The 63,453-nt window shown below is 41.6% G+C and overlaps 1 protein-coding gene across 4 annotated transcripts; it reads left to right on the top strand.

Annotated features, from left to right (window-relative positions):
• The first annotated feature begins 12,236 nt into the window (after positions 1 to 12,236).
• Positions 12,237 to 63,191, top strand: Clint1 (clathrin interactor 1). 4 transcript variants are annotated; one of them, XM_055610679.1, is made up of 12 exons: positions 12,237 to 12,494; positions 37,040 to 37,144; positions 37,658 to 37,754; positions 39,766 to 39,874; positions 40,716 to 40,880; positions 44,164 to 44,335; positions 47,495 to 47,741; positions 48,712 to 48,781; positions 55,829 to 55,903; positions 58,425 to 58,711; positions 60,173 to 60,377; positions 61,476 to 63,191. In XM_055610679.1, the coding sequence occupies exons 1-12, from the start codon at positions 12,454 to 12,456 to the stop codon at positions 61,820 to 61,822; spliced, it is 1,920 nt and encodes a 639-aa protein (XP_055466654.1). In that variant the 5' UTR covers positions 12,237 to 12,453; the 3' UTR covers positions 61,823 to 63,191. The 4 variants fall into 4 exon arrangements, with proteins under 4 accessions (XP_055466654.1, XP_055466656.1, XP_055466653.1 ...); XM_055610681.1 differs by having other exon boundaries at positions 12,239 to 12,494; positions 60,227 to 60,377; XM_055610678.1 differs by having other exon boundaries at positions 12,240 to 12,494; positions 44,164 to 44,341.
• The last annotated feature ends 262 nt before the right edge of the window (positions 63,192 to 63,453 follow it).

Raw genomic sequence — 63,453 nt, 5'->3', positions numbered from 1 at the left:
GAAGAAGAAGAAGAAGAAGAAGAAGAAGAAGAAGAAGAAGAAGAAGAGGAAGAGGAAGAGGAAGAGGAAGAGGAAGAGGAAGAGGAAGAGGAAGAGGAAGAGGAAGAAATACAAAAAAAGGAAAAGTCACTGAAAAGGAATGTAAAAACTAAATCTATGAAATTCTTGAAAGAAAGGGTAGGTCTTAGATAAGACAACAGATATATCATCAAGAACATAAATAACTGGGGCTTTGATATAGCTTGGTTGGTGGAGTGTTTGCCTAGTAAGCACAGGTTCTGGTTTTGATTCTTAACACTGCATAAAACAAGCATGACAGCACACACCTATCTACAATCCCAGCAATCCTAGCATTCAGAAGGTAGAGGCAGGAGGATAAGACATTCAAGGACATCCTTGGGGATTGGAGTTAGCCTGGGCTAAAAAACTTACAAGAGTCAGTTCTAGTTTCTGTCATGGGGATCTTAGAGATCAAATGTAGATTTGGCAACAGGCACCTTTACCTGCTAAGCCATCTTGCCAGCCCTGTAGTATTATTTTTTTTAAAGCAAGCATTATACATACATAGCATAAACCTGCTTATGTGTGGATATGTTTTTTTATATATACTTGTGTGAACAAGGATAAAGGGTGGGAAAGCTCCAATAAGCTTTTAACAAAATTGCTAATGAAGAAAGAAAGCTTTGACTTTCATGAGTTTTTTGGATCATTCTGATTTTTAACGTGACTACATTGGTCCTTCCACATTCAATTCTCCTGTTCCTACAGTTCTTTCTACCTCACCTCAGGAAACCACAGTGCTAATTTTTCTTTCTGTCTCAGCTTTTCCAGTTCTAGCGTTTCAAACAAGTAGAATCATAACTTTTTGTGCCCCGTTGTTTTTGCTCACAATTAGCCCAGGGTGTTGCCTACCTTAGTAATCTATTCATTTCTCTTGCTGAGCCAAATTTCACTCAAATGATGAAAGCCAGTCTGCTCACTCAAACCCCACATTTTAGGTTGGTTTTTTTGGGGGAGAGGAGAGGGTTCCTGCTATTATGAATAAAGCTGCTAAGAACATTTTCCGTAATATTTTTATATAGCTTTTTGTTCTTTTTGGCTAAATACCTAAGAGTTGAACTTCTGGGTCAAAGGATAGATAGAGGGCACCTGAGTATGTTGCAATTATTATTAAGATAATGAATAGACTCTTTTACAGAGAAGAAATTGAGGGCTCAGGTTGTAGCTCAATTTGCTAAGTGCTTGCCCAGCATGCAGAAAAGCCCTGGGTTCCATTCACAACTGAGCAGAAACTGAATGCCATAGCACCTGCCTATAATCATAGCACTCAGAGGACAGAGGCAGGAATATTAAAAGTTAAAGGTCCTCAGCTACATAGGAAGTTCCAGGCCATCCTGGGCTACATTTGACCATCTCAAAAAAATTTTCTGAAGGGAAGGAATCTCTATTAAGAATATTAATTATTATAATGTGTAATAAAATATTCCATCTTTTTCTCCATTTGGTTTTCTCCCAGTAGGCATTTGGGTCTCTCAGGCCTTCACTTTCCTGGCCAGGTCTATGACCCAACACTCTAGGGGGTGAATCATGGAAGAAGGACATTCCTAATGGTAAGCCTGCCTGAGAGAAGGTAGGTTTCATTAAGAGGCTGCAGTAATGGTTGGGAACACCACCAGCACACCAGAAAGGCAGCTTCACCACACAGAGACCAAGGCAGGCCAAACAATGCACAGGATGCTTGTATTCTATAATCATGGGGTGCCGCCAGGATACACACTTAGCACTAAAAAGAACAAAGAAATAGGTTCTGGGACCAGTGAACTCAACACGTTAAGAAGCAGCCTCACCTCTGGGGGGGGGGGGGGGGTACACAGAGTTTGAACCAAGCCTTGGAGAACTTCAACAATCAAAGTGCTACAAAAATCCAGCTTATAGGGCTAGAGAAATAGTTCAGCGATTAAGAGCACTGTCTGCTCTTCCGAAGGACCTGGGTTCGATTCTGAGCACCCACACGGCAGCTCACAACTGTCTATGACTCCTGTTCCAGGGGACCCAACCCTCTTACACGTGCAGACAAAACACCAATGTATATAAAAAATTAAAAAAAAATTTAACCTTCCCCCCCAAATCCAGCTGATAGGATGAAGGAACTTTCTCAAGAAGTGCTGCATTATGAAATTTTTTAAAGATTATGTAATCTGAAAAACAGTACTGCATGAAGATAAATACAACTTAAGTGGATGCAAAAGAAAATAGACATCACAGACAATGCAGAAAAGCATGCAGATGACTGGCTTTAGTGGTATCTGTTGAGCTGGTGACCCACACCATGGCTGCTTGTCCTGAGAGCTGGCCTTGAGTCCTAACCTGGAGCAAAACCATGCAAGCATCTCCCCCTCCGGATGTGGGAATAAGAAGGAACACCTGAAGGGTTAAGTTTGGACGATAAGTGTCACAGGAAACAAATTAAAGCTTGTGCTGCTAGTGACATGATCCCATTTACAATCCACGAAAGGCCATGGGTTCCCAGAATAAAAGGTACTAGTGAATACTTCAGAAATCTAGAAGGATGACTATGGTTAATATCTGCACCAGAGAAGAATAGCCAGACACCTCTTCCAAGCTACATCTAGAAGGAGGAGAGGAAAACAAGTTTCCCAAGGAGCCTCAAATATGCAGGGGCTGGGGGACAAGGGGGCCCTTAGAACTGTAGACTCATGAAACCTATGAGAGATGTTTTGTAAAGGAATGTAGGCTCCATAGTTCAAGAAGTGATGATGAAGATATTAAAAGAACCAGAGGAGGCTGGGATATGGCTCAGGTAGGATGCTTGCCTACGTACATGAAGCCCAGGGTTTGAACCCCAGCACTGCAAACAGGGCAGGTTGGTGCACATTTATAATCTCAGCACTGGGAAGGTAAAGGTGGGGGGGGTCATAAGTTCAGGGTTGTCTCTGGCTACATAAGCATAATCCTAGCACTCAGGAGTTTGAGGCAGGAGGATCTCAAGTTAAGTCGTCTTTGGCCACATACCCATAATCCTAGCACTCAGGAGTCTGACATAAAAGTATTTGGGTTTTAGGGTCAGCTGGGACTACAAAGGAAGAAAGGGGGTGGGGGTGGGAAGTAGCTACAGAGGAAAGAGCTAGTGGGTGGCACCTGAGAGAAGAACCAAATGATTGAAGCGTCTTCCTGTGCTAAAGATAACACTCGGTAAGGCCTATATTATTGGGCCTAGAGGCATAGCTCAGTGCTAGTGCGCTTGCCTATCATGCCTGTAAACCATGGGTTCAAATCCCAGCAGCACAGAATTATTTAAAATTAACGAATAATAAATCCTTAATTTGACGTGCAAACCCCTCCATGGTTGGGACAAAAGCAAGATGGCTCTGTGGATCAAGTGTGCGCTCATCACTCAGGTCTAACCACCTGGGTTCAGTTCTTGGTTGGAGGAGAGAACCCACCCCAAAGAGTTACTCTCTGACTTCTACATGTGAACCATGGTACGTACACGCCCATACACAAACACACCATACACATACAAAAGTAAATTAAAATGTCCTTTCAAGTCATCTCTAGGACTGTGGATACTGGTTAGAAGGAGCATGGGTGGGAACATGCATTGCTCTTCCCACCCATGTTCCATTCCTAGCACCCGTTGTCAGGCAGCTTGTGTGACTCCAGCCTCTGTGGGCACCTCAATAATGTGCACATACTCACAATTTAACAAAACAAATATTTTTTTATTTGTGGTTGTGAGCCTAGCCTTTAACGGCTGAGCCACCTCTCCACAATTCTTTTTTTTTTTTAATACCCCCTGTTGGCATTCCTCCTGTCAGTCAGGGTAGGAGCACAGTTTGGAAGTGTGGCCAGAACCCTAACAAGGGACAATTCACAGTAAGGTGGGCAAGGTGAGAAAACCCAACATTTAGAAAAGCAGGCGTAGTCACCATCAGAGTAAAGCCATTGTCACCCAAAACCTAAAGACTCAGGGAAGGAACCTTAGGGAGAGCTGGAACCATGGAGTTCCATCTGTCAGTATGAATGGTTCCCAAAGCAGTCATGGTGCCAAACACCACCCTCCCTCACCCCAACCCCCAAATAGCAGAATCTTCTATCAGTCAGAAGCCATGATACTGTGGGCCATGAAGTCCACACAAATCAGAGGGACTTGAAGAACATCTAAGGATGAGTTGAGCCAGCAATGAACCAACTGGTTCCCCCTAACCTCCCAAGTTCGTCTCTACCCTACACCCTTTACAGGCCCACAAGATCTCCTCTCAGGTCCCAGAACAAATTGAGCTCCACCCTACCCAGGGCCTTGATGAAGACTGATCTTTCCACCTGGTCAATTCTTTCTCTCACCTTAAAATTATCTTTCTGCTCCTACTTTGTCACTCTTCCAGAAAGGCTTTTTCTGGGGCTCACATCTAGCCAGTCTAGATCAAGTACCACACTATAGTCTCTAACACTGTCCTGTTCTTTCCTCCATGGCATTCACAGAGCTTGTGTTGACAAATTAATTGAGGCATTATTTATTTAGTATATAAATTCTCTCTGAGACTGTAAACTCCATGAGAACAGGAAGAGGTTCTGGTTTTCACAGGACATTTCTTTTTTGATGAAGTGAATGCCCAAATAAATATTTTTTGTAAGAGTTAATGAATCTCCTCCAACACCCTCTCCCTTATCAACTGACATGTCTGGATATAGATAATTTAGCAGCAATAGACCTTGTCTTTAATGAGGCTTTAAACCATGCCAGGTGCAATGGTAGATTTTTTTAAAGACTTTTTTTTATGTGTATATGTGTGTGTGAACACGTGTGTGCATATGTGAGTATAGTCACCTATGGAGGCCAAAGAGGACATCACCTGTAGCTGAAGTTACAGACAATTGTGAGCTACCTGATTTGGGTGCTGAGAACCCAACGTGGGACCTCTGGATCATGAGCCATCTTTTCATCCCCTAAAGTAGAAGTTTAATGTACATCAGTCCAATGACTTCTCACAACAACCCAGGAAGATCGAGGCTCAACTTCACAATGAGGGTGCTAACACCTGAGGGGTTACAGTGAGTTAAACTCACACAGCTCTGTGATAGAGACCAGGTGTGATGCAGGCTCACACAGGCACCACAGCTGATACTTATGTCCCTGGCACAGAGTGCTGACTCCATCTAGCTTGCTTCAGGTTTTGTTTCCACGCCTGTCTTCCGTATTGGATAATGTGGAGGTGCACCAGAACCCCACAGTTAGCTAAACAAAAAACAAATTCAGCTAAAGGCATTTGAGGTTCACCAGTACCGAAAGAAAGCCTTCTGGAAATCCCCCTTAACAAAACAGAGAATTTTGACTTCAAAACAGAGAATTCTGAGAAGGGAAGACTACCATATAGTCCTTTCTCAGGAAGGCGTCTGCCCCGAGGACAGAGACCAAGAGTAAATTGACCATAAAAGCCCTTCTCTGGCTGGAGTTTTAAGACCCTGAAGACAAAGACAAGACCAGGCACAGCTGTGTAGAGAAGCATCTTCATAAACTTTTCTACCACAGCTCCTCTAGACGCCTACTTCCCTTTGCCCCTGGCTCCCTTTTCTCCCTGCTCTCTTCCCCTCCTGAGTTAGGTATATGAGCCCAAACTTCTAAATGCCCCCCCACCCCGCCCCGTGTTACTCATTGCCACGCACCCATGTATAGATACATTTTCCTTGCCGATCTGTCTCATTCACAGGACCCTGCGTAGAAAGATAACACAGTACAGAAAGGGTTCCCTCTTTTACACTGAATTTTTTGTTTTGTTTTGTTTGTTTGTTTGTTTTCAAGACGGGGTTTCTCTGTGTAGCCCTGGGAGTCTTGGAACTCACTCTGTAGACAGGCTGGCCTCCAACTCACAGAGATCCGTCAACCTCTGCCTCCAGAGCACTGGGAGCAAAGCTGTGAGCCACACCCGGCTCCTTAGACACTTTCAAGACCTCTCCCTTCTGGAACATCTTATTTGGCAGTGAAAGAATAGATTTTTGTAATTATCTTGATTCCAACTCTGATATTTACTGTATGACCTGGTTCAGATACTTAACCCCTGCGAACCCCAGAGTGCTGGGATTAAAGGCACGCGCTACCACTGCCCTGCCTTCATGCTAAAATTTTCAGGAGACATCTGTTACCTAATCCCAGCGTGTATTATAAATGCCCCACACATGATCAATGGTGACTATCCCAAAAAGGAAACACCCTCGGCGCAGACTGTGTCTACCACAAGTCTTTGGTCACATTCATTGATTACCAAGGGCAAGCAGTCCATCCATCGGTCAGCTTCCCATCAGACGCTGCGCCACCACACTGAGCTTAATTCTTGAGAGGACTTGAGGGAATTCAGGAACGAGTTAAGCCTCCGTGGGTTTTCTCGGGATGCGTGGCCTTCTCTAAAAATGAGTTACTCAAGGATGAGAGTTGGTCAGTGTACATATAAGCACACAAACAAGACACTCATACACATAAAAATGCTAAAGTGAATAAATCTAAAAGCGCAAAAGGAACGAGCTAGCCCACGATTTCTGACAACTACCGCAAGCCTGCGTCTGACAAGTTTCCACGGCCATGCCGAGCGCATCCTAGCTTTCTGGAAATAACGTTTTTGAGAGGCTGAAACGAGTGTCAGCTTGCCCACCCCGGGCTCTCCTGTTTCAGGAGGCAGAGGACACAGAGCAGCAGCCAGGAGGCACTCAGGCAGCGAGCACGCTGTCCCATCTGTACTCCTTCTCAGGCCTGCCCTTCTCCAGGAAGGCACGTCTAGCAGGCTCTCTGGGGAGAGTAGCTGAAGGAGGATTAAGTTTCAGCCAGGAAGGGCCAGCATCAGCAGGACAGACAGTGAGGGCAAGAACCTGCTGCCTACAAGGCGACCGGCAGCAGCCACAGGCCTTCTTTCTTCAAGGCTCTTTCCTGCTCTTCCTCCTGCAGTTCTTCACACTTCTACTTTCCCTAGCATGGCTGTCTGTGGGATTCACACAGAGAATAATGCTAGTAAAAACTAGTCCAGGGCATTCCTGGCCAAAAAAAAAAAAAAAAAAAAATTACTTTAGGTTTTGTTTTGTTTGGTCTGAAAATGTAGGGTCCCTAACTACAACTCTGGTGGTTGCTCTTGTCTGCCTTGGAGAACCCTCTGTTATGGGTGTTGGGAAGTGAAATGAGATCCTCTAGGATCTTCACTAAGAGGTGCTATTACTGCTGCGCTATCTACCCATCCCCATAAGGTAGGAATACTTTGTATGACTTTATTTTTATTTATTTATTTATTTATGTGTGTGTGTGTGTGTGTGTGTGTGTGTGGGTGGGTGGGTGGGTGGGTGGCATGTGTGCAGTTGCTTGCAAAGCCAGAGAGTATCAAATCTTCTGTAGCTGGAGTTACATATGGAACCCAGTGTGAGTGCTGGGAACTGAACTTGAGTCCTCTGGACGAGCTGCAAGCACTCTTAACCACAGAGTTGGCTCTCTAGCTCCAAGACTTCAAAGAGCACTGAATGTATGCAGAACTTAACAAGAAGAGTTAGATATACCCTATGATATTCAGAGAGTACTCTTGACTATACCTTGTTCATCCAATGAACCTTCACTAACTTACTGTGTTATCTAACTTATCTACAATTATGTGCCCACTACCCTGTGCAGTGTCTGAAACATAAGGACCCACTAAATATTTGGTAGTTATGGCATTCATGGCTTCATATAATTACTATTAGCAACTCTAGAATGACAGTACTGTTGCTAATATTTATTGAACATTAATTTTGTGCTAGAAGATATTGTCTGAAAAATGCCTTCATGACAGATCTCTAATTCTTCCTACTGCTAAGAGAAAAATAAGGTGAAGATGTAAAATAATTTCTCTACAATAATATGGCCAGTGTGTGGCAATATAAAGATTCGAATTTTAAATCCATCCAGCTAAAAGTCTCAGAGCCTTAGTCAACAACTCCTTCCTTTCTTTTAGATTTTTGAGACAGGATCTTTCTATGTAGCCCTGGCAGGCCTGGAGCTTGCTATGTCGACCAGGCTGGCCTTGAACTCACAGAGATCCACCTAGTTAAACCTCTTGAGAGCTGGGACTAAAGGTGAACACCATAATACCCAGTTATTTAGTTCACAACTCTTATACCACACTCATTAATTACATTCTTTCTAGTTGATTGTATACATAAATGGTGCCCCATGGAGATTGCACAACCCATAAGCCACCGTAAGATGTTCAGAAAGAAACTATTCTCCCTTCTGAAGAGGAAGAACACCCAGGGGTGATCAAAATGAAGACTCAGGAACCAAATACAGTAAGGCCAAGATGTGCAGTTTTACTTTCTGGGTCAGTCTGGGAACTACAGTCAAGAGGCTAAGATGGAATTAGAGGTGTAGAGTTTATGGGGCTGAGTAGGAAGGAAACAGGGAATTGAGAGCAAGAACAGGTGACTAGAGTTTCAAGCCCTAAGGCAGTTCTGTCACCTGTGAAGGGAGAGAAGGAAGAAAGAAGGAAAGGAAGGAAGGAAGGAAGGAAGGAAGGAAGGAAGGAAGGAAGAGGGCACAAGTGTAGTCATTTCGACAGAGCTCTGATTGTCCAGGAGCGAAAGAAGTGGGTGGAACATTGGGCAGAAACAGCCCAATTCTGGCACACCTTGAGCATGGGAATAAATGGTCCTATAAGGTGTCAACCAATTGATCCTTTGTTTCTTTTTCTTTTTCTTTTTTTTTTTTTTTTTTTTTTTGTTTTTTTCTTTTTTGCTTTTTTTTTTTTTTTTTTTTGGTTTTGTTTTGTTTCCATTTTAAATTACTTTACCTTACCATCCACTTTTTTTTTTTCTGAGTATTTTGCCTGCATGTATATCTGTGCACAACTTGTGTGCCTAGTGCCCATGGAAGCCAGAAGACAGCATTAGATCCCCTGCAACTGAAGTCATTGAGGCTTGTGAGCTACCCTGTGATTGGAGGGAATCAAGCCCTGGTCTCCTAGAAGAGCAGCCGGTGCTCTTAGCTGCTAAACCATCTCTCTGACTACCCCCTACTTTTTTTTTTTTTGAGACAGCATGTCATTCTGTACCTTCCGTCGTCCTGAAACACAGTATGTAATCATGCTGTCCCAGAACTCATGCTAGTCCTCCTGATTGAGTTCGAAGGTTTAGGATTACATCTGTAAGTCACCATGGCCCCAAACAACTGGTCCTCTCAGAAGTCTGACTGGTGCTGACATAGGCAAGCATAGAAGGATCTTGTAACGGGGGACTCTACTAGGTTTGACACATCCCTCTTCAAATAATTCGCTTGACTGCCTATCTCCTTTACCTGCGTGTACCACAAACACAAACAGGTCTCTGAACAATGCACCTAGAAACCTTAGACCCCTCATCTATATCGAATTATCCACATTCTCCCTGTGAACACTGGGAGTGCATTTCTCCCCACTTAACAACAATCAAACCCAGACAAGTTCTATACAACTATATTCCCAATGTCACCAGTAAGCCTAGAAATGCCAATCTAGCCTGAAGTGGACTGCATGAGCAATAAAGCAAAATTATGTTCTCAAATGACCTTTGGGGGACAGCTGCCTATTCTTCCACCTATGCATAATTGGGTAGGAACATCTGCAGCGTAAAAATAATCATAAGACTTGATCAATAAAAGCAACCACGCCCATTACATCCATTAGCCCCCAAACCTCTCCTTTTAAACTTCATAAAAGGAGGGGCAAACAATAATCAGGGACCTTGAGTCCTTCACTCATGTGGCCTACTGCTCCTTGCGGTGTATTCTAATCTTTTTTATTGCTTTGCTTTAAATAAAGTTTTCCTGCTGCTTTAAAAATCAATGTGAGCCCTTATTTCAATTACAAGAGTAAGAAGCTGAGAACCTGGAAACCCTAGATCGCCAATGGTGATCTTTGGTAAAAGTGTTACCCCATGGCTGCCATACTGTGCTCTCTGAATAAAACCACCCCCAAGCCCCAACTGGAGAGACAACCACCTGAGCTAACCAGCCAATGTCCATTGTCTGTGAATACCCATTCCACATGGCGGACAGAGCTGCGTATGTTGCCTTTCTAAGCACATGTTGGTTTAGTCATACTTTAAAAGCATCAGCTCATTTAGTGAAATCTATGTTTTCCTGAGGAGGGATGGGCCAAGCGTATTTTTTAAATTTATTTTTCTTTTATGGACATATTTAACTTGCTATAAAGAAGTTACTATGGAAACTGCTCTCAGTTTTGCAAGATTAAAAGGTAAAAAGGGAACACGCTGCTGATACACAAATGATTAGTTTCTGGAGACCACCTTTTAAAGAAACTTTTTTTGAGCCCATTTGGGTGCTCTCTGGAGTGACAGGTGTACTGGAGGGGTTTTAGTGTCACATTCTAGATGGCCCCAGTGGATTCGAAACATGCCACAGGTGATAACTCAGATTAAGTCTGATTGAGACTCTTAGGTGCTCACCTTGTGCTTTGCGGATAAATGATGAGCTTGGCTGTGCACTGCTGTGAAGAGCCCAGGGTATGGAAGCTTCTTGTTTTGTGCCAGGACCATTCTGCAGGTGTCCTCCGGACTGGCCTGTTCGAAAGTAAACTTGCTGAGCTCTTAGTTATGCAAAGCAGTTTCTCTTATCTGTCCTGGCCACATTCCAGCCTTTGAACCTTGGGCTGGACAATACTTTCAACAGGAAAATTAAACTTTTCTTCGGAAAGCTCCATTTCTCTGTTTGCCTCTGCACCTCTTTGCCTCCCTTTCCAGCGTATTGCTCCAAGCTTCAGCTTACTTAGTGTGGCCTCCAGGGCCCCTAGCTTAAGGAATATGTGAGTCAGTTTCATCTTGGTTTCTGCCCTTTGTATTTCAAGGTTTAGTTTGCTTTTTTTTTTTTTCCAGGACCTTACTGTGGATGCTTTCAAGCTGCTTCCAATAACTGAGTAAATGCAAACTGAGCAGGTGCCTTGACTGAAGGATCCAGAATCAGAGGTACTGGGATCTTTGCTACTTGGAGTCGCTGTTTTCCCTTCACTGTGGATCTTAGTTTTTTGTGTTCCCTCCCTTAGTAATTCTTTTCTCCATCTTCTTACAGCCCGTTCCTTTGTATTGTTCCAGTATAGCTTTCATTCAGTTTCCTCAAAGAGCCCTAAATATTCTCTAACGTTACTTTACTCTGACATCATTGTCTATAACATTATGTTCTTGATTTTGACAAGCACTTATTCTCTCTAATTAAATGCTTTCTTGATTGTTAGGTTCCTCCTCCAATGACCTTTAAGCTCCCAGAGAACTGGAGCCCCACTGTAGTCTTCACTTGTACTCCCCTGAGGATGCTCAGTAATCAGTGGCAGATTTTTTTAAATATAATATAATATATATAATTTTAAGTCATGTTTTACTTAATGTGTAAATAATGTTTTTATATTTTTATAAATAAATATTATTTAATTAATTTTTTAAATTGTAATTTTAAAAGCTGACCTGTAGCTTCCCATGTAAACCAACTCATTGAGATTCCCCTGCCTCTGCCTCCCAAGTACTAGGATTAAAGCAGTGTGCAACCAAGACAGGTAAAACCTATAAAATTTAAGGATTTGCCTAAAACGAAATTTAATATTACTTCAAGTTTTGTCAGGAGCTTAGACTAATATAAATAAGTGGAAATGTGATCGGTGGCAGTTACTTTAGCCAATCTCAGAAAGCAGTGTGCATGTATGCGTTTAGAAACTAAAACTACAAAGTCCTTGGGTATATCCAATAAAATACACATAGGTACGCTGTGTATATGTAGTGACGGCTTTCTGATTTCCCAACTATTGTGGACTGAGTTTCTGAGACTTGTAACTAAGTATCCAACAAGGGTCTACATATAAAATCATTGTATTATAGAACTGGAGTGCTTAAGGATATAGAATAAAATTCTTTACTGGTCAGGGCCGGAACCCCGGGAGCTCAGTGGTGTAGACCCCTGAATATTTAGAAACAAATACAGAGACACGTGCATAAATGAAGAACACGCACACCAATCACACTCTGTGTGATCAAGCTTAACATCGGCACTGTGCATCTGAAGAAGGTGAGCATGAATAAGTCTTGCAACAGTCGTTGTGATGGCAATCACCTGAATGCTCTGTGTCAGAGGTCCTCAAACCGCTGGCATCTCCACCCGCCCAGGTTCCGAGAAACGCAGGGCGCGGACTACAATTCCCGGCGTGCAGCGCGAGGCGCGGGCGGAAAGCCGGCTACTTCCGCCCCACGCAGCGCCGGTGCGGCCGCGTCTCGACGTGTCACCGGCGGTGCCGTGGCTGTGGCCGGGAGAAGGAGCTCCAGCGGGGGAGAGTTCGCGGCAGTGGGTGGCGGCGGCGACCCGGACCTGGATCAGCTCCGGAGCGCAGGCCTCCCGGGGTCCGTAGGGAGTGGCGGCGGGCGGCGGCGGGCCGAGCCGCGCGGGGCGCGATGCTGAACATGTGGAAGGTGCGGGAGCTGGTGGACAAAGCGTGAGTATCAGGGGACAGTTGCGGCCGGGGCCGCGGCGGAGGCGGGGAGCGTGCGCATGGTGGTCCAGCGCGCGGGGGCACGCGGCACGCCCCCCCCGCCCCGCGGCCTGGTGATGGCGGCGGCCGCTGCGGGCCTGGGCCTTGGTCCCTGAACCTTCCGCGGCGCAAAACCCCCTCCCTGCTCCGGTCCCTGCTCCCTGGGACGTCCTCACCATATACCCGTACCCCGCGCCCGGCAGGCGGATGCTTTGACTGCACCCAGCCTGGAGTTTGGCCTCCTGGACACCAGTCTGGACTTGGGGGCGAGGGGACGCGGTTGTACCAGTCCCTGGTACCCCTCAGGGGGTAACTCAGAGACACCCTAGGCCTGGCCGAGTAGGCCCTTTACCTTGTTAGACTCCTTTTAATTTCTAGTGAACCTCCAGGGGAGTGAGTGGGAGGTGTAACAAGTGGTCATTGTGGACAGGCTGGAGTTGCCCAAGAGGAGACTCACCCTTTGGGTTTTTCACACTAAGTGAAAGCAGATGACCAGACAACTTTTCGTGATTGTTTTTCTCAAACTTTGCCACTATCCGTTTTGGGTGGATCGTGTTTTCCATTTGTTTTCACTAAGACATCATTTAAGTAAAAATTTCTCTAAAGGCAAAAAGGCCAAGTTTATATCCTGTTGACCTACATTTAACTCCTTTCACACCCACATAACTCTGGTGCCTTTAGTAACACTGAGAAGCCCCTAACACTTAAGTTGAGGATATCGAATATAACACTAGGTCTTCTAGGTCACCAGGAAATACAAGTTTAAATATTTAACCAGCCCTCTTCCTTTTGGGTTTTTGTTGATTATGCAATAAGTGTGGTAAGAAAACAGTTCTTTGAACCACCCACCTAACCTGAAACCAGGAAGTGCAGAAGCTCTTCTTGACCCCAGAAAACAACATACTTCGAAGCAACTTGGCTAATGCGTCAGATGGAACCAAAGGGTGCTTTCAGATTTGCTTCGCCACCAAGAAGTCCGTCCATCACGTTCTTAAAGAGTACTATTTTCAGAGCCGAAATAGCTGGGTTCTTAACCTTGTAGTACTCCTGTCTTCTCTGGTTTTCAGTGAAGATAATCATGCTTCTCTTAGGCCATGAAGATGAAGGGCCAAGGGCTTCCATTTCATGTGATTCCTTGTAACACAACACGTTCATGTCATTGTGCTTCTGAAAGAGAACGGTTATCCAACCTTGAATTGAGATAAACCTCGCTGAGAAGCTGCAAGTCTGAAAAGGTTTTGCTTTAGTGGTTTTTATTCATTTTTCCATCAAGTGTTCAGAAATCTACATGGGACCATTTCAGTAAAATCATTTCCAGATCCATGGGTGTTTTCAGTATATCATATCAGAAGTAGAGTACCAACTTAGTTTAAAAGTTGAAAGAAATCTACAAAACTACCACACTTCCACTTCCAAGTCAGAGAATAGCCAGAGAAAATTACTAAGAAGCTCACTCTCAGTCCTCCCCCTGATACTGCAGGGTTTGAAGGGATAGTGAAACATGTCTCCTATCTTTCTTGTTCCTGCCCAGCATGGATTACAGCCTTGAGCCAATTTACTCAAGGATCTGTAAGGATGTTGCCACCAAGAACTTTTCCCAAGCCCTTGTGTGTAGCTGACACACTGAAACTAAAACAGGTGACAGTTTTACTGATCAATGCTCAGCATTTGACTTTCATCTTCAGCTGGCAAGAAGAAAAATTGTTTAAAGTCTGAGCATTGTACAGAAGCACGTACTGTTACACCATATGCTTTAAAAAGCACGATGGGGTGAAACAGTCAGAGAACGGCTGATTGGTTTATTAGAGGGTTGCCATTAGGAGGTAATAGACAGAGGGGGAACTGGTCAAGTGGTTAATATGGCTGCCCTGGTAGCCAGATTACCAGAATATGGTAAGAATAAGGAGTTCAGGTTCTGGCACTGCCTCTAACCAGTTCTGTATAATTTAAGAAGCCTGTAGTTTGGAGTCAAAAGTGCAGGGAATCTTATGACTCCAAACTACAGGTTTCTTATTTGTAAAATGGTGGGCCTGGGCTAAATACAATTTCAGATTCGTTGAGTATTTGACAAAATAAATTTCCGTCAAGGAAACAATAACTACAACAAGTATTTTACAGTGGCATTCAAGTTGTCCTCAAGAGACAATTGAGTTTGAAAAGAGTGGGTTTGTTTGTTTGTTTGTTTGTTTGTTTGTTTGTTTTTAAATGGTGATCAAAGAAGCCTGGAGAGATGGCTTTTCTGTAAAGAGTATGTATTGCCCTTCTGGAGGACCAGAATATAATTCCCAGCACCAATGTCAGGCAGTTCACAAGCACCTAAAACTCCAGTTCTAGGTAATCCTCTGGCCTCCGTGAGTGCCCCACCTCACACACAGTCATGTCACACGCACACGCACACACACACACATACACACAGCTAACAATGAAATAAATCTTTTTTAAATGGTTATCAAAGGTTGAGGCTGTAACTGAGTGGTGAAACACTTCCTTATACAGCATGTATAAGGCCTTGGGTTCAAGCCCAGTGCTGGGAGCAGCAAGGTAACTTTCTTAAAAGTTACACATGGTAGCACATACCTATAATCCCAGCACTTGGGGGGTAAATGCAAGATCAGGAGTAGGGTCACTCTGTTATGTAGACGCTTTGAGGCTGGGTGGGATAAGGAAGATCCTGTGTTGGGGCGGGGTGGGGGGTATGAGAATGAGTGATACAGCTCAATGGTAGAGTGCTTACCTGGGATGTGGAAGTCCTGGGTACTACAAAGTATAGCCAAAAAAGATGGCAAATAAATGTTATATTTAAATGTTTGAAGTAATCAATAAGTACAGCTCATGACACAGGAAAAGGAAGACTTTTAGCGTGTATTCGCTAGCAAATGTGACTTATTTCAAAAAGATAAATGTGCCCTTTCCAAAGTTTCTGTTCCCTAGTGAAGCTCTTGGGTTCTCTGTGGTGGCAGTGCTCAAAAATAAGGAGAGATTTCAGACGCCAGCCCTTGATAGTTGGAAGCATTCTTCTGGGAAGTCAGGGGACAGTCCCTCTGAGGTTGTTCTCCTGGTGGTATAAGATGGGTCTAGAGCAGAACATTATGAAACAGCACAGGCCAGCCAGAGCTCGGGGCACTCACTTCCTCCCCTCTTGTCTAGTTGCTTACAAGGCAGCTGTGGCAGGAAGGGATAAGTGAAGGAACTTCCAGCTGCAGCTAACTAAGTGTTATCTCTGAGCTGAATTCAAAACCATAATAAATGGGGTACGTTTGTAATCTGTAGTCCCGTACAAGGTACGAATTGAAAGTTCTGTAGCCCTAGTATGTTCTCTGGGGAATCTGGCACAAGTGACATGCCTTGTTCTGGTGATGAGACGCTGATATGATACTGGCTCTGCAAGCCAATTTCCCTTTTCTTTCCTTACAGGGAACCGTGTATTCCACCAGCAGCCCTTTCTTAGCATAGTTGTTTAAACTCCTGGCTGTGTCAGGTCAAGGCACCTGGCAGCAGACAGCCCATTTCAAGTTATTCTCTCAACTAGAGCCTGCCTCACGCCCTTAGGTATTTTCATCACCCTTCATGTTTGTTTTTAGTTCCTAAATGTTTACTAGTGTGATAGAACTGTGTGACTGGCTTGTAGTCTGACTGGCTCCTTGGGGAAGCTTCACTCTTCAGAGGAGAGCATCTTCAGTTGTTGGAATAGATCACACATTTTTGTGTCTGCAGAACTCATACAGTGCAGTCCATGCTTGGCAAAGAGCTTTGCAATGTGGACACTCTTGGTTCTACTTTCCTTTCACAAACACACACACCCCACCCCCACCCTCATCTTGTTTTACCCTGTCTTGTCAGTAAGTCTTTATTCAGTTCTTGGAGCTTGAAATCAAAGATGAGAAGGTGATTGTCAGCGCTGATCTTCCGAGAACAACTGCTCCGAACCAGTTGTTGAGAATTCTTGCTGCTGAGACAATGAATTAGTTATTCTCTTCTTCTGGTAACAGAACACAAGTAGGTATTAAGAATTTAATTCCAGAGAAAGATGAGTTAGTTTCCCTTCTGCCAGCATTTCATCAGGTAATTTTTGGACGTGTGAGCTGGTGTGTTTATCACTGCTATTAGGGTGCTTCTTAAAAGCCCTTGCCTGTTCATACCTTTTGGTGTGTCCTTTAGTTATAGTTTACAAGTAGCTTTTGTGTGATTACTAATGTCCACTAAAGGTACTTAGCCGTTTTTGTCTTAAGTACCACTTTACTAGTCATATTTCTAGTTCTTACACTATGGCTCCACAGTTTTATGAGTGTGCGCACTATGAGCACATGTGTTCCTGTAGTATTTTCATATTCCTTTATGATAGTTAATATTCCTTTAAGAAAAAATTAAAAATGGCAGCTTAGTAAAGTGCTTAGTATTTAGGAAGCCATATTTGAAATTTTGTGCAATAAAAGCTAAAAAAATATGTGCCAGTGTATAGGCCTAGATTTGAAAATAAATAAGCTTCTAGAAGATTTTAAAAGTTATTATCAGTTGATAGAGTCAAGCTCCAGTTTGAGGGAGCAAGACTGTGTCCTAGAGTGGAAGCACATTTTTTTGACTTCTGGTGTTTGTATAAGTTACTTAACTTACCAAGGCTACATACTACATACTCCTATCACATCCTATGAACTTTTTTCGCTTAGCCTACTTCTGTGTGTTCATTGGTCTTTGCTAGCCAAAGGTACTTCCCACCAAATTCAGGTATCTCTAGGTAGTGCTTACTGAATCTGGAAGCCACTGATGGATCAGATTAGACATGGAGTGAAATCTTGGGTCACTGCTGAGAAACAGTACTTGTGGATGTTAGAGCAGCACCTCTGATGTCTCCACTTGGAAAATGAAATGGTCATTTGAGTTACAGGCTCATGGGTGTTAAGCATGAAACCTTTTAAAAATGTTTGATATCTGACACCTTCTTGGGAAATCTGTTATTATTCTTTTGTTTTGGTAATCGTAACATTAAAGAAATTGAGTACAGTGAAAGAATAAAGATACAATAGATGATTTGCTAGCATGTAAGACCTGTGACCCAATGATGAATGCGTTGTTTATAATGGGCTTTGTAAAAATATTTATTTATTTTTATATTATGTATATGCGTATTTGCATATATGTGTGTGTACTGCTTGTATACAGTTCCTGTGGAGGCCAGAAGGAGGCAGATTCTCTAGAACTGGAGCTAGAGACTAATATAAACTGCCACTTGGGTGCTGAGAACCAAATCCAGGTCCTCTGCAAGAACAACAAGTACTGTTAGGCTCTAACCATCTCTCCAACCTTTCAGTGGACACTCTTTTTCTTACACGTTTTACTTTCTTTCACTGTTTTGTTTTTACTTTTCTTTGTTTTATTTATTCCTGAGAGGGTCTTGGTAGGCTGGAACTTGCTATGTAATACATGGTGGCCTCATTTTCCCTCTACCCTGAGTGCTGGCGTTATGGGTTTACACCATCATGCTCAGCCTTTTGTCCTAAACACTGCTGTGCATGCATTGTGTTATTTTTACCAAATCATGGATGCTTTTACGTGAATATTGTGAAGCATATTGCAGAATATTCTTTCAGAAGACATATTGAAGACTCAAGTGTTTGGAAAGACATACTGCAGTTTCCACCTGCCAGTTCGGCAGTGCCATTCAGCTTGTTTTGTATTTCCCTAAGATTTTAAAAATATTGCTAATGTAAAACATTTTATTTAAAACATAAAAAAGATTTTATGAATGCCAATTGGAACCAGCATTTCATCCTTAAACTGGGCAACAAGATACCTCTCAAGTACTTTTTGCTTATCTGAACATGTGTGCTGCATGAATGTGCACTTAGAGGTCAGAGGGCGTTGGAGCCCTGGAACTGAAATTACAGGTGGCTGTGATCTGATGGAGTACTGGGAACCAGCTCTGAATCTTTGGAAGAGCAAGTGATTTTAAGCTAGTGTTGTCTCTCTCTCTTCCCATCCCAAAAACATGATCTCTTGACAGTGAACGAGTAGCATATGTAAACAAAACTCACTAGAGAAAGGGTTTTCCAGGTCTGTAATGAAGTCATTTTAAACTCACTGGGGCCCTTCATTATGAAAGTTGAGTACAGATAAAGGCACATGACATTTTCTGTGTTAAAGCCAAGAAAAAGCTATGTCTGAGTAGATGAAACCAGTGATTTATTAAACACAAGTGATTCTGTTAGTATGCCGTAGTAACAATAGGTTTTGTATGTTGTATTTAACTTCAAAGTCTAGTAACTTATTTCAGAATGTCTTTTGACATGAATTTTTGTTGATTGCTTAACTTAAGAGAATATTTAAATGTTGTGTATAATTTAAATAGAAATATATATCTTGCTTTTTCTTTCCAAAAAACAAAACAAAACAAAAAAATGCAACCAAAACTCACTTTGTGGCCCTGCATGGCCTAGAACCCTCTGTAGATGAACTTGCAGAGATCCTCCCCCTTAGCCTCTGTGATCAGACTCCCTCTGACTCCATCTCCCACCACTGCCTGGGGCCTCTGTATTTCATAACCTGCTCTCACATACATTATCCCCTGTGCCTGCCTTCCTCTGTTTACATGTGGTTTTCTGTTTCAGTTCCTGCTCTTAATTGCTAAATGCTATAATATCATTTGCAGTGGTCAGTTAATGTTTTTGAATGAATTTGTTAAACTGGCCAACTGTTAGACTGGTTTTTAAATCAGGACATTTCTAGTGATAAGGCCAACAGTGACTGATCATATCTTATGTATTAAGTAAGTGGCAGTTAGTGTTCATTTATCCCTCCCTTCCTCCCTCCCTCTCTCCCTCCCTCCCTCCCTTCCTTCCTTCCTTAATATAAAAGAAATGGCTCAGCAGTTAAGAGCACTTGCTGCCTTTGTAGAGAACCCAGGTTCGGTTCCCAGCACCCACATGGTGGCTCATAACTGTCTATAACTCAGGGGATCCAATGCCATCTTCTGACTTCTGAGGGCACCAGGCATACGGGTGGTGCACATACGTACATGCGTGCAGGCCAAACATTCATTCACATACAATAAGTCTTTTTTTTTTTTTTTTTTTAAGTGAGTATTTTAAAATTTGGGGCTGGGGAGAGGGCTCAGTGTTTAAGAATATTTGTTGCCTCTCAGAAGACCAGAGTTTAGTTCTCAGCATCCACATACTGGCTCAGCCATCTGCAGCTTCAGTTCTAGGGGATCAGATACGCTCTTCTGGCCTTTGTGAACGCAGACACACACACACACACACACACACACACACACACTCTAAATCTTTAAAGATAATAAAATCTTCTTGAAGTATCTTTTATTCAACAATTTCATGCATGTATACCGTGTACCCTGACCACACAAATTCCTGACTTTCCATTCCCACAGGTCTAATTTTCTGCTAAGACATCGGTTATTGAAGTCCAGGAGCATTCCTGAGATAAATAGACCAGGAAAGTAGTCTAGGCTAAATCCACAGCCACCTGCTTTCAGGACATGCATCTGCAGTCTTTGCTCGTCTTCCAAAGTATCCAACAAGCTTGTCTCATTCATTTTCCTACAGAGGAGTTATTGGTGTATACGTTTGCAGATTGAGACTACCTGGAAAAAGATTTACTACTTAACACTCAGAACCATACTTGACAGTTACCCCTTTTCCCATGTTCCTTCCATAAAAAATCTACTCTTTTCTGCAGTACCCCCCCAAACCATCTGTTATGTCAGCTGATCCAAAATGGAGGAGGAAACAGATGTTTTCATATGTGAAAGAAGAAGCCTTTACTGTTGTCACGAAGCCATTTTCTGGCATTAGTCTCAAAGACTGTTGTCCCATTTGTGAGAAGCATCGCACTTCAGACCATGGTCCTTGGTGAAGAACTTCCACAACTCTTCCAGTTTCCCAGTCCTTTGGCTTTTGTATTATGCTCACTTTGATGTGCCCATCCTGATTTGATTACTGTCTACTTTTTCCTAATGTTTCTTATGTTCAAAATGGACCTCATAGAAATAGCATCTTAGGCCTGGCACAGTGGCACATGACTGTAATCCCAGCACTCAGGGAGGCAGAGGCAGGCAGATCTCTGTGAATTAAGAGTCCCCAGAGAGAAATCAGGAGAGAGGGAGAGAGAACAAAAATCAAATAGCATCTACCTGACTAGATACTGTGCTTTCCTAATAGGTTCTAGCTATTTAAATGCTACAGAGTAACTGAGATACACCATTGAGCGCTTACTCTGAGAATCTGAGGAGTCTTACTAAGTTCTACTAAGAGCCCTGCAGAGTGGTGGGCAACATGAAGCCAGACCTTAGGGCTCTAGTGGACTCTCTGGATCTGTGAAGTTACACATGAGAAAGGAACAACACTATATAGGATGCTCTTCCAGTTTACAAACTTCAAGTGAGACAAATAGCCTGACACAGAAGAACCATGCGGAGCCAAAGCCTGATGAAGGTCCTAGTGTTCAAGTGGAATTGCTGACAGAAACTGAAGTGAGATACCAAACTTGGAGTCAGAATCTAAGTCACAAGTCCGATGATACCCCTCACTGATGATAACCTGCTCTCAGGTGGTCTAACCTCTGTTGATAGCAGTGAGCACTGGATAGGAAAGATAGGAAGTTCCCTTCTGCCCTCAGCAGTAAAAATGAAAAAAGAGCCTCCCTACATTGACACACAACTGTCATCCCAGCACTTGGAAGGTAGATCAGGAATTCAAGTTCAGCCTTGGCTGACTATCAAGTTTGTGGCTAGCCTGAGCTACACAAGACCCTGTTTGTGTTCACAAAGGTCACTGGTGTCATGTACATTCCCTGTTTTAAAGTCACAGACTGCCTATTAGTGTTGATATTTGGTACTGTATCTGAGATTAATTGGGCATTAGTGACAACAGTTTATAAAAGATAGAATCAAAGTATAGTGTGGAACATTTGTATCTACAAAGCGAATTTCCTGCCTCCTAACAGGAAAGGATGTTTGATCATTCTGCTTTTTGGCTTTCATTGGAAGACTTACTTACCCAGGTTGTTTTAGGTATTTTTCATCCTTACAGTTATATAGTACATTTGATAAAACTACTTGAGTGGTCAGTGGACTAGGGGAGGGTCAGAGGGGGAGAAGAGAGAGGGAGAGGGCCACACCCAGGATACAAAGTGGATAAATTGTAATAAATAATAAATAATTTTTTAAAAAAGAAAAAAAAAAAACTACTTAAGCAGAATGTCTTAAATAAGGTACCACCTAAAAAGATAGCCAGTCATGAGTGTGCCAAAGATGATCAGGTTTCTTTAGGTTTCAGGTTTACTTCTTCATGAGTTAGGATGATCGGAAGGGGAGACAGCCACATCTGTGAGAAATGGGCATAGTTTGCCTATGGATCTGTTAGAGAGTAAATGAGCTGGCATATTGGGAAACGACTTCATCATTGTGCTCTCATTAGATTTTTGTTCTTCAGCTTTTAGATTTTGTCTTGGAGAGATAGCTTTAAAAGTTATAACCCGTAGTCGTCAAGGTGGCTCAGAGGTGCTTTTTGCCAAGCCTGATAGATCATCTGAGTTCAGTTCCCAGAACCTGCATGGTAGCAGGAGAGAACCAGCTTCCACAAGTTGTATTCTGGCCTCTACACATCAACCCCTACCCCGACAGATTAATATTTTTTAAAGTTATGACCCAAAGATTTTAAAGTTACAGAATGTGAGTATTTTTTAGGTTAGTTTTAATTCATAGGAATTTAAATTTTATTTACCCAGGCATGGTAGTGCAGACCTTTAACACCAGCACTTGGAAAGCAGAGTCAGATGGGTCTCTTGAGTTTGAGGCCAGCCTGTTCGAGGCCAGCCAGAACTACATCACGAAACCCTTTTCACAGTTACATACGTACATACATACATACACACACACACACACAAACCAACAACATGATACTTTTGTAAAATTTAACCGCTTTTAAATGTAGCAGATTTACTGCTAAAATCACTACAGTGGCTATTTTATTATGCTTGTAAAAACTAGAATTGTAATCTGTCATGCAATAAAATCCATAGACTATATTAATTTTTAAAAGTACATAGATTATTTGATGTGTTTGTAAAACAATTTAACATATGATACCCCTGCTGAGAATGACACCACAGTGTTATTCCTTTTTTTTTCTTTTAAGAAAATCAGTTTACTAAAAAGCAGCTAATCTATGCATAGAGCATTATTGAGATCATTTAAACTATTCAGTAGCACCTAGTACATTGCAGCATGCACAGTAAGGGCACTGTCTCACATAACCAAGGCTATCCTAAAACTTACTATCTCGCCAAGGATGATATTGAGCTGATCCTCTACTTCCCCACTGCTGAAATGACAAGTATATGCTAACACTCCTGGTTTTATGTGGTGTAATGGATAGAACCCAGGGCTAGGCTAGCACTGTACCAACTAAGTAAGCGATATCCCTTGTTCCTGGTTTACTTTATTTTTAACTTAAATTTTTTAAGTGTATTGTATTACTTGGGTTTATTGCGCCCCTGGGGGCTAGTAAAGGGTGTCAGAGCCCTCAGAACTGGAGTTACAGATGGTTGTGAGCCACATGTAGTGCTGGGAACTGAACCCAGGTCCTCTGTAAGAGCAAGATACGCTCTTAGCCACACCAAATCTCCAGCCTGCCTTTTTAAATTTTTTTTTAATAATTTTAGATATGAGTACTTTACTCACGTCATTTCCATCTTTTCTCCTTTCCCCTCTATTTCTTCCTGTGTCCTTCTAAATACATGACCTTTCTATAATTATTGTTTTTACAAATACAGACACATACAATACATATGTACGTGTTTGTACATTTCTATGTAAAAATAACCTGAGTCCATTTAGTGTTGCTCATTTGTATATTTGTTTAAGGCTGACCACTTGGGTTTGGAAAATCTACCAGCAGGCCCCTTGTCCTTGGAGAAAACTTTCTCTCATTCAGCACATTGATTGCCTGTATTTCTTTATCTAAGGTAGGGTCTTGTGACATCTCCCTTGTCCACACTGGTGTGTCAACAGGTGTTGTCACCATGCAGGTCTAGTTTCAGCAACCATACTGTTACGATTTCATGGGTCCGGCCTCTCTGTCATGACTAGAAGACACTGTCTAGCTGCTGAGTCCCTGAGTTTTTAAACTTTGTATTTTAAAATGAAAGTTGTAAGAATTGTGATAGGAGTGTTTCTGAATCCCTTGTCCATACTGGCCAGCATTTACATGCTTCTCTGTGATCCTTCTTCCCATGTGTCTTTAGACAGATATTCTGATCTGCATGAGAGGGTGTTGCTTAAATTGTGCCTTGTTGTACTAAGCAGCATTCTCAGCTTTTAAATCTTAAAAGAACGTGGTTTAAGAAGACAGCGCATTGCAGAGGTTCAGAGGCTGTTAGCACATCTATGTATCTGTTTTCTCCTTGTTTTTTTTTTTAACCACAGCAACGTAATTTGCTTTCTTTAAATCAATTAGGTATGAACAGACAACAATCAGAGCATATTTATTCTGATTATGTCAATAAAGTGCTCTCAGAGAAGACATTCCTGCTAGTAGCACTTCCTGTCCCAGCTTGCACCTGCGCTCAGCACTCCTGTTGCACTGCAGCCTCCTTTAGCTTTAACTGATTACTCAGTAAGAGCCTCAATTATGGCAGCAGTGTTCTAATTAGAATGCTAGCTGTTGGCACTTCATTTAGCAACTAGAAGTGTGAAGTAGCTTTTCCTGAAGTTTGTGTAAGTAAGAATTGACAGTGTATCTGCAGATAGTCTAAGGTTACATATTGTGCTTTCCTTCCAAACTAAACAGACAGCTCATTTGGAATGTGAGATCATTTTGAGTAAAGTTGGAGAGGAACTGGTTATATGTTGGGAGTAGCATTTTCCCACCAATTAAAAAAAAAGTGTATATGCCAGCATTCAGGAGGCTGAGAAGGGGGAATCATGAGTTCTTACTTTGTAGCCCAGGCTGGCCTTGAACTGGCAATGTTCCTGCTCCAGCCTCCCAAGGGCTGGGATTATAGGTTTGTACCACTGAACCTAGCACAGATACAGTTTCTTAATTTCCTTTTTCTTTTTCTGTGTATAAACGTGCATATTCTTTCTCTGTTGTAAGCGTGTGCACATTTACCTGTGGGGGCCACAGTTTGGTATCAGGATATCTTTCTCTTTCACTTGTATACTCCCACCTTTTTTTCCCCTTTGAGACAGGGTGTCTCCCTGAACCTGGAGTTAGGCATTTCACTAGAGTGGCTGGCTAGCTAGCCCCTGAGACCCGCCCATCTCCACCCTTCAGTCTAGGGTCACACGTGCTGTGTCCAGCTTTTGCTTGGGTGCTGGGGACTCAAGTTCAGGTCCTCATGATTCAACAGCAAGCACTTTATCTCCCCAGCCCCAGTTTCTTAGGTTCAACATTAACGTTAAGACTAGAAGAGCTGGGCCAGGAAGATGGCCCAGTGATAAAGTTGCTTGCTGTGCAAGCCTTCCAACCTGAGTTTAACCCCCAGAATCTGTAAAGACAGAAGGAGAGAGCCAATTCCGGGACGTTGTCCTTTGACCTGCACATGTGCACTGGGCTGTTCATGTTCACTTCTCACCCCAGCAAACCCTTAAATAAAAGCTTGAGCTACAGATGTTGCTTGTTTGGTAGATTATCATTATATGGTGAATGAATCTAAAGTATATTGTATGCTTGGCTATGTGTGCATTGTATCTGTGGATCAAACCCAGAACTTTGCATAAATTCTGTTATAAAGCCTGTCCCTTAAAAGTTACATTTTGTTGTTTGTGTTTGTTGTTGTTGTTGTTGTTGGTGAGATGGCTCAGAGGGTAAAGGTACTTGCTGAGAGACTGACAACCTGTCCTTTAACTCCGTTCTTGATGCTTATGTAATCTGTGATGAGTAATTCAGATGAAAGGCATGTATCTCTTGTCAAATGCCCACATCCCGAGGAACAAAATGTTGTAACAGGGAATACAGGAAACCACAGGATAGTTTGTTGAATGAACAATTATCTTTTACTCTTGTGGGTACTTGAGTTGCAAAATTGTTTAGGTAGAGGCACAGATGAAAACAATAGTTGGGGTTGGACATGGCTCAGAGGTTAAGAGCACTTACTCTTGTAGAGACCTGGGCTTAGTTCCCAGCCACCTACATCATTTGGTTCATAAACTACTGTAACTCCTGAGGTATCTAACACCCACTCATGGCAACTGTGGGTGCTGCAAGCAGGGTATGCATAGATAAGTGGCCACATGCATATACAAATAAATAAAATAAAATGTAGGGAGCACTAGCCAATTAGTAAGTGTTGTAAAGAGGCCGAAATAAGAGTAGTGATGTGTGCTTTTCACTTCTGAGAATACAGTGCTTCCAGTAAGACTGAAAAGTGGAATATATAAACAGGGGAGTGTTCCTGGGAGTGAGCAGGGCTTCTGAGGAGATGGTTGGACAGTGTGTGGCAGATCAGGGAAGAGGAGTGCTTACAGGGATTTGTGAGGGGTTTTAAAAAACTGGGGATTGAAATGACCCCACATGTGTCCCTTACCCCTGGTGCTAAATTGTTTATTGACTGGGGAGGGTTGTTGAAATCATGACTGTGACATCACATTGAACAGCAGAGTCTCTAGAGCCATACTGCCCGAGCTTGGGTCCTCAGCACACTGCTTAATGGTTGTGTAATAGGTGAGAGACTTTAACTCCTTGTATCTCAGTTTATCTTCTATAAAATAGAGATGATAGTAATAGTACCTACTTTCAGGGATTAAACACTTATCCACTCTATTAGAGTTCTTTGTAGTAAAGATTTATGTTATTTTTATTTGTATATAAGTGTACACACACCACCCATCTTGGTCACTGTTCTGTTGCTGCGAAAAGACATCATGATCTAGGCAACTCTTACAAAAGAAAGCATTTAACTGGAGACTGGCTTATAGTTTCAGAGATGTAGGCCGTTATCATCATGATGGGGCATGTGGAGGTACACAGACAGACATGGGGCTGGAGAAGTAGCTGAGCCCTAAGCAGCAGGGAGAGAGACTGGGTCTGGCTTGGACTTGTAAAACCTCAGAGTCCTCACTCAGTGACACATTTCCTCCAACAAGGCCACACTTCCTATTCCTTCTCAAGTAGTGCCACTCCCTGATGACTATTCCTACATATAAGCCTGTGGGAGCCATTCTTATCCAAACTACCACAACATCTGATGTGGATGCCCAAAGCAGCCAGAAGAGGATGTGGAGCTTGTGGAACTAGAGTTAAGGCAGTTGTAAGGTACCAGATGTAGGTGCTAGGAACTGAATTTTAGCCTCAGGAAGAGCAGCAAGCACTCTTCTTTCTTTTTTCTTTTCTTTGTATAACTTTTATTGATTCTTTGACATCATGCACCCCAATCCCACTCATCTCCGCATCAATTCATAGCCACCCTGCAGCAAGCACTCTTAACCACCAAATTTATGTATTAAAAATATATATACAGCCATGTTATAGGGGAGAAAGCGAAACAAGGGATGCTGTGCCTTGCCATTGGTTTGCTGTACTTTGGAGGGAACCCAAGAGTATTTATTTCTGCTTCATGGGCAAGGCAGTTTTGTGCACTTCTTCCATGGGAACAGATTGTGCAGAGAAGAACACAGTTCCAGCGTGGAAGTGTTTCCGTAAATAAGCTTCCATTCGAAGAAAGAGACATGAGAGACTTTCTGCATGTGTGAAACAACATCCATGGTGGTGCCTGGGTCTTCATGTGACACTGAGCAGGAGGAGGGAGGACGCTTAATGGAATGGTCAAGTATCCCTTTAAGTTGTAGATGTCTAATATAGTTCTTCAGTGTTTCTGTAAGACACACAGCTCCTGTCACTGAAGTAATTGCAAGTGATAGAACAAATTCTATTTAAGCTTCACATGACCCCTGAGTTGAAACACTTCCATGAACATCTGTAAAAGCAGCATCAACAACCCGCACCCCTACCCTGATATGGTGCTGTTTATTAGGGCATTACTTCCTCACCTTCCAGCCTACTTCTGTGTAAGACAACATAGTTTCATTTATGTATTCACTTCTCAAGTCAGTTTTTAAGTGTCCCTCTATCTGGTTTTGGTGCTAGGAATTGAACCTTAAGCCACCAGTAAAGCATCCATTGTTAGGTGCTAAAAGAAACCCAAGTACAAAAGATAAAGAGGTCAGTCCTTGTTAGGTCTTATAATGTTGTTATCAACAGAGTTAGCAAGAACCAAGCCCTGGTTCCTAGGTTTCTATGAGCCTGCGCCACAACATTTGTTCCACATGATTCATAACTTCTTAGAAATATGTTCCTAATGTAAGACGCTTTATTGCATATGTAGTATCTCTCCAATTATTGCTTCACTGTCACTGATCCACAGTTCACAGCATTATAACTCACATACCTCTGTGAGGCACTGTACAATCCTCTTGAACTTAGAGCAACACTGGACAGTACTTCCGCACTGCTTTGGTGAGCTGTTTTAAACAGCAGCAGCATGGAGACATAGTATTAAGTAGACAACAGAAAGAACTGTACTGAATGAATGAGGACACAGAGTTATCCTTGACCTCAATTGAGAACCAATGTGATAGACACTGCTTTGCACAGACATGTCCACAAAGATCAGGACAGCACGTGGATATTGACTTTATGGTTTAAGGTACACATTAGTGTCTTGGTCAGTTTGCAAGTGTAGAATCCACAAAGAATAAGGACCAACCCACCCACCTCCCATCACCACCCCACTCCCCCTGTCCCAGAATTCACAGCAAACTACAAAAGCAGCAACCTTAAAGCTCAACCAGAAATTGTCTGATTTCGCTGATGTTTGTAGGTATACTTGGGAGACTTGCTGCTCCATCATGAGCCAAGATCAGTTGACTGCACTTAGGTATAAACATGAAGGAGAAATGGAAAGCACTGGAGATCAGAGCTGGTCAAGAACTTTTCATCAGACAACCTAGAGGAGTGGTTCTCAACGTGTGGGTAATGATTCCTTTAGGGGATCAAGCGATCCTTTCACAAAGGTCACATATTACCTATACTGCACACCAGATATTTATATTATGATTCATAACTAGCAAAATTACAGTTATGAAGTAACAGCATGAACTGTATTAAAGGGTCACAGCATTAGGAAGCTTGAGAACCGCTGGATTAGAGCTCTCTGCTCTGTCTTTTGTGATTCTGGTTGACACAATCCCTAGTGACTTATGCTCTCATTCAGCTTATTAGCATTTTTACAAATTGAGGAGACATTCAAACCAAATCTTTGTTTCCTTGAATTTCTCCAGCTAACATAGGCTTGGTTTCAGAGGACAGAACTTTGGTTGGAACCAAAGAAATTCCAAACCAACTGCCTAAGCAGCTTTCTTTCTAGGCCCTTGGCTTTACTGAGATGATCTACACACTTGTCAGTTTGACTGTGTCTCAGAAAAAGCTGCTGGTGGCGTAGCTTACTCAGCATGTACAGGGTCCTAGGCTTGATCCTCAACACAATAATCAATATAGGGACAAGAAAGGCAGAAGTAAGTTCTGCTGGACATTGGGTAACGCCGTCACTGGCTAACATGTGCCCAGTGCTTTGAAGTGGCCAGAACAGGCCTTTGGAGTGCCTCACCACAACAGTGGCTGTGCTGAGTCTTACCCGGTGTCTAAGTGAATCAGAGCATGTGGCTGTACTGCATGTGTGCAGTTATGTGTCAGTAAAAAGTAAGGTAAGTACACACAGCCAGCAAGCAGGGAAAGGAAAACAGCAAGGGTTTTAAAATACACCCAAAATAGGTGAGATTTGAGGCAGGTTGAACAGCTGAAATCTTAGCCGGAAGTTAAAAATAAGTTATGTTACATTTATTATGTATGTGCATGGGTGTGCATGTGTGCATTAAGCACACCGTGGCACACACTTGGATGTCAGGGGACAACGTGCAGAGCTTTGTTCTTTCTTCCTGTGTGTTCCCAGATTGAACTCTGGTTGTCAGGCTTGGCAGCAAGCCGCCTTACCCACAGAGCCATCGTGTGCCCCAAAAGAGTTGTAGAAGGAAAATATTAAGACTAAAGGAAAAATCATCCCTAAGTAGAAAGTAAGAAATTAGATATAAAAATAAGATAGTAAGGTGAAAGTGTATTTGATAGTTTGAAGAAGGCACTTGCAATAGTCATGCTAAGGTGGGTTTAGGGACACGCAAAAGATGTTCTAGAAAATAAATATCTCAGAAGTTTGAGGGACGTACAGTGCTGACCCTTTCGGGCTGGGGATGAGCCATTAGACCAGACAAGTCTCTGAGAAGTGGTACAGTTGGGAAGTTTCTCTGTAGCCAGCGCTGCCCAGCTCCCCGGAGAACTCTCTTCTCAGGGAGCACCTATCGTCAGTCCCTGGTGACAGTTTTCACGTAACTGTGCAGACCACCGCTTCAGAGAAAATAAAATGACTTAAAATGTTTAATGTTACCGAAAAACATAAGTTTCTTTTAGTCAAGTTTTTCATTGAACAGTACTAAACATTTTAGACAGCCCTCTCCCATCGCCGCACTCTGCTTACCAGCATCTTGTTTTGTTTGGAGCTTTGATTCAGTTTTTGGATCTTTGGGTTTTGTCTACATGTGTGTTTTTATGTAGTTGTTAAACATAGTCATATAATAATGCTTTGTGAGAACTTTCTGGGGAAGGGATTTTTTAGAGTTGGAATTTTGCCCACATGGGAGTTGCTTTTTATTCTGTTTTGTGTGTAATTTATTGTTCTGCCAGCCACGAGAAGCTGGATCTCCCAGTCTTTGCTGGCATGGTGCCTCTCTGGAAAATAGTAGTCGCCATGTCATGACACTTGCCTATATGATGGCAGCTTTTCTTTAAGTTTGCGTAAGTCTTAAAAGCAGCAACCCTCCTAGGGAGTGAGCAGAGTTCCACACAAACCAATAAGACCCAGTGACTATCCAGATACTTCCTGTTCAGCCACACACCACATGGAGGAATAACATGGACATTGGTTTGGATGTTTTAAAAGCTCAGAATTCCTACCACTTTGGGTGTTGATTAGTTTCGGTGTTGGGGATCAAATCCAGGACCTTGTTCTGTACCACCAAATCACACTCCAGCCTCTGCTTATTACTGTTTTTTAAAACTTGAGTTTTGATTTTGATTATGTGTTTGTATGTCGGTAGGTTTGTGAGTGTGAGTACAGTTGCCTACTCAGTCTAGAAGAAGGTGTCAGTACCAGGAATAGCTAGTAGTTGTGACTTGCTTAAAGAGGGTGGTGAGAGCCCTTTGGGAGAACAAGATGCATTCTTTACCAGACAGCCATGTCTCCAACACTGCTGACTATCTGACAGTTGGGACGAGGCATCACATGTGTATTGCAGTCCCTCCTTATGAGGGGCTTCATTAGTCAGTTTCTCTGTCTTTGTGACCAGTTACCTGGCAGACAGCCCAGTCAGGAAGGGGCTCTGTGGCTCACAGTCTCAGTGCCAGCCCTTGTGGCAAAGAGGAGAGGGAGCACAGATTCATGGTATGGCACAAGGACCTTCCTTGGTGAGCAACTTCTTCCAGAAAGGAAACGATAAGAATGTAGTTTCCAAAACCTAAAATACTGCAGCCACCGGCAGGGCCCAGGCTTTCAACACATGATCCAGGAGAGTAGTCCATAAGTCATATGTAAGAAGAAAAAACTCTACCTACAAAAAGCAAGTGATATCAACTCTGCTAACTGCCTTGAACATGTTGTTTAATCACCATAAATAATGTTATATGGGACCTTTAAAATGAGGAAACTGAGGTATACCAGTGATTGGTTTGTTTAGAGACCCTAGCAGTAGGTACATACCAGAGACAAAAGTTCACACCTTACTAGTTTACTAAGTCACTGATGGAATACTCCTGTATAGTGCTTTGCTCTTATACAAAGGGGCTGTAAAACACGATGTAGCTTAATGAAAGCATGTACGTGTGCAGTATCTTCTTTTAATGTGGCCTTGTGTCCTGGAGTAGTTTCTGGAGCCAAGGCCCATGTAAAGTCTGAGAATGGGCTGCTGTTGGGTGGCTTGTTTTGCTAAGTGCTGTTCACCTCTCAAGCGTAAGGGAAGGGAAATGGCGTCTTCCCACAGCTTGTAGTTTAGTTGCTGACATCAGGATGTTTTTCTTGGCTTGTCCCATTCATGCCATTTTCTTTGCACATCTGTTTCATAAATTACTCAAGGATTTCCCTGAAAACTTGACAGATTAAATCACCATTAGCAGCAATCAGAAAGTTGGTGCCTTATGGAAACAGGGCATCTAGTTACATTTTAGGGCAACTTTAGAGTGAGAGAACACATTGTTTTTTTGACTCTCAGACATTTATACATGAGTTTGGTTAGTGATGCCTCCTCCAAACTGACACAAAATAGTGGGAATTTTCCCAGAGTGTTAGGTATGTGATCTTATAAGCAAGGGAACAAATCCTCCTTTAACGCATATGTTGAAATGCTCACCCTCCTACCTCCCTCCCTCCACCCTTCCTTTCTTCAAGACAGCATTTTATTATGTATAATCCAGGCTGGCTTCTCAGTTTGGGATCCTTGTGGATGCTGCAATAACAAACATAGGTTAACAGGCTCAGCTTGAAATGCTTATTTTTCACTCTTGGAATTTGTAGAAAAAGACAGTTTAGAACCAGAAGAGAAAGTATTACAAGGTGTAATCAGCTCCTGTCAGTGGCTGCTAAATTAACAAATTATACTTTGACATAGTGTTTACCTCTGTGATGAGTTCAAAAGCACAGTGGTCTCTTTTCAGACTTTCTGTTCAAAGTTAGAAGTTTTAATAAACCACTGGGAAGTTTGTAACAAAAACACAGTTTATAGTTCTGTCATGACCCAAATCTGCTGTAGCGGTTGGGAACAAGTTGCTAGCCCAGCCTCTTCCTGTGCCTCACTTCACAGATCAGAATGATCTCTAGCCTGGGGGCCTTGGGAAAACTGACTCAAAGTCACCTCTGGGGGCTGAAGACATGACTCAGCTGTTAAGAGCACCTGCGCCTGTGGGGAAGTTGAACTAATTTCAGGGATCCAATGCCCTCTTCTGGTCTCAGTGGATATCCTTACACAGATATACACACGTGGTTTCCGTCCTCTATAGAGTCAGTGAGTGAATGTGTACTGCCCACAAAAATGTCTCATTTTGACAAATAATAATGCAATTGACTGTAAATCTTGGCTACCCTGTAGTGAGAAAGTAGCATATTCACAGACTGCTTCTGTCAGGAGTCTTTATAGACATTGCATTGTTGAGATTGTGAAGAGAGACAGAGGCTTCATCCAGCATGCATGTTAGTGCTTTGTTCTGGAAGCTTACTTTTTTCCTCACTTGCAGTGTGTTGTCAGAGATCCCCCTGGTGGAAAGAGATGTTACTTCTGCAAGTTGTCCTCTTAGCTCCATGTGTGATGACAGGCAGAACACATGTGTAAGAGGAGAAAAATTAATTTTATCTCTTTTTAAAAAGTTACTATTTATTTATTTATATGTGTATCTTGGTGACACAGAAGTTTTAAAAGGATATCAGACCCCTGTAGCTGGATGGAGTTCCAGGTGCTCGTGAGCAGACTGCCTAACGTGGTTGCTGGAAACTGAATTCTGTCTTCTACAAGAGCAGAAAGTGCTTTTAACTTTTGAGCCATCTTTGTATCTTTCTAGCTCCTGCTTGTTTCTCCTTAATCAGACACTTTAATTTATTTAATATGTGCTAAAAAATAGTAGCCGAGAGCATATCTTTAAATATGATGTCAACGTTAAGTTCTTTGAGTGACACAGTGCCTGCTGTACTTGATGTCTTCTTGTGTTAGCTAGGTTGCTAAAGCGTTTAAAGAAATCATTTTCTGAGGCAGGGTCTTGCTGCGTAGCTCAGGCTGCCCTCCATCACTTGAGCCTGCTGCCTCTGTTTCCAAAGTGTGAGTGTTGCAGGTGTGTGCCTAGCCTAAAGATTGGTATTTATCAAGGAGTATATAACTGCTTTACAAAACTTCATTATCAGCATGTCCTTTGAAGTTCTTCAGCATAGAAGGTTTTAAGAAGTGACTTAGATGTAGATTTCATTGGTTGTAGGTATTCACATTTGTTCAGTGGCTTATTCACATAACACTGGGTATACATATGTCAGTTACTGTTTTATAGCACTTATTATAGAAATCAAAAAACATTATTAAATACAGGAAATATCCCTGTTGTTCATCCTAATGTCCTAACCAATAAAATAGTTAAAATGTAGCCAACTGTGACACAGAATTCGATGAGCATTTTAGCAGTGTTTTGTAGTTTTCCTTGGTTACACTGTAATAATTTTCATGGGCATGAATTAAGAAAATACTATTATTTGAAACTGTTGCTTAGAACTTAAGTTTTTGGGTCTATTTCTGGCAGTCTTTGTGTCTTAAATGTGTATACCTGAGTATGACAGTCTGACATTTAGAGATCTTAGTACTCCATGGTCTTTGAGTGAGCAAAGTTGTAAGTTTAGACTAAGAGGGTGGTGCCCTATGAAGATGGAAAACTCTTTCACCCCGTTTAGAAAAAAGACAGAATGGGAGAAAGTCCTTGCTACCACATCACTCCTTTCGTGACTGGACCTGCATTGTTTTCATACTTCACTTTTTTCTTGCTTTGTATTTTCTAGCAAAGCATGTTCTTGAAAATATCCTACAGAATATCAATAAGATGGGAGCTTGCAAGGTTTTGTTGTTACCAATCATTTTTTCCTTAGTGGTTTTCCTACATATAGATCAGAAGCAGCATTGACCCATCTCACATGGTCCAGTGAGAGGAAAATGGGGGATAAAGAGCAGGGCCTCGGTATACAGACGGCCTCTATGGCATCACGTCCTTCACGGAGGGTAGCGGTGGTACTCGTCCTGTTTTCGCCTCCTGAAAGGGCTTTGTATGATCAGACTTTGAGCTCAGATTGTTACAAGCACAGAAACGACTTGGCTGACAGTTGCCAAGTGCTGGGAAGTCTGCTCTTCTCTCCAGTATAGCCAAGTTCAAACTTTTCTCAGGAGTTTTTGTGTCCAAAAACCAATTAGAGAGCCCCCTCTAGTGACCGAAATTGTCAAGGATGTCTCTGTTGGTCCTGGGAAGATTTAGAATTAAGCTATGGGAAAGTAAAATTGTTCTTAGTTTTCGTTTTTAAAGGGAATTGTTTTCCATTTTTAAAAAGCTACTGATGGTAAGAATAGGTCCAGGATTGAGGGCATCCAAACAAGAAAGGGTCAAAATGCTGTTTATACTTTTTTAGAAATCAGTGCTTTTAAATGGTATGGAATGAGGTTCTTTGCTTTGTTTTAGTTATAGTTGTTTCTGACTCAGTGAAGCTTTAAATTTTTTTTTCATTTAGAGTTCTTTATGTTATCAGTTTCATTTTTTTTCTCATTTCTAAAAGCAGCATTTTTATTGAAAAATAGCTTTAAAGCATCATTTTTGTGGAAGTGTTAGGTTTTCACTGTCATAGTAACAGCATATGATCCTTCTGTGGCTGTCCTTTATAACCAATGTTATGTTTTAATGGCTCCCGTTGTTTTTCAGTTAAGGAAATGAGGAAATTCTTAAATTGCTGGCTCTCTGCCATCTCTTCTAAACACACACCACTCCAACATACAGGCCTTCAGCTAAGAGCCTTTGAAGGGTTCTCATTTGACCCACAAGCCTTTATAGCTCGAACAAGGGAAGTAGTGTTCTGAGAGTCTCAGCATTGCTGCAAGCTCTGGTAAAAATGTTTCACATACGTGGAGTGCAGACTCCTTCATCTCTCAGCGAAGATCTCTGTACCAAAATGCAAGGGTGGATTATCATCCTATTGGTGGCGTTCATTTTCCCAGCTGCATTTGCATGCTTTTAGCTGCCCACATCCACACAGTTTTCAGCCGCCAGGGTAAACAAAAATGGGGTGAAATCCATCATTTTCTATCATCTTAAATTGCAGATCTTGTTTTGGCTGGCTTCCCTTTGTTTTGTTTCTATTGTTGATAAAATTAAGGAGGAGCACTACTTATATTATATATAAATTGTTGTCCCCAGAATCATCACTGGAGCTTTAAGAAAATTCATTAAGAGTATTCAAGGGCAGCAGAAGTTGTGGGCTCTTAAGAAAAGAACTTCTGGTCATGTTATCACACTAGTTGTGCAGTTGGAGGGAGTATCCCCCAGGATTTAAGAGAACACCCAAGGATTTCACTTTTCTTGGCAGAGCAGTGCTTGCATGTCAGTGTAGAAGGCTCACTGTCTGTTCAGTGATTTGACCAACCATATACGTGTGTGTGTGTGTGTGTGTGTGTGTGTGTGTGTGTGTGTGTGTGTGTAATTGTCTCAGTTTTAACATGGATCTGTTTTTCAGTGTCTTACCCAACGTACTTGAAGGAATGAATGGCAATAGATAAGATTTCAAAGCTCTGAATGGCAACTTCAATCTTTATTTAGAAAACAGCTTTTTAATGATTTTTTTAAAAGCTGTATAGTAGAAGTGAAGGCATCTAAGTAGTAGCTGTCCAAATGTGATTTTCTTCACTAATTCTAAGTTTTTATTTTGTGTGGAAGATTTGATTTGCCAGCTTCATGTGTTATTATTGGAACTGTATACATGAGGTGAGCACTATACCATGTCACCTTTTTATACGTTTTTCTTTCTTCATATCCCATATGTATGACAAAGTATTTTTTTAAAAATCAAATTTTCTGTCTTTCTTGCTAGAAGTTGGTTATTCTATGCCATAGTTAGTCCTAGCACCTGCAGAGCATTTCCCATATGTCAAGCACTGAGCTCAGTACCATTTGCTGTGCTGTCTTTTGAGGTACATAAGCTCTTCCCAGCCTATACCTGAAGCTGAGGCTAAGACAAAATACTTTTGCCAAAGGTCACAAAGTGGGATTGGAGTTAGGTCTGAAGAAAAAGCTAAGTATAGTTTTCCAACAAAATATTTTGTAGCTAGCAAAGGTATGGGCTTTACAGCGACTATTTAAAAATTGAGTGTTTGTTAAAGAAAAACAGGGCTATACTGGAAATGTTGGTAATAGCTTTAAACAGTTGTAGAGTACTGTCTTTTTGTCATCTCTTTTTAAAATGTCACAAAGGTCAGAGTCCACTATAATTTCATTTACGAGAACAGAATTCCTGTAAACACAAAACTGAATTCTTGTAAAGCATGAATGGTGAGAAAACTGGCATCTTAGTTTCATGATACACTCCAGCATATTCAGTTGTCTTTGAGATCTGACCTGGAGCCATTTCTCCTGGGCTTGTGCCAGAGACGGTGGTGTCTCTTCTCTGTATTCCTAAAAGCTAAAATCTTAAGATAATTTAAACGTGTAATGTGGTGTCCTCGGGATAGCATGTCCACAGAGCTGTTCCCCATCCCATAGAGGCAGCTCATTAGGACATCTGCTAGTATCATGATTAAGTTTTCATGTGTTGCTCAGTTTTGATGCTAATCTTTTCGTATCTGTATGTATGTATGTGTGTGCGCACGCACACATGTGCATTTTTTTTCTCTGCAGCACCAATGTGGTTATGAATTATTCAGAGATAGAGTCTAAGGTTCGAGAAGCAACGAATGATGATCCTTGGGGACCTTCTGGGCAGCTCATGGGAGAGATTGCCAAGTAAGTGGTAATTTGACTCAGCAGTGCAGAAAGAATCAAAGTGTCTTTACACAGAAACTGAAGTTTGCCTTCAGTTTTAACCTGTTTAACTACCAACCGTACATTCTCTGTAATCCATTTCCATCATAGTGTGGAGAATTTTATATAGGTTCCATTCACATTAAAAAATTAGCTTTTAAAGATGTGTTGGTCAAGTTTAAAGGTTCACTATAGCTTTCCTTGCAGATTTAGAACACATAAAATTTATGAAGTAAAAATTACATTTTTTTTTTTTTCTTGGTGACAATGTGGGGTGCTGAGGCCATGAAAGAAAAGTGATTCCTGGCCTTGTAGATGTGTGAGGTGCTGCACAGAATAAGAGGGGGCATGCTTTAGGAGGAATGCATTAAGATTTGATTTAGGCTTATTCTTTTTTTAAGCTGTTTAGGCAGTCTAGAGGACATAAAGCAAGCCTGCCATCTACTGTCAGAGTTAACCTACTACAAATGCCTAAGGAAAACTCCTTTCTTCCAGGGCTACCTTTATGTATGAGCAGTTCCCAGAACTTATGAACATGCTTTGGTCCCGAATGCTAAAAGACAACAAAAAGAATTGGAGAAGAGTTTATAAGGTACGTGGGCACCCCCAAGAGTGAGTGCTAACAGCATAGATGTGGCTGTAGTCCACTCAGTCCTAAACTTTCCCAAGACGTGGCAGTGTGTGTTTTCTGTCTTCTAGTAATAGACAGCTCTTCCTACTACAGACTGTTTGCAGGCTTGTGTTCTCTTAAATATTGAAGATTTTTGTTATTTCTTAAATTGTCCCTACTAAATCTCTTTGGATGTTTTAAGTGTTGAATCTCTAGTTGTATGCATGTTTACTGCATGAGCATTTGAGGTAAAAACGGGTCTCATGTTTGTCACCTCTGTAAAAACTTTGCTTAATTTTTGGTTCTATGATAATAGTACTCAGTACTTTGTAATGTACTAGCTAGTGCTGTGATTAGAACTGAGATATGCAGATTTCCTGACTTTTTCATCCGCAAATGTACTTTTTCTCAGATTCATTCTGTATAGTTTCGATTCCATATTTCTAAAACAAGGCAGTGGTCTTTCTCTTTTATTGTATTTTTCTGCTCCTCAAAATCTATTTTCAAAGCATGCTATGTGCCAAATAGGATTCATCCTAACATGCTGCAGGCCAAAGCAGTGTTCACATTGAAACTTGAGACGTTTTGACTCTCAGAATTAAAAACTTGTCTTAGCTGGGTTTTTGTTGTTGTTGAGTGTATGAATGTAGTGTTTATGTGTACATGTGTTTGAATGTGTGTGGAGGCCAGGGTTTTGCCTTCTGTGTCTTCCTCAGGCATTCCACATTATCTTCTGAGCCGGGTCTCACTGAATCAGAATAGCTTTCTGATTCAGCTAGTATAGCCAGCTTGCCATGGGACCCCGTCTCCTGAGCACTAGGATAGCAGGTGGCAGCCAGGCCTGCCCATTTATGTGGGTGATTGGGATCCAAGCTTCTGTACCTGTGTTCCATGGTGAGTACTTTATCCATGAAGCCTTCTCTTCAGCACCCCTGCCTCCCTGTTCTAATGTGTGGGCAGTTGGGTAGCGGGCACCATTGTCTCTCTATGTAGCCCTGGCTACCATAGAACTAAGTATATAGACCACTCCTTGAACTCATAGAGGTCTGTCTGCCTCTGCCTGCCAAGTACTAGGATTAAAGGTGTGTCATGTCATGTCCAGCAAATTCCATGTTTGTTTCCTAAAATATTCTCTGAGGTTTCTATAAATTGTGTATTTTTTTTTCCCTAAAATGATGGCTTTTAAAGATTGTTGTACTACTTTTTCAAAAAATTAGGAAATCAGAGTATGGTAGCATGGTCCTATAATCTGAGCACTTAGGAGGCTAGATCTGGAGGATGCTGAACTAGACACCAGCGAGAGCTGCATAATGATCCTGTCCTAAAACCAACCCCCCAAAACTCAGTTACTAGTAAAATACAAGTTTGTGCTCTCGGTTTCCCCACCCTGCACAGACCCTCAGACATCAAATCCTTGTGAAATGAAGTTTCAAGTGAGAAAGCAGAAGAATAGTCCTACTGTATGCACAGAGTTTTGCAAGAACTCCCACTGCCTAATTCCAGCACTGCCATCACATTTCTAGGAGCTGCAGAACCTTTAGCGTCCCTTGGCTTGAGAGTTTTCTGAAATACTCAAGTTGTTCTTTTGTTGGCTTTTTTTTTTTTTTTAAACCTCATTAGCATCAGAATTAGTTTTATCTGAGGACACAGCTGCAGGGTCCTGTAGAGACAGTGAAATCTAGGCCCTTCCCTGAAACACGGTGGTTCATTTGAATCACATGCTTAGTGCTGAACTCCACAATTACTGATTTTTTTTAAAATCTTGTTTTAAAGTGACCTTTGCCTAGGTAGTTTATAAGTTTGTAATTCTTTTCCATACCAGACATCAGAAGAATTTGAGGTTGAGGTTCAAACTGTGTATGTCTAACAGAGAGGGGAGGACAACCTTACCAGTCCCATGTAGTAATGTTGGAGTTTTGTGTTTGGTTTAACTCGGTACCAGCTCCTCCTGAGCTTATTCCATTAAGTCATTTGGTGCTTTCTGTTTCCACAGTCGTTGCTGCTCCTAGCTTACCTCATAAGAAATGGATCGGAGCGAGTTGTTACAAGTGCCAGAGAACACATTTATGATTTGCGATCCCTGGAAAATTACCACTTTGTAGGTGAGCAATAGAAAACCCTCATAAGCAAATTAAAACAGTAGTTGGAGTTGTCAGTCACCTGAACCAGCTTGGAAGCTCCTCTCCTCTAATTAGCATGTGACTCTTGCTGGCTGTGTGAGGAGTGCACAATCCAAGGCGTGGGGCCCTAGAGGATTAATTAGTGAAGACAGGAGCTCGCAGAGAGGACTGGCTAGTAACAACAGAACCAACACAACACGAGTGTTGGGGTTTATATTAAAATATGCACTTGAGACTGGTTCCCTGTGGTGTCCATAAAGGAATAGCTTTAATCATGTGGGAAGAGAAGGTTAGAGCTCAAAAACACACACATCTGTTTGAAGCCAGGCTCCCTCCCACCAGATAGTATTTACTGCGCAGGGAGGCCAGAGTGTGTTCTGAATGTGAAAACAGCAGAGGGTGGTGAGTAGTTAATTTTGGAGCCTGCCTGACTTGTGACTACTGTAAAATGTCAGGGTTTAGTTGCACTTAGTCCTAGCAACGGGCATTCGCAAACTTGGGGAAATCAAGATACTTGGGATGCTTTGGGACCATCAGAATGTTAAAAGTGAGTGGTTCATTGTTATTTGTTAAAATAAATAACAGCTGTGTGCATTTCATACATCACCATTTTGTAATCTTTCCAGTAGATCATGGATAGTTCTAGTTCTGAGTCTAGTCCTGATGTCTAGGGTCATGAAGTCAAATTAGAATTTAATGCCATAACCTGCCTCCTCTAAAATTTTAAACTTTGAAGGTATTTTTGTAGGTGTTTTTGTTTCTCTTCTTTCCTGAAAGTTTGGTACAGTTCTTATAGTTTGCATTCTCCTTTACTGTCCTCAAGATGAGCATGGAAAGGATCAAGGGATAAACATTAGGCAGAAAGTAAAGGAACTGGTCGAGTTTGCACAGGATGATGACAGGCTTCGAGAAGAACGAAAGAAAGCAAAGAAGAACAAAGACAAGTATGTTGGGGTCTCCTCGGACAGCGTTGGCGGATTCAGATACAGTGAGTATGAGGGCCAAGCCACTGCCACCCTGGCCTGAGCTTATTTAGCCTTGGGTGTATTTTAAGAGTCATTGAAATACCTAAAGCCAAAATGCTGTTTGTTTCTTTCCAGAATGCAGAATTGTAAAATATATGTAATGTCATTTTTACTCCCGTTTGCCCAGATCTTCAGAATCTATTTTTTTTATTGTGGATCCAAAAAAAAAAATAGTCTTTTAGCCGATACTGGCTAGTTAGATAATCAGAGAACAAAGAGGGTTCACACCCTCTTCTTTGGATCAGTGTTCTTATAGAAGGACGTTCTACCAGTTTTCAGCAAGCCAGTTTGGTCTTTCTAACTGAAAACCAGTTTAGCTATGGTTCCAAACAGGTAATTTCCTGTAAGTCCAGGAAGTCTTAGTTCCCTTCCTTTAATTAAGCAACACATAACCATATTTCAGGGAAACGTGGCTGTTTGTATGTCAGCTCTTCTTGTAGATCTGTTCTTGCTTTCTTTGTTGTTCATGAAGAGCAGTTCAAAGCCAGATGTGGTAGTGCACACCTGCAATCCTAGCTAGCACTTGGGAGGCGGGAACAAGGTAATAAGTTTATTAGTGGCCGCCCAGCAAGACCTAGGTTCTCTCTCTTCGTTCACTCTACCTGTCTTTCCCAGAAGGTAGCTGGAACTTGAATTCTTTCTAATATTTATTCTTAATGTAAAAGTCGTACATTGCCTTCTTGAAATACACGAGATGAAAGTTCTTTTTGAAAGTATGTCTCTTGGGCCTGTCCTACCTTCTATAAGCTATGACAGTGCCTGGCCAGAGTGCGCATGTGCAGGCCAGCCCTGTAGCCTTAGTGCTTGCTCAATGAGGCTCTCCAGCTCCTGCACCCGCATCTGACTTCCTTAACATTTGGATTTTGTTAAGGTTATATATAGATCTTTCAGTGGATATGGTAAAAAGAAATTTGCTATTGCCAGGCATCATGGTGAGTACTAGATGAGAAAGGTCTCTGAGTTTAAAGCCAGCTTGTTTGACATATGGAGTTCCAAACCAGTGAGGCATATGTAGTGAAACCTTGTCTCAAAACAAACAAACAAAAAAGCTGTCATTTTGTGATGGTCTGTAAAATATCTTCACTGTTTTATTCCTTTGCTTGCCTGCTCTCAGAGAAAAAAATAACTGCATTTAATTAGTATTAAAAGTTTTTTTCTCACAGCAGAAAAACACTCTTATGTCTTACATCACATAAAAGCCAGGCCATGAATTGATCAAGAGTGTGTGTTCTTTTGTAAGCACTTAAGTTCTGGAGTGGATTCTCTGCTAGAGTGAAAAGGCTTTGGATCATTTGTCCAAGTAGTCATTTTGTTCTTTGGCTTTTTCTATATTGCTGAATTGCTGCTTGCAACTTACTTCCTCCTTTCATGTGCTTGTATCCCATTCTGTTACCAAGCGCTACATCTAACTGTGTCTGAGGACTTCAGAAAGTTGGTGGGTTTCCGGATGGAGTCGCACTGGGCAGGCCCAGCTTCTGTGTTAGGGTGGAGTCAAGTAGCCTGCATTTTCATTTACTCTTTGTTAGTGTTTATTGATGATTTTTGGACTTTTCAGGAGCTTTTGCTGTTTTATGTGGTTTTACTTCTGACATTAGGTGGTGACCTTCATCCATTCATTCATTTATTCATTCTACAGCAGTTGGGTTTTAACCCTGGTTTCTTGTGACCTGGATCTTCTCTCTGAACTGTTGTCTCAGCTCCTACATATTTTAAAATCCTTAAGCTCTTACTGTATAATTTAACCTCAAGGTTCTAGCAGGCAGTTCAGCAAAACTTTTCCCTAAGCCATTACACCCTGTCAAAAAGGCCTTGAAGTTCCTTTTGGCTGCCCCTTGACTGTTTTGTTTCTCATTGTCCTTTCTTGTTGCTTCCCAACCTGCCTCTGTTCTCATCATTTTTGTTTCCCAAACCTCACATGATTTCTCTACATCTAAATTTGAAGATGGAAATAAGCAACCCAACTTTTCATTGAGCTCTAGACAAGCACCAATGCAGATCATGGCGTTTTGGGTTTTCATCGCTGCCATCTTCTCTTAACACCAGATTCATACAGATGTTCTCCAGAGGCAAGAGCACTCATGTGTTTCAAACTGCTCAGAGCTGCTGGGCACTTGTAGTTCTAAAGTGTGGAGCTTTGGGAAGTTAGAATTCTTTTTATAAAATTACAGAATGCTTTCCCTGCCTTAAAATTCATTCAGTTACAGAATTTGTAGTTTGGTACTAAAAAAAAAAAAAAAATGGGATCATTTCAGCTAATTAATTGGGTCATGGAAGTCAGACTGGAGATCCTTTAGGGAAATAGTGCTTAGAGGAGTTAGTTGGTTGCCCGGTCAGTTAGGAAATCAATCCTCCCTCCCTCCCTTATTTCTTTCCTCCCTTCCTTCTTCCTTTCTTCCCTCCCTTCTTCCGTCCTTCCCTCCCTCCCTGTTTCCATCCCTCCCTCCACCTGTTGTTAGATGAAGTTCTCACTATTGTACTGGACCAGATGGCCTTGAACTCTTGGTCTCAAATGATCACTCATCTTCACTCTGGAGTCATTTAGAGTACAGCCTCTTGCTACTATGTCTTTCTAGTTGTGTATGTGTGTGCCGACTCCTCCAGCCTTACTTTTGACTCCTCTCCCTTCTCTCCACACCCCTGCCCCCTTGCCTTTCTTTGTTTGTTTGTTTGTTTGTTGGAAGCATGTTCTGTTGTGCTAGACCCTGGTCTGTCCTAGAACTTACACTCTTCTTTGTTTCTGTCTCCTGAATATGGGGATTACAGGCATGTGCTACAAAACCTAGCTTTACTTTCTTTTGTTTGTTTGTTTGTTTGTTTGTTTGTTTGTTTAATATTATTTTGGCTCATACTTTTCTAAAAATGAAGAACCATTGAGACAAAAAAAAAATACCATTCATTAAATGACTTGAAAACCGGAAAGATTTTCATTTGTCTTGTTTGTGGAGTGTATATTTTGTGTTTCCACTCCTCTATAACAGTGTTCAGGGGCTTCATGACTAGCACTGCCCATCAAGCCTGTGAAGTTCTCATGAAGAAAAGCTTTTTGAATCTGTATTCCTGACACAGTGATTGGCATAGGTTGCACCATGCTTTTGCTTGTGTGGCTCTATGGGAGTGGCTCTATGGGAGATTTCTGTTTTCCCTTAAAAATAGTGTTTTTATGAAAAAGTCTTCAGAAGGATGGACCATTGTAGAACCTTCCAGATTTAATATCCTTACTTATTTCTTTCTTTCTTGTTTACACAGATGAAAGATATGATCCTGAGCCCAAATCCAAATGGGATGAAGAGTGGGATAAAAACAAGAGCACTTTTCCATTCAGTGATAAATTAGGTGAGCTGAGCGACAAGATCGGAAGCACGATTGATGACACCATCAGCAAGTTTCGGAGGAAAGACCGGGAGGACTCTCCAGAAAGGTGCAGGTGTGCTGCCTTCTCTGCTGCTCTCTTGGGGGTGCAGGCTTTACACAGCTGTTTGGTTTGGTTTAATATTGAGGTGTTGATGTTATCTGAAGTTTAGCTTTTTTTTTTTTTAACTCACTTTGTTAGAGGAGTCTTAATGACACAGAAAACATGTTCATAAAGTACAGAAGGAGCTACACACCCTTTTCCTTTCTCGCGCTTTCAAGATGATTTTGTTAATTTGATACATTTCTTACCTGAAAAACCAGTATTGATATGCTGCTAAGTACAGTTTACAGTTTATGTTGGAGGTTATCGTGTTGGACAGCTCTATACAGTGTGGTGGACATGCAGTATGTTCCAGGAACATTTCATGGGTAATGTCGCCTCACAGGAAATGCGTGTGCAAAAAATGTGGAACCATTCATGAAGTTGCTAGTCACCCTTGCATAAAAATCATGTTCCGTGATACTAGGTCAGCCACAAGTGCTGTTAGTGTTAACGCTTCTTTTAGGCTGTCTGTGCCTGTCTGTGTCTACGGTGATCTGTTTTTTTATCCTCAACATTTTTCTGCAGGCATCTCAGTCTTGTCCTGAAGTTTATTATCCCCTGTAAAATTTGTAATGGTCATTTTACATTTGGACATCAGATGGTTCCACTGCTTGAAGTACTATCAAGGAAATGAAGAATCCATTTTGAGAGAAAGTTAGGGGCTGAAATTGACCTACCTACAACATTGCATTACCATCCCATGCCCACATGACCAGAAGAACCGTGTGCAGTTGGCACCTGGAGTTATAGTACAGGCCTAGTTTATAAAACTCATTTTCTGGTGTCAGACAGTTATATTTAACGTACATCGAACGATAGAAGTAAAACCTGAGGCCCATTCAGACTATGGGCCTGTTTTTTGTTTGTGTTTTCTTTATAATTTGCTTGATTTTTTAAAAACTAAATAGCATCTTTTCCTATCCATAAATTTATAGTAGATTTAGGGCGTCATGAGAATGAAGTTCAAATAAAACCATAATCAGCTTTTGAAATAATTTTCAAAATACCCACTCTTAGTGTATTTTCACTATCATTCCAGAATCTTTGAATCTCTAGAATATCTTTTTCAAAACTTGTAGATCATGGTCTTTGAAGGAATAGTAAGATCAAAAATAGGAGTGTTCTACCAAAGGCCTGCATGTGTTACTTACCAACACTGAATTCTGGGAGACAGTGTCTAAGCACACTCCTGTCTTCCTTGACTATTTTTATAGATAGACTCTCGTGGCCTATGTATAAATGTTTTTGGTCTGACTTGAAAAACACAGCAGATGTATCTGTCATTCTGAAGTGGGGTGTAAGGCAGGGTCTTAGAACAGTGTGTGTACTACACTGTTTCTTTGGTCTAAAGTTCTCTCAACTGAACTATTTTGGCTGTGCTTCCAACTATACTGTTTCTTTACTTCTGCTTTTCCATCCTCAGGGCTTCTTATCTTCCTTGCACTCTTTTTTCCCCCTCCCTTGTTGGCCTGGGTGGTGCCGATGATGGCTAGCTGGTGTCTTCTTCCTTGCACTGCCACTGAAGCAGGATGGGCTAAGAGTTCTTACCTTTGATTCAAAGTACTTAGGATGAGAAGTCTGGACTGTCTTCCAAATACCAGTTAGTGATGTGTGCAGGTTGCATTTTAGAGGATTGGTGAGAAAACAGTATGTCTTAGATAGAGTTGCATGTGACTCAGGGCTTTCTCCCCAGCCTTTTTGCCAGCCCGTGTGCTATGCTTCTGATCCTTGATTTATCCAAGTCCTAAACTGACTTGTATTTCAGTTGAGATTGCTTTAGATTAGAGTTATAGTTCATCAGTAATAGTCATAGTTTAGGGGAGAAATTCAAGCATTTTGCCCCAGGCTATTTATAAATTAAACTGCCTACTCTACAGTTAATATAGGCAGTGGGCCGTACTTGAGGTTCTTGTTGTCGCTCTCTCTTCCTCCCTTTCTCCCCTTTCTCTCTATCACTCCTCACTTTCTTTCCTCTCTCCTCTCCCTCACTCCTGCTTGTACCCAAACAATTAACTCAAAGACTTAATATTCTCAAAGAACAGACTTTTCATTCCCAGCATATGAGAATCTGGTGTCCTGCTTCCTGGGGGTTTGCTTGTGGTTGGGGGGGAGTTGATTAGTTGACTTATGGTACTAACATGAGTAAAAGTAATTGTTGCAGAAATATTTTAAATAGAGTTAAGTTTCTGCAAAGTACAGTTGACAGTTATGTAATGTTTGATGTGGCAAAGTAGCAAAATGACGCACAATTACAGAAAAGATAGCTTCATCCTTGTGTTCACTTTCCGGTGACACCTGACACAGCATGCTCTTTTAAGCTGACCATTGAAGTTTTACTGTTTTGTTTTATTATTTTTTTTCCTCCAAGACAGTCTCTGGAAGCTCGCTCAAGCTAGCTTCAAACTCATTGTGTAGCCAAGGATGACCTTAAGCTCCTGGGATTACATGGATCCACCCCACGCCACACTTGATTATGTTTCTTGGATTTATGCATAAGAATCACTAACAGAGTTCTTAAAATGGAACTGTAAAAGCTTGGTATGGCATGCCAGTCTCTAACCCAGCACTTGGGAGGTAGAAGATCAGGAGGTCAGGATCATCTTTGAGTATATGGTGAGATAGAGACCAGCCAGGACTGCATGACACTCTGTCTTTTAAGAAAGCCAGTAATAAGGTTAAAACGAGAGGGCAAGATAATAGAATTGTAGACAGTTGCACGGTACATTTAAAGACTGCGAATATGTGTTACCTGAGATACTGCCGTCCAGCCGCTGGTTCTGACAACACGCTGATATTTTATCCACGAGTCAAGTTTAAATCTGTAACAAACCCTGAGGTATTTTAGGCATTTTTTTTGGCTCAGGCACATTTTTGCATATCACAACCCCCTTCCAGGGGTGTTTTAGACTTAACTGAGAAGTTGTACCCATTCCCTCATCCCTCCCTCACACATACACATTATTATTCAGCAGCCGAAATAACATTGTGTTGATCCTGTCAAACAGTCAAAGTGTAGAGTTTTGGAGTTAGTGCATTTGAAATTCTTTCACTCAAATCACCAAGGACTACTACTCACAGTATTCCCAAGCCTTATTATGTTGTTTCATTTTTAATATCTTTTAGTGACAGCGATGAGGAAAAGAAAGCAAGAAGAGGCAGATCTCCCAAAGGTGAATTCAAAGATGAAGAGGAAACGGTGACAACTAAGCATATCCATATAACACAGGCCACGGAGACCACTACAACCCGGCACAAGCGCACAGCGAACCCTTCCAAAACCATTGATCTCGGAGCAGCAGCACATTACACGGGGGACAAAGCCAGCCCCGATCAGAATGCTTCAGCCCACACGCCTCAGTCATCAGCAAAGGTACGGGCAACATGGGTCTATGTGGCATGTTTGCCTTAGTCTCAAAAATTGCGTTCAGAGTTCCTGCCTTAGTAAGCTGGGGCCTTTTAATCGGTCATATCAATTACAGATCATCTGACATACCCTACTCAGTCATTAATAACAAGAGATCTCTTTGGAGTAAGAAACCTGTCCCAGTGCTGAATGACTGTCTTATGCATTCCTATGATAGAAATGACACTGTCATTCACGTGGGGAGTTTGTGAAGCCCAGGGTAGCCCATCTGCACCAGTCTCATAGCACTACATCACTAGTCTTGACCACATTTGCTAGGGAAAGCATATTTGAAAGTTTGAGGAAAGGATGAAAGCTGAAAGCGCAGACTAGCGCTGTAACATGGTTGGTATGAAATGTAGTGTTTTCCAGATTGAAATACAATGTGAAGAAAAGTGAGGTAGAAGAAAATTCAGGTATTAGAACTGGGCTTGGTCATGCATGCCTATAATTCCAGCACTTGGGAAGCCAGGGCAGTAGGATTGAGTTTAAGACCACCTTGGGCTATAGCAAGATCATGTTTTGAAGAAGCTAGAGAGAGAGAGAGATGGTGAACTGTTTTTGCTGGTCCTCGTTAAGCAGCTCACAGCCACCCATAGTATACTCCATCTCCCAGAGATCTGATGCCCTCTTCTGAACTCCATGTTGCCTGCACATGTGCATACATAGACTTACACAGATATTATTTCCTTAATAAAATTTTGTAAGACTGTCTGGGAAGAAAAGCATAGTTAGTGGGAAAAAGACATAGCTCTTAGGACTTCATGGTGCTTATTATACAGAGAGCGATTTGATGGTTGCTCCTCCTCTATAAGGATCCGAGGCCAGTTAAACCTAAATCTAAACCTAGCCTTGTTTAGATGGTTTCAGGAGTTCTGTCAGAATTGGGGGTTGACACTGGAGGTCTGTAAGTTTGCTCACTGTTCCGCTGTTTCAGCCTTCCGTGCCGAGCAGCAAGTCTTCGGGGGACCTTGTTGACCTGTTTGATGGCAGCAGCCAGTCAGCAGGTAAGCTTGACAGCGGCCGCTTCTTTCCAGCAACCATGGCTTCAGCTGTTTTCTTTTTAATGCTATATGAAACATGGAATTAAAAAAAAAAAATCTGGCCAAGTATAGTGGCACACACCTTGATCCCAGCACCTGAGAGACAGAGGCAGGAGTGTCTCCAAGAGTTCAAGGCCAGCCTGGTCTACAGAGTGGGTACCAGCACAGTCAGGGCTATGTAAAGAGTTCCTGCTCTAAATAAAGAACTAACTAACTGGGTCTGGGTATGTAGGCCTGTGATCACTGGTACTCGCAGGACTGAGGCAGGAAGGGCACAAGTTGAAGGCCAGCCTGGGCAACTTAAAGAGACCTGACTTAGAAAGGGGTCTGGAGATAGAACTCGTTAGTAGAGCACTTACCAAGCATTTGTGTGACTCTCAACTCTCTCTCCAGTCCTGCAAAGATAATTACCACCTTTGCTAATGTGAAATTAATGAGCATTTACTGCTGTTTGGAGAAAATTATTTCACTACCTGACAGGGAGAAGGTGATAGCTTGGTCGCCTTTTCCCATAAGTTCTTTCGTGCCTGTGGCCTTTGTAAGTTCTTTTACAGGCATTCACCTGTGTTTCAAAGCTTTCTTTGAAAAGTATCTCACCTCAGTTTTACACCTTTTTCTGACCTTTTAGGTCTTGGGGAGAAAAAAACTGTTTGTGGTAGTCACCAAATATAAGTGAATAGTGAATGTGTCCTCAGATCACTGTGAAGTGTCGTAGTGTGCAAGGCTTCCTCTCCAGACTGCTTTTTCCTTTAGAGTTCCTTAATATACTTGAAATTTTCCACAAAGATTTTTGGAATCTTTGTTTGCATGTTTAAACTCTTAAGATAAATTTTGCAGGTGTGAAAATTACATTAAAAATAGCATTTAAAATTTTCCTTTTATAAAAAAGATGTGTTACTCTGCACATTCTCTTGACTTTCCCTAAACCTTCATCGTGGTTGTCCAAGCATATATGCCTATGTTCATTACCTTCTTTTTCATCTGTCAGCATTTGCTGACCCAGACATTGGGCTGGTGCTTAAGATAGAACTTGTAGTTTTTTGGAAAAGGCAAATGGAGGAAGTAATCATTAGTCAAAGGGCAGTAATTGTCTGTAATTACCTAGTTATAAATATGCTGGGTGCTTTGGAGAAAAGGGGCCATTATATGAATATGTATATAACCCCCCATTAAGCATACCGTATGAGGGCTGTGGCCAGGGTGGAATGCACGTGCCTGTAATTACAATTCTTGGCAGGCAGAGTTGAGAGGGTCACCTGGCCTGAGGAGTTCCAAAGCATCCTGGGCAACAGACCCAGAGGTGTCAGGAGAAAGAGAGGAGAGGGAGAGCATCGCAGTGACCACGCCTTCTCATTAAGGAGACTAAGGATTTCTTCCTTGTGACCTTCAGCTCGTGCTAGATTTTGAGAAACTCCTAATAACTTGTTTTCAAGTAAATTGATGTTTACTGTAGTATTGCACTTGATGGTGATATAGTTATAATAAAAGTACGGTACTTGAGTAAAAACAGCTAAAAAGCTTTGTTAAGATAGTTTTTCTAAGGCTGTTTAAAGGTCATTACATTAAAATGTACATCAGCAGGATTGGTCACAAGGTGCAACATGTAGCTATTTTCCAAGTTCTGTGTCATAATTCTCAATGTTTTCAGACTTGCCTCTTTGCTTTAAACATAAGTCTGTGATATAAATTGCTTCACTGATAGATTAGTGCATGTGATTAACATAGAGCCACCAGTTATTTTCTCTTTCTTGCCTACTGTCATAAAATTACTGGCCTAGGAATAAACTTGCAAACCATCTGGTTTGAGCCAGTTCTGAGGTCCTTCAGTTCCTTACCTGTCTCCTCTGTAAAATGACTTGTGCTTTGGTGAGACTGCAGTGCTCACAGTAGCAAACAGCTGCCTTGGTTGTTAAAAACTGATGTGCTGTCTGTTTGTATTTAAGATGTGAACTATGGTATGAATTGGTAGTTAGCATACAGGCATCTAATGTAGACATAGTGTCATGGAATATCAATTATTTTGGGCTTCCTGGCATGAAATATTGAAAGGCTCTTTTTGTGCATCTGTGGAGCAGTCAGAGAATTAACTAACTAGGAAAGTCAGCTGCCTGGATGTGACTTTCTTCCTTGGCGATCCCATGATTACAGAAAGAAACCTTTGAGTGGTTTTTCTTCTCTGGTATAAATGGTAGAATGACTAATAATATACAAATAGCAGTTAATATAATAACCGCAGCATAGTTCAAATGAAATCTGGAAGGCTTCTTGCCCTTAAACTTTATCTTAATATTATTTCAAAAGCAACTGAACATGGTTTGACATCAGAATTACTTTTTAATAATTCCATTTGAAACAGTATATTTAACTATAGATCGTAAATGAAGTTCTGCCACAGAAGGAAGCCAGATTTAAATATTAGCACTTGCACATGAGAATGTGTAAGGATCTGCCAGATGTCCAGTATTTATCATAGGATTGCCATTCCAGTAATGCCTCCACAGACAGTAAGCAGATATGCAGATTCGACCTCATCAGATGAGTGTCTCTACCAGCCAAACTCATGTTCTCCGTCCTTGATCCTGCCTCCTCCTACCTCTGTTCTCTTCTTCGAGTGTGTGTGTGTGTGTGTGTGTGTTTACATCTTCATTTTACAGAGTGTGTGCTAGAATCACTGTAGAATATCTGGCCAAATTTAAAACTGCACATGTGAAACCTAGGCTCTGCATCAGCTTGCTTGTGAGATAGTTTTGATAACTGCCCTGTTGTGATCTTCCATTACAGTCTCCTAAGGTGATGCTTCAGTGCCTTCTACATCACAACTCATGTCTAAGGGAGCATTTTCCTCAGTCAGTGCTAGAAAAAAATAGGTATTAAAATTAGAAACTAAGCCAACTGAAAATAGAATGCTAAAAACCATTCCATTTTTCTTTTAGTATGAGTCCATCTTGTAGGCGTTATCCCTTTGTGATTAAGGAATTTAGGTCTTAACTTACTGTTCCATAAGAAGTGCGTCTCTTGAGAGTGGAGAGAAACGTCATCACTACAACTAGAAAAACTGTGTTAATAGGACTTAGTGTATTCTGAGATCTTTTTTTCAAGGTAAAAACTTTTTTTTAAGACAGGGTTTCTCTGTGTAGCACTGGCTATCCTGGAACTCTATAAACCAGCTGGCTCAAAACGCAGAGATCTGCCTGCCTCTGCCTCCAGAGAATGATTAAAGGCGTGTGTCATCATGTGCACCTGTCTTTAAAAAATATCTTTTAAGGACTGAAAATGTGTCAAGTCCAAATTTTCCGTTACCATTTGAACGTAACTCCATTTCACATGGAGTGGAAGTGCTGTAGGGCAGCTGTGGTACATCAGCTTATATTTGGGTGGAAGTTGTCTTTAAGCTGAGTGTACTAAAAGTAATTGTTAGGGTATTTTTCATTGATGATGATGGTTACAGTTAGGCTCACTTTTTAAATGTGGAAAACAATTTATTTGCCCCACATTAGATATACAACGGTAACTATTAAAATTTTTGGTGAATAACATTTGTAAAATGCTGTTAAGATGAGACATGCTGTCCAGACTGGCCAAACACCTGCTCCTGCTACATTGCCCTCCCAGATACTCAGGTGACAGGTGCACACCGCCTCCCCAGGTGTTGATCATGTGCATCCGGTGAGATGGTCTTTAATAGTTGTTGTGTCGCAGAGTCTTGTGGCTTCTGGTTGAGGACAGCTTTTCTTCTGACCTTTCCTCCTGCTTGTCTCTAGTAGCACTTGCTGTGACTTACACCTTTGGTCTGTAACATTATTTAGCCAAAGGTTCTTTGTTTTTTTCCTGTACTCCAGGTATCCTTAGCTTGAGGTTTTCCTAAATTCTTCTGTCTTGCAAATGACATACAGTCACGCCTGCTACTATCTGATGAGTATACTAGCCTCATCAGAATCTTCGATGAGGAGAATCACATTGCATTTTGAGTACTGGGTTTGAACACATCGTATTTACAGACCAGCTGTGACTTTGCCTGTTGATGGTGTAGGCTCTTTTCTATTTCCCTAGTTGAGGTATTCATTCTTACTGATTATCTAAAAATTAGTCACTTACTTATGTATTAGAACTCTTCAGTTTTTAACACACTGGATTAAATTCTTTATTCGGTTTTTCATTTGTTATTTAAACACTGTTCTGACCGTGTTTTTCTTGTTCCCAGTATTGCTCTGAGAACGTTCCCAGCTGTTGACTGTAAAGAACTCCTTGCTGCCCTGGAGAGGCAGATGGATTTTGGCCCATTTATAGTGACAGTTCTGTGTGGGAACCTACAAGAAAGGCAGCAGCAGTCTTCCTTGTGTAGCACTCTTTAATGCTCTTCTCTGTGATTCCTTAGAGGTGATATGGGGAAGAGCTGGCACACAGAGGTAGAGCATCCCCATGCTTGTCCCTCCGAGGAGAAGCTTGCCCCTTTTCAAACAGGTTTCTGATTTTTGAAACACTTCTTACATTTAAAGGTGTTTTTGTGGTGCATCAGAAAAAGTCAGATCCCTGCCAGAGAGCATATGTGTCCATTCTCAGTGCTCCTTTCTCAAGTCGGGTAGAAACCAAGCCCCATGGGAGTGGGTAGAGTTGGGGTGGTGTTGCTGGGGATGTTTGATGTGTGTAGTTTTCTTGAAGGTGGAAAAAGAGAACGAGTGGATACACTTGGAATGCCACATTCAGGAAAAGCTTCTTAAAATCTGCTCTTCACTGCTTTTATCCACAGCATGAATTTTCTTTGTAACTTAGACTAGTTTAGATTTGAAGGTCTCTACTTGGCTTAGCATAAAATTTACTCACTGTTGTTTACTCACTGCTTGGATAAAACAAAATCTGTTTTGAAAGCCTTTACAGTTAATAAAAACTATTCTGTTAGCAGTATACTTTGATCAAAATGTTTAACATAAAGGAACAGAGAAAACCAGCATAAATTTTAAACACCAATTATTTGCAACATTCATTTTCCTGCTTTTCTTAAAATGTGCTTGTCTGTAGCATGCACTTTAGCTCACTGCTCTTTGTGCTTACAGCATTTTATCTTGTTCAGTATACCTACGAGAAAGAAAGAAAAAAAATCACTTTGATACTATCCTTCGCATGAATTTTAAAATAGCCACATGAGCTGACATGTTGGTAGGAGTGCAGAGCCTATGGCTGGCACTAGCCGGCTGCCAGGAGGATGAGCTTGTGAGTAACTGCAACGATGCAGTATGGGGAGGAAGAAGAATTAGTTATGCCTGCTGGTAGTTGACTCTAGCAAATGTATATTAAGAGAAGAGCAGCACACATGTATCAGACATTGACTCTTCCCTTTATTCCACTGGCCATCTAAGAAGGGGTGGGGGTTCGGCTTTAATTAACCCAGCTGAGGGTAGCAGATGGGGTAGAATGTCTCACAGCGATAAAACAATTCAGAAATGGCACCAGATGTTGGAAGCTGTCCCTGGTGGTATTTGAGTGCCACCCAGATGTTGCAGTCCCACCTGGCTAGTTTCTAAGCACTGCAGCCTAAGCAGCTGTGCTGTAACCTGTGTAATGTTCACATAACACTAAAAACACTCTTAATTGAGCTGCTGTTCTAGACTTCTAAGCTCCTGAGGTGAAAGTTTAAGGACAAAAATAAAGGCGTCAGCTTAAAGTTTTAGATCTTTGGCTTCGTTAATAATTGATGTAGAAGAAAACAGAATACTAACATTTAAAATACTGTTGCTCACATTGTTGATAAAAGTAAATCTCTTAACCTCTGGAGTGTTTACAAATACCAGCTGTGCACAGATTTACCCAGTGGTGGTGATTTTGCCATTTTAAAAATAGCAGTTTAGCAGTATTAACAAGGACTAAAAGGATGGCACAAATTACATAAGCCTGATGACCTGAGTTTGTCCCTGAATCCTGACCTCTGCATGCATGCCATAGCATGAGTACGTCTTACACACACATATACAATAATAATAATAATAATAATAATAATAATAATAATAATGATGATTAAGGAGATATTAGCAAAAAGTTGATTTAATTCATGTGTTTAAAAAAAAGTATTTAATCTTTTATGGAGTGAACAAGAGGGAAAGCATCCTACTAGCAAATGTCATCACACTGAATTTTCTCCCGTTGTCTGTTTAAATTGGTTTTTATGCAAACAAACTTCAAGTTTCCCCTCAAAGTTTTGTTTTTAAAACATTTAATAAGGGGGCAGGAGAGAAGCTCAGTGATTAACAACACATGCTGCTCTTGCAGAAGACCCAAGTTCAGTTCCCAGCACCCATGTCACAACCTCCTGCAACTCCAGTTCCAAGGAGATCCGTTGCCCTCTTCTGACCCCCAGCAAACTTGTGGCATATTCACACATATGCACACATGCACATAAATAATTTAAGTAAACATTTTTAAACTTTGAAATGTATACAAACTTACCCCCTTGTGTGTGTGTGTGTGTGTGTGTGTGTGTGTGCGAGATTGTTTAGTTAATTGTTTCACAATTTGCTCTGTGCCATTTGTGAAAGAGGATATAAAGTTACTGTTTTTCTAATGTTATCCTCTGACATGGAACTTTCTTTCTTTCTTTTTTTTTTGGTGGTGGTGGTGGTTAAATGCATAAAAATACCTCTAATAGTAAAAACGTGAAACTCAGTGTAAAGATCTACAGCTTCAGGCTGTCCTAACTATATCAAAGTTCGTTGAGATATACAGACTTTGGGTCAGGTTAATTTCAGTGTGTGATTTTATTCATATATGTTATATATAGCATATACAAAATATATAATATATGTAAAGTGCAGTTTTTAAAAATTGGAGGGAAAGTGTCAAAAAATCTGAGAGTCCAAGAGACAGAAGGAGAGACCTGAGGTGAGTGGGTCAGTGTAGGTGATGATGTCTGGGCCTCTCCTGTTGCATATCTTTGTGTTGCTTGGAAAGGGTTCCTGAAATTGCTTATAGTTGTTCCACAACTCAAGCGGTTTAAACCATGGTCTCCTTCTTGCCTTCTAGGAGGATCGGCTGACTTATTCGGGGGATTTGCTGACTTTGGCTCAGCTGCTGCATCAGGCAGTTTCCCTTCCCAAGGTATGAGATGGTTTGTGAAGAGTTGACACGCACAGAGCCACTAATCAGCTTTTTTAATCCCTGTGGTATTTATTGTTTCTAATTCCCAATCAGTTTATTCACAGATATTTACAGAGCCAGTGTCTTAGGTGTGCCAGATGAATTAACTTAGTTGCATATTACTCAGACTAAGCCAACAAAAACTACCCATATTCATAACATTCTTGTTTAGTTTTGCAGGGATGAGTGTAAGGACAACACGTCTCACTTCAGCGCAAAAGTCCAGTAATTTGTGTTCACTGTAGTTGGCCTGATTTTCCAGGAATGAAAATGGCAAGCTGCCATGTCCCTTACATAGATATATGAGTAGGGATACGTAAAGTGCAGACTAAGATCCTTATGTATTTTCCTGCAGGTTGGGAAGGAATAGTGCTATTTTTTTATCCATAGAATTTGGGTGGCCCACAGTGTGAGAGGCCACTTAAAAAACAGCTGTAAGAAACAGAAGCATGAGGCAGGCCTGGTGTACAATGTTATGTGACTTAGTGTTACTCTTCAGTTCACACAGACTCTGTTGCAGAATATGTTACTGCAGCCTTGCCATGCATCTCCATCCATACATGTGTGATTAATGCAGTCTGATCACTGCTGCACAGGTGCTGAACCCACAACAATGATTAATCATTTCTGAACAGTGTCTGCCCCACGAGAAATCCCGTCCCTGTGTGATCAGTCTTCTCGGTACTGAGTTTTCAGATGGGGCAACACACTTTGCCCCAGTTCTGCTCATATTCTGCCTAACAGATCCTGCAAATGGAAAATCGGGGTAAAGTTATGGTCGATCATTCAGCTGCCTGACTTAAAAACATCTAATGGCAAGAACTAATTGTAAAGTGGTTCCTGCTGTGTGAAGAATTAACAGCAGGCTTCAGTAAGACCCTGAGTAAAGAATAGTGACCCGCTTTTAGACGAGACTGTCAGCAGAGACTGGGGTTTCTCTCCTGAGGATGCTGCATAGTCCTACAGTAATGGAGGAGTGTAAGCTTCAAGACTACACATGACTGATCTCTTCTGATGACATCGTGAGACAGTGTTACCGTTTAGGCTAGACATGTATTTCCAAACTGTAAGGCCCATGGAATAGCCATTTCTTCACTTTCTGCTTTCTCAACTGCCACAGACTCCTATTTGTGCATTTGTCCTTTCTTAAAGGCTTATTTACTTAGAGTCATGTGTAGCCTAGTCAAAGTAATGTTTACATGTGACTTGCTTGTATAACCATTGTACTTCAGATACTGTTCTCTGTGCAGCTTTTCCAAAAGCTGGATACAGCATTCTGTGTGGTGAACTCAATTGGACTGTCCAGGTTAATCAAGCCAACGTAATAATGTCAGTTCTCAAATGGTGCCACACGTGCCATTACTCCATCTTTACAGTATAAACTTAAAAGTTGGGCCTAGAGGAGCTAGCTGGTTACCTTAAGCTTGACTTTTTAATAGTTTGTCTCTTGCATGTGTGAGCTCATACTGGTAACATCTTTTAATTCTAGCTTGAAATGTTAGCTTTCCATCGTTGTGAGCAGACAATTGAGAGGACAGCCTTGGAAGAAGCTTATTTGGCTCACAGCTTCAGAGGCTCGCTGGTCAGCTGGTTCCTACTTGTGGGCATGTGGTAGAAAGGACCTTCCTTAGAGTGGAAGAAGAGAAGCTGCCAGGAGAGGGCCATGGACAGAATACTCCCTTCAATACACCTTCTTCCAGCCACGCCCCTCCTTCTCATGGCCTGCTCTGTATGAGCCCATCAGTAGACTGGCCCATTGATGCACTTAGAAAATCATCACCCAGTCACCTTGAAATGTCACACTGCAGATATGCCCCTTCAGCTCACTTTTTAGATTAAGCCAGCATGAGTTCCCCTTGCTGTTTATTGAAATACACTGAGCAGTCAGCACGCTACAGATTGCTCTTGGTGGTAGCCCATGTGTACTCAGTGGGAACAAGAGCAGAGTGAGAACTTCTAACAGAAATGCATTAAATGCCATACTTAGTTTTAGTATTCTCCATGATCTATGTTTTCTTAATAGGTTTTGTATCGTGAACTTGGGGTTTCTGCAGTTAAGTGGGTATAAATTGCAGCAGGATTTCCCTTTGAACCTTCTAAGTGATGAGCAAAGCTGGGGCTCTCTCGTTGAACCTCCTCATTCCCAGCAGGAAGTTAGCCAGTGTAGGATTTCCTCCTTTTCTGAGCCCCATGAGTTTCACTTTTGCAGACTTGGTTGAGTCGTTTCATGGTGCTTTTTTGTATATCGTGTACAATCCTGCCAAGAGGTAGGTTTTACTTTGAGACTTCTCTTTTCTTTGCCACCTTGTTAACACCCTTGTAATATTCATGAGGAAGGATACTGTCCAGATGGAGACGGGGCCCACAGATGCTAACCTGCCTGGACTCCCATCAACTTCAATTAGTTGCAGCTCGTAGAGCTTAAATTTGCTCTGGGCACTGGAGCATCCTCACCCTTGCCTTCTTTCTGTCTTGGTAACAGCCACAAGTGGGAATGGAGACTTCGGTGACTGGAGTGCCTTCAACCAAGCCCCATCAGGCCCAGTTGCTTCTGGTGGTGAGCTCTTCAGCAGTGCCCCGCAGCCTGCAGTAGAGCTCATCAGTGGCTCACAGCCAGCTCTAGGCCCACCTCCTGCTGCCTCCAACTCTTCAGACCTATTTGATCTGATGGGCTCATCCCAGGCAACCATGACGTCTTCCCAGAGTATGAATTTCTCTCTGATGAGCACTAACACTGTGGGGCTCGGGTTGCCCATGTCAAGATCGCAGGTAAGTTGTCTGCTTCCTTTGGGAATTGTTACCTATACCCGCTAAGATGTCTAATAGAGTGATGGGTTACTGTAAGACAAGGACACATACACCTCACATAGTCCACTGTAGACCTAAACACCATTAGGTGGTACTGTGAAACAGAGGTGAGAGGCCATGCCTGCTGCTTCATAGGTTGCGCTTATACACACCCACTGTGTATTTTGAGTGAATCATGTGTGTTCTAGAGGACAAGGCCATCTTACCTACATATAGTCCCTAAAAATGACAAGCATGGTGCCAAGCACAAAGAGACATGCTGAAATCTGTTGAGTCATAACTAATTGGTATTCAGAGGTGTCTTTTTTTTTTTTTTTTTAATTTTATTCTTCTTTTTAGTTACATTTTGTTAACTTCAGAGGTGTTTTTAAACAGTGTTTGGGGGAAACGATTCATTGTTCGGAAAATAGGCAACAAATTCTGGTTTTATGTTTAACAAAGTATCACTGTACGTTGCTCTTGTAAAAAAAAAAAAAATCACTGTGTCAGTGAGGAATATTACCCCTGTTCTGGGCCTGTTTTCAACCTTCATTTTCATAAAGGAAAACCAGTGAGAGTTTCTAAATTCATGTTTCAAGAGTTAAATACAAACTGCATAATAGTAGTTTAGAATGTAAACAGACAGCGTTGGAAAAGTGTGAGTTGTACCTGGAACTTGCTAGTTTTGACTGAGTTATTGATATGTCTCTGATGCTAATCTAATCACTCATTTTAATGTATAGATCGTGGTCTTTTGGGTATTGGGATGAAGGAAGGGAAGAAAGAAGCAGAAAGGTGACTGTGAAAGGCCAGTAGTTTTCTTTCAGCTACTGTGTCCTTCTCGGGCCCTTGGCGTTGAAAGCATTTTCATTTTTCTTGTCCCATTTCTCTCCTTTTTTCTGTTCCCTTTAAAAGTATCCGTAGTAGCCACCTCTGCTTCTTTCTCCTGACTTCTTCTTTGCCATCCCATGTGTGTTTTGAGTGCCACTGGTGGTGCTCACTTGAGGCAGTGGAGGTGCACAGAGCAAGAAGCACCACTCTGTGACATAGACTTCCATTTGGTGGCTTAGGCTCTATACATGAGCAGCCCTGCATTCTGGTTTGTAAGAATAAGTTTCTTCCTGTTCCCCTCCTTCAGTTGTGTTAACCTGGCAGGTGGTTCTCTGCTACCTGTCCCGGTGCTGCCCTTTGGCATATACTCAGTAAACCTGTTTTCCTGGAGGTAGAGAGCTATATTAACCTCAAATTGGTTGTCATCCAGGGCACTTTTCAGAGATAGTGGGTTCTATTGCGCTGGGTATTGGGCTGTGGGATAACACCCAAAGGCTTTAGTGGGCCCGGTCTAAGAAGTGTCTCAGCATTGAAGTCATTAGTATAAAGCATCATGGTTGATGTAACTGAGCAGCTGGTGCTTGATTTCTAGAGCATCCTTTTCTTTTCCAGCCTCTGCAGAATGTTAGTGCAGTGCTACAGAAGCCTAACCCTCTCTATAATCAGAATGCAGATATGGTCCAGAAGTCGGCCAGCAAAACCCTGCCCTCCACTTGGTCTGACCCCAGTGTCAACATCAGCCTAGACAACTTACTACCTGGTATGCAGCCTTCCAAGCCCCAGCAACCATCACTTAACACAATGATTCAGCAACAGAGTAAGTCACCTCACCTGCCCCCATCTGTGTTTCACATCTTCTGCCCTGAGTGCAAGACTTATTCAAGCATTAAAATAAAAATAGATGATGAATGCTAGGGATGGATGGGGCTGTATGTGAAGAGAACCGTATTCACCTGAGATCTTTCTGCTTACTGTTCACTTGGTACCCTTCCCACTGGCACACTTGACTCTAAACTGTGCTTCTGGTGTGATAGGACTTACAGATTTTAAGGCTCTGATCTTTAAAATGAAAATACTTTAGAGTGCCGTGCATGCCTATAATCCCAGCACTTAGGAGGCTTATGAGTTAAAGGACAGCTGAACTACATGGCGAGACTGTTAAAAGCCCAGGCAGTGAGGTGTAGCTCAGTGGTGCAGCTCCTGTCTGGCATCCCTACAGCAGTGGACTCTCCCAGTGCTCCAGAACAGAAAGTGTCTTTCAGAGCTATTCTACAGCAGTGTTTGCAAACCATGATGAAGAAACAAAACCATCTGAACTCCACAGCTCAGGGGCCCCTGCCCCAGGGCTGTTCTCCCAGTGTACTGAATATAGGTGGATGGCTGTACTCTGTTTCTTGCTGTTCTCATTTAACAGCATTAATATAACTGGATTTTTTTTTCCTCTGTTTTGAACATGGTCAGAGAAAAAATGATTTTTAGATTTTTCCCATCATACCATACCACAGCTCCTCTTGTGGGTCATTTAAATTGTTTTCAGATTTTTAAACTATAAATAGAATTAAATTTCTATACCTTCTGTATATCTGCTTTTTCCTTTATATAACATTCTGAGTCAAAGAATATAAATGTTTTTAAGGCATTTGGTAGGGTTTTGACAGTTGATTAGGTAGGATTCAGCAGTGGATTTTGTGGGAATGTTTTGGGGTTGTGTTTTCCCATTATTACTGTTTCTACATCTCTAGGAGACCAGGCCAACATCCCCTAAATATTTGTTGAGTGTAACCAGGGCAAATTAATTAACTTCTCTTGCTAGGTTTAAAAGTATTGCCAGTCAGCAAAATGTGTTACTTTTCTGCACTATGAATATTAAGAATTCACTTTTATTAAAGTCATGTTTTCTCCTTCCTTCTGGTAGATATGCAACAGCCTCTGAATGTGATGACTCAAAGCTTTGGAGCTGTGAACCTCAGTTCTCCATCAAACATGCTTCCTGTCCGGCCACAAACTAACCCTCTAATGGGGGGACCCCTGCCTATGAACATGCCCGGAGTGATGACGGGCACCATGGGAATGGCCCCTCTGGGGAACACCCCAGTGATGAGCCAGAGCATGGTGGGCATGAACATGAACATGGGGATGTCAGCCACGGGGATGGGCTTGACAGGCACAATGGGAATGGGCATGCCCAACATGGCCATGCCTTCTGGAACTGTGCAACCCAAGCAAGATGCCTTTGCAAACTTTGCCAACTTTAGCAAATAAAAGATTGTAAAGAAGCAAGTGGAGGAAGCATCTATAGCTGCAAATAGGTGATGTTGGGATGGAAAATGCTAAGCAGTTCCCTTTTCTCTTATCAGTTAATTAAATAATCCACATAAAGAACCAAAAAGGCTGATTTTTAAAGTGAAGTGTCTGATGTTTGAGGAGCCATGCAAGAGCACCTCAGACGAGGCAGTCAGGATCGTTTTCCCCCATGAAGATGGCACTACTAATGGGGTGAGGAGACCATGAAAGCCTTTCTGAGTCGGAGAGCCGCGTCACAGCGTAGTCTCTGGGTGGACTGGCACGGGGCTGAGGAAATGCGCTTCACTCTCTAATGCTATACTTTTCTTTCCCTGAGGAACTTGATTTTTCTGTCCCTCGATCGCCTTGTCATGATTGGGTCTGTTCCTTTACTACCACTCTCGAGTCCATATATGAAATCATTAAAGTTGGATGATCAGTTTTTTATAAAAATATATATTTTTGTCCAAAAAAAAAGGCATACATATGTGATTATGGCTAAATCAAAGGTAACTGGATGTATATACTTTTGCCAAGGTTCCAGCAGCACTGCTAATGTACCATCTGAGTCTTCATGGAATCGAACCCTCTTGCCACGGCGGCAGTAGCTGTGAGACTTCCCATGTCTCCTGCTGTACACCCTGTGCAGAACTGAGAAAACTGTGTTTTTCAGGACTGTTTTGTGGTTTCCTTTAAAAGCCAGAGAAGGAAGGCCTCGTTTGTGTTGTTTGTTTGCAGCAGTCCGTCGCACTTGGCAGTGACTGACTTGGCAAAGCTGCTCTCCTTGCGTGTCCTTGTAGCCATCATTCAAGTCAGAAACAGTCAAAAGAGAAAAATATTTATTTTTATCTTTTTTGGTGTCTTTTCAAAAAATTGAAAGTAAAAATGCATTAAAACGTTAAGTTAAATATAAATGTTAGGACTCAGCAATGTTCATGTTTAGATTTTATACAGTATTTGTTTTGTTTGGGGTTTGAGTGTGTATAATGCGGCATTAGCAATATGGTTCCAATAGAAGTTCGATATATATTATTAAAGGAGACCTGTAGCAGTCAAAGATTTTATTGATTTAATGACAATAAAGGAAATTAATTAAAAAATTTTTTTTTGTTTTCCTGCTGTGATTCTACATTAAGCTCACATGAAAATCATGATGCTAGAGTTTGGAATGCAAAATTAAATGTTTCAACCTCAAGCTGGGAATATTTTTTAAAAGAAATACTATAAGTATCAAATTATTACCTCCCCACTTTATGTTGAAAATTTTTTATTCAATTGATACAACTTTGTTTCCATTGTATTCATGATGTTCTGTTATATATAACATTAAAACGTTCATTAAAATCAACGTGGAACTGCCTCTTTTCTCACTCCGCTAGATGCCAGGCCATTTGGGAAAAAATAATTATAATTTGGGCAAAGTAATTTTTATAAATAATTTAAAATTATTTAATGACTTCTCTATTCTTTCCTATCAGGCTCCACTGTCAGGAATTAAACATGAAGCGGCAGAGACACCCTGCCCTGCTCTGCTCTTGCTAATGTCCCATCTACAACATTTCTAATTAGGCAGAAATCCATGTACTTCAGCTAAGTGGGAAGGAAAAGTG

Source organism: Psammomys obesus, unplaced genomic scaffold (genome assembly GCF_907164565.1).
Source record: "Psammomys obesus unplaced genomic scaffold, mPsaObe1.curated_primary_1811, whole genome shotgun sequence".
Classification (NCBI taxonomy): Eukaryota; Metazoa; Chordata; class Mammalia; order Rodentia; family Muridae; genus Psammomys; species Psammomys obesus.
This window is presented reverse-complemented; position numbering and strand designations above follow the sequence as displayed.

Excerpts from the sequence above, each read along its gene's own strand:
- Clint1 (XM_055610678.1), top strand. The coding sequence starts at position 12,454 with ATGCTGAACATGTGGAAGGTGCGGGAGCTGGTGGACAAAGC. Across the intron at positions 48,782-55,828 it reads TGGCAGCAGCCAGTCAGCAG|GAGGATCGGCTGACTTATTC; the intron begins GTAAGCTTGACA and ends CTTGCCTTCTAG. Across the intron at positions 55,904-58,424 it reads AGGCAGTTTCCCTTCCCAAG|CCACAAGTGGGAATGGAGAC; the intron begins GTATGAGATGGT and ends TCTTGGTAACAG.